The 72,089-nt window shown below is 43.3% G+C and overlaps 1 protein-coding gene and 1 long non-coding RNA gene across 4 annotated transcripts; one reads left to right on the forward strand and one right to left on the reverse strand.

Moving 5' to 3' along the window:
- Positions 1 to 3,665: 3,665 nt before the first annotated feature.
- Positions 3,666 to 36,043, forward strand: LOC122462457. The gene is made up of 3 exons (XR_006284993.1): positions 3,666 to 3,774; positions 33,368 to 33,427; positions 34,630 to 36,043. It is a non-coding gene; the product is annotated as an uncharacterized LOC122462457 (long non-coding RNA).
- GYPC (glycophorin C (Gerbich blood group)) lies at positions 16,174 to 54,917 on the reverse strand. Of its 3 annotated transcripts, XM_043525626.1 has the most exons (4): positions 54,475 to 54,835; positions 49,391 to 49,444; positions 25,946 to 25,996; positions 16,174 to 20,707 (listed from the first exon to the last, which is right to left on the reverse strand). In XM_043525626.1, exons 1-4 carry the CDS (start codon positions 54,506 to 54,508, stop codon positions 20,511 to 20,513), a joined length of 336 nt encoding a protein of 111 aa, XP_043381561.1. In that variant the 5' UTR covers positions 54,509 to 54,835; the 3' UTR covers positions 16,174 to 20,510. The 3 variants fall into 3 exon arrangements, with proteins under 3 accessions (XP_043381561.1, XP_027689592.1, XP_043381562.1); XM_027833791.3 differs by lacking the exon at positions 49,391 to 49,444 and having other exon boundaries at positions 54,475 to 54,917; XM_043525627.1 differs by lacking the exons at positions 49,391 to 49,444; positions 54,475 to 54,835 and adding an exon at positions 26,652 to 26,691.
- Between the last annotated feature and the right edge of the window lie 17,172 nt (positions 54,918 to 72,089).

Genomic DNA, 72,089 nt, shown 5'->3' on the forward strand with positions numbered 1-72,089 from the left:
GTGGGAGACTCCAGAACTTAACACTGTAGAGCTCGCTGTCTGGAAGTTTTCCCTAATATTTGGCCTAAATCTTCCTTTGCTTAATTTTACCCCACTTGCCTTTCTGGTCACTTAGCCCCTACACAAAGGTATTATGTCCGGCACTCTTCATGTGGACAAGCTCCAGTCTTTTTAATGTTTCCTCAAAGGGCCTAATAGTAATGATTATAATAATAAAATAATAATAATACATATTAATGATAATAATAAATGATAATCATAGACTCTACTTTTATGTTTGTTAATTTTTGCCTTTCATGTAATTTTTCTTAATGTGTGTGTTACTGAAGAGAGGGAGAGAGAGAGAGAAGCATAAATTCCCCCAGCTTTAATGCACATGAACAAATTTAACCTCAAATTACTTAATAAACCTAGTTCTCATATTTTCTGCCCAAGATTGTGCTGGAAGTTCCTTGCAATTCAGGTTAAGAGCTAAATTTGGAGGAGGAATGCCCACGGCAAACTCTAAACTCTTGGTTCTGCTGAACTTCACCGATATTTTTGTTTGTTATCTCGTCTATCTCTGCATGAAATTAACAGATTTTTCCTCTTCACTTTGACCTGATTCAAGCAAACAGAAACAGCTCTAGACATAGGAGGAAAAATATGATGCTCTAGTCTTTAAAACAACCCTCTTCTCTTTCAAAATAACTTATGTAACATACCCAGTCCATGGATAGCCAATGCAAATGACCGACGGTTCTCTATTGGGTACTGTGGAATTAGGTTGCTAACACTAACATAGCTATTTATATCACTACGGAGTGAGTCTATAATGGAATAATTAGTAGCACTCTTTCTGTGTTGGAGTGAGTTATGAAGCTGTAAAGGCATTTTGTAAATAGCCACACGAACACCAATGCCTCAAGGTGTCGTTTAACCCCAGACATTGATCGTTGAACCTTTTGTTCTGGAATTGCCTGGGGACATATTCTGTTTGCATTGCTCTTATTAATGGGGTCACGCATTTGAAGGTGTGTTGATCTAGAGTAGTGGTTTATTAATGCTTGTGTGGCTTGCTCTCAATAGAGGTAATTCAGATTTGTGAGCAAGCTTTGCTTTTGAGGGTGGGGTCAGAAATGTTCACAGATTCAGAGAGTTTAAGGCCAGAAGGGACCATTAGATCAACTCGTCTGACCTCCTGTATATCACGGGTCCCTAAGGTCCACCCAGGTACCCCTGTCTTGAGCCCAATAACTGGTGTTTGTCTGAATCATATCTTCCAGAAAGGCATCCAGTCTTCTCTGAAGACATCAAGAAATGGAGAATCCACCATTTCCCTTGGGAGTTTGTCGCGGTGATTAAACATTGGCTTCCAGCACACAGCTAATCCTCCAGCCGGGTGGCTTGTTTAGTTGCAAATACTTTCTTTGTATCATCCAAAAATTTTATCAGCAGTGATTTTATATTTACTTCCAGATCATTAACGGCAGCCTATAAAGCCTATCGGAAGATTGACTGGCCTCAGTGGGAAAATAGGGACGGGCCAGACATTGAGAAAGAAAGAACAACAAATACTGTTCCAGCTTTGGCCTGTACATTTTTAAATTTTCATTTCCCCAATTCTGGTGCAGAGCCATTTCACATGGGATGAGTCTGAAAAGCTGGAGGGCTGTTCTAATTTAACACCAGGTGATAATGGCCCCAAGGTTCTGAAATGGTCGCTGGTGGACAATGTAGCATCCTGACCATGCTCCCTATGCTGCGGTACCTCAATGGCTAGAATTCACATCGTATTCCAGGCACCGGCCCTGTATGTTTTGGGCGTGGGAGGGGGGATTCTTGGATTTTTCTAGGCTTCATAAGGCAGTACCTCCAAGATAAAAAGTTGTAGGACCCAGTCCTGTGAGGTACCCAGCAGTATTTTGCCTAATTACTTCCAGATCAATACAAATACATTGTGATGGAACAGTTTGTTAAGATCTAAAGATCTTAAAAGGGTAAAAGCCAAACATCTATTTTTAAAAGTACATTCTCCACATTGGGAGGTTCTAGGAATTCCTCTGGTGGCCTGTGCGAACATGAAGATTTAAATGCTGCATCTCACATTAACCTATGGACTGCACACAGTTATTCTGCTGAATCAAATTTCTTATATATCCATTAATGTTTTGCTGCCTATTTATACAACTTAGCTGTCAAGCCTAAAAAGCGGGTCATTTATTAGCACACAGTTTCTGAACAATATGTAAAAATATCCAATCAAAAGAATTTTCCTGCTAAATTTGTTCCCCTTTGGTCTGATGTATCTATTGTGGTGTCGTACCCAAAGTACCTGTTCACTTTACACTGTTTCATTTAGAACAAACAGATTCTCAGAATTGAATTGGCATTTATGGTTACATGCTCTCATTATGACACTCAGGGCCAAACCTTCTTTGCGTCACACCTGCGCGTGGCATGGGTTTCATTGGGACTACTCATGTGAGTAAGGCAAGGAGGACTGCTTAGCTGGAACCAACTGGGGATTGGATAGGTTGAAAGACAAGCTATATACATAGTTTGTGGGTCCAGGAATTGAACTTTGTATTTGTTAGAAAGAGGCAGATATTGTAGTAGCATGAATCATGGGACTGGAAGGGACCTCGAGAGGTCATCTAGTTCAGTCCTCTGCACTCACGGCAGGACAAAGTATTATCTAGACCAGGCTGACAGCAGCTTGTCTAATCTCCTCTTAAAAATCTCCAATGACAGAGATTCCACAACCTTCCTAAGCAATTTATTCCAGTGCTTAACCACCTTGACAGTTATGAAGATTTTCCCAATGTCAAAACTAAACCTCCCTTGCTGCAATTTAAGCCCATGGCTTCTTGTCCTATCCTCAGAGTTTAAGGAGAACAATTTTTCTCCCTCCTCCTTGTAACAGCCTTTTACGTACTTGAAAACTGTTATGTCCCCTCTGTCTTCTCTTTTCCAGACTAAACAAACCCGTTTTTTTCAATCTTCCCTGAGAGGTCATGTTTTCGAGACATTAATCATTTTTGTTGCTCTTCTCTGGTCTTTCTCCAATTTGTCCACATCTTTCCTGAAATGTGGCGCCCAGAACTGGACACAATACTCCAGTTGAGGCCTAATCAACATGTAGTAGAGTAGAAGAATTACTTCTCGTGTCTTGCTTTCAACACTCCCACTAATACATCCCAGAATGACATTTGCTTTTTTTGCAACAGTGTTACTTTGTTGACTCATATTTAGCTTGTGATCCACTATGACCTCAAAAACCCTTTCTGCAGTACTCCTACCTAGGCAGTCATTTCCCATTTTGTATGTGTGCAACTGATTGTTCCTTCCTAAGTGGAGTTCTTTGCACTTGTCCTTGCTAAATTTCATCCTGTTTACTTATGACCATTTCTCAAAATGCTCATACAGCTACAAAGTTTTTCCTGTATCAGGGAACATTTCTCATTAGATTTTTTTAGTTACCCTTCCCTAAATTAACTCAAAGCATTTCACTTTCCCTCTCTAGTCTGCGTGCATGTGTTTGAATGACATTTTCTTTTCCTCAATCCCCTTTTACTTTGGGTAGCTACTGAATCTGTTTCCCTCTCCCTTATCTGAACCAAATAGCTGGGAAGACAAACCCCTTTTTGAAAGCTCTCCCCAGCTGAGGCTGTTTGCTAAACAGGAGAGTATTTGCAGCTAAACAAGCCACCAGGCTGGAGGATTAGCTGTGTGTGTGCTGGAAGCCTGCTCAAGGAGTGAAGTCCAGGTGCTGTGTTTGATTGCAAACCACAGGTGAGCTGTAGGAGTCTTGCTTTCCTGATGATAGCAATATTCTGAGGAATGCAGTTCAGGTGTCCAGTAACTGGGTTGGATTTAAGAAGCAGGACATGCTGGGTGTTGAGGACCATACATAAAAAGCCTCACCCAAGCTGGGAGCTAGTCTCTTAAACCCAAAGTAACTCTGAAGGAATACTGATTGCTTTTTTAGCCTAGTGTGTTTTAGGTATAAATGTATTTGCTTTGTCTGAGGAGGTTAGTGATTGAAAAGTCCCTTTGTCAGTTTCATCTGTGAAACACAAATAATTCCTTTGTTGTCATTAGCCCTATTTGGTAGTGAATATAGACTTTCTTACCTTTCTCTAGATCTCCTAACTGTACATGCTTAGCTCCTGAAAGCAATGCTTGTTAAATGCAATGGCTAGCTCTGACTCTCATCACTCAGCAGCTAGTGAGAGGAGTAGTCCTATGACCTTCAAAGACAGGGCCCAGTTCTGCCCTGGGATGTAATGATCAATGCAGGGACCTTTGGGTTGATTCTGTTCTCAATTATACCAACCTAAACTGGGAGTAACTCTGTCAAAGTCAATTGAGCTATCACAGTATGAGACCAGAATCATGTCCTTTGTGCATCTGAAGATGGAATTGCGCTCTAGGGCATTTTCTCTTCTAAAAAACCTTCCCCAAATCACCTTTGGGCTGCAATCTTAAAATCACTTTCACTAAGAAGTGAAAGATAAACCTATTTTAGGGGAGTTCTGCTGTCTGGTGGCTTATTCATTATCAAATTAAAATTTTTAAAGAAAAAAACAGTAGAAAATGAATTCAGCGATCTGTGTAGTGACTGCACCTGGTACTGTATCAATACACAGATTGCAAAATGCAGGGGGAAAGATGTTAGTAGAAGACTCTCAAATGTAAAATCAGATTAAAAGTGATGTCTCAGCCCGGGGGCATTCAGGTTATAGATGAGAAGTTGGACCAAATTTTATTTTCTAATCTCTTGTGGCTAGCATCACATTTTAGTATCTTTTTTTTATCTGCCTGACACAATCCCTGTCTATGCCATGCAAACACTGCTAAGGATTTCCAAGCATTATAGACCCATCCAATAATTCATAGATCTCATGATTTCAGGGACCGAGTTAAATTACTTTGGACCCTTAGCACTGGGCAGCAAGTTAAATGACATTGGATCTTTAATACTGTTGTTTTCCAAAATAATGACTGTGGCAGTTTGGATTCAAAATAATCTTATTGATAAAACCTGCATTTTTTTCTTTATCATTTATATGTCTGGTTTTCCATTACTGGAAGTAAGTTGTTGCTGTTTTGTGTCAAAGATCGACTTCAAATCAAGATTGGATGTTTTTCTAAGGGACGCTCCCAGTCAACCCCAATTTGGGCTTAATGCAGCAACGGACGCATGAGAGTCCTAGGGCCTGTGTAATGCGGGAGGTCAGTCTAGATCATGGTGATTCCCTTCAGGCTTTAAAATCTATGACACAAAGCTCTCAAGGGCTTGATCCAAAGCTCTCCAGATATGCTCATGCTCCACAGACTTCTAGTGATTTCCACTAGCTTTCAAACAGTAAATAGCGCATCAGTAAATCAACCATTTCCAATGGGCACAAGAAGCCTACACTAAATATTTTCTATCTAGAGAAGTATTTTCCCCTTCATAAACTTTCACGGGCTGATGGTAACTGCATTGCCAGAGCCATCTTCAGACAGCAAAAGCCAGCCTGTTACGTATGCAGAACTAAAATTACATATTTCAAAGGCTTATGTGAAAATTGCTTTGAGTGTTAATTGCCCAAATGATTCAGCTTTATGAGAACCTTTCTTACGCAGTCTGGTATGTCTCATAGCTCCTAGCCTGCCAAGCCTTACTGGACAGCAAGCTGTGCTGTCTCCCCAGATGTTTGAAGATGATTTCCCCCACCCCCGCTCCAAAACCAAGAAATCCTTAAGAAATTGTTTAATGAAGTAATTGATGCACAATAGTTGATTCTTTCATTTATTCCACAAAAAGAAAAAAATCTCAACAGAATGCATGAAAGTTTGTTTTGGCTTTTAATTACTGGAGCAGATTGTCAGATTAACCGTGCCCAAGAAAGATAAAACAAAAGCCAGAGTTTTGGCAGGTTTAAGACTCTCTGCCAAATATAATTTAGAAAGGGTCCAGTGATCTCTGCACTCAATGAATGTTGTTTACTTGTGGTGCTTGAGGCCATCTAACCCTCCAACCCACCCTTTGCAACCAAAATTGTTGGTGGAAACAGCCATAATCCCGTCCAGCCTAAACCCCTAGATTCAAATACCCCCAAGCTTTATCTATGTTCTGATCCAGAGCTGAATTTTGCAGTAAACTTATGGGGCTGATCCTGAGCAGGAGTAAATCAATGCAGTGCTTTTGAGTCAGGGGAGCTCTGTTGAAGTCCATGGAGTTACGCCAGTTTACACCAGCTGAGGGTCTGGCTTCACATTTCTATTAAGGGCTGAACCAAAGCCTGGCATCTGAACAACAAAACCCACTGAGGTTCAGGTTCTTTGCTTGCAGTGGACATCCACATTTGCCCTCTAACTGTAGAAGTGCTAAGATGGGAAATTTAAAAGGGGAGATTTTCTAGACTTGTGGGGATAAAATGTTTGACAGCCACAGTTTTTGGTCTTCACAGAGTGTCTGCACTATGGAACCTATGCCAGCAAACCTAAACCGGATAGCCCCCTCGGGTAGTTGAACCTGCCCTGACAGAAGGCATTTTTCTGTTCGTGTAGGAACTAGTTATACTTGTACAGAATCTGTGTGTAGACAAAGGCCTCAGTCCTAGGACAGAATCCCTAGCCCCTGCATTTGCAACGTCTCAGGGCCTGTCTACGCTTATAGCGACGCAGCTGTGCCTCAGTAGTGCTTAGTGAAGATGCTTCCTACGTTGATGGGAGAAATTCTCCCATCAGCGGAGGTACTCCACCTCCCTGTGCAGTGGTAGCTGTGTCAGCAGGAGAAGCCCTCCCATGGACATAGCACTGTCTACACTGGGAGCTCGATCAGTAAAGGTGTTGCACAGGGGTGTGGATTTGCCCCACCCCTGAATGATGTAGTTATGCTGACGTAAGTTTGTAGTGTAGACTAGGGGTCATTAACCCTGTTAGTTATGGCTTCCTGGCTGGCCTTTTGAACCTGGGCCATTTGGCTCACAATCCCTCTTTAAGGACTCTTCTGGGAGTATCCAATATTTCTATGGAGGATTCCTCCTACCTCAACAACTCTTAGGGACTGGCCATTGCATAGCCCCTCTGCAGAGCGATGAACTTGATTTGGTAAATGGGGGTCTATGGGGTCTATTCTTAAACTTAGGTCAACCTAACTACATTGCTCATGGCTATGAAAAATCTCACGTGTTTTACAGTTCGGGCGTGAAACAGTTTGGGCATTTTACTGTAAAATGTCCCTGTAAAACATTCTCATCAAAACATTCGCTCTCTGCTTGCCAAGGTGCTGCTTCTACATTTCTAGTATGATTCACAAATATTAGGAGGCTTTTCTCATGGGAAATACTGTTTACTATAAATCAGGAATCTTTGATTTATAGGGAGACAATGGGGAATGGAGCAAATGCTCCAGAGAGGGAATGGCAGCTTCTTTCATAATGATTTTGCCCGGAGAGTCACTAAGGCAACCCCTTTGCTGGAAAATGCGATGAAGTGAGCTGTAGCTCACGAAAGCTCATGCTCAAATAAATTGGTTAGTCTTTAAGGTGCCACAAGTACTCCTACACTTTTTCTTATACTTCTCCGTGAAGTGCATCTTCTTTTAATCACAAAGGGCTTTATTGAGCACACGGGACCTGTGTGAAAAGCAGCATGACAATAAAGCACAGGCTAGCAAAGGTCTAGCATCTGCAAAGGCAGCCATGGTGTTTTCCCTCTCCTCCGAGCAGGGTAAGGGCTATGTTGGGTTCATGCAATTTCCCAAGCACATTATGCAGCTGGGTGGAGCCGCACAAAAATGATTTTCTAGCTTCATTGGAATAAAAATATTTATTTATTAATTAATTCACCACTGTGGGGAGGAAGAGAGAGCAGAAGGTTCACATTCTTATTTTAACACTGCTAATTGGCAGAGGAAATGGCCTTAGTGTTTCTAAGAGGGCTGTGTTCTGATGGGCAAAGATTTGCCATGTACCCCCTTGTATTTGTATATGTGTGTATGAAGTGTCTCTTGGCTCCTGACCAATACAGCCTGATACTGGCTCCTCGCCAGAGTATTTAGCCCTTTCGCTCAGACTGTAAAAGCTCTTGCTCTGAGCTCGTTCGTTCTTCATTGAGGCCTCTGTGCCTGGATATCATCACATGGGGGAAAAAAAAAAAAGATTGCTTGAGCCCAGAGTGTCACTCACAGTACAGTGGTCTCTGCCCCTTTGCCAGTCAGCAGCGAGATATAATAATCTACTTGACTCTTCCCTTTCTGTGTTTGAAACTAAGCTGTGCTGGTGATGGACTGAAGAGATGTTAGCTGAGCAGAGTTTCCGAGCCCATCACTGTATTTAAACATAATATTCAGGGAATATTAGAAAAAGCTATGGAAAGCCCCAAGCATCACACTTCTGTTTTATAATACAAGAATTTATGAATGGAAAAGAAAAAGAAGATATGCACTGTAAAGAATGTTGTTTGCCGTGTTGTCGCAGCCATGTTGGATATTAGAGAGACAAAGCGGGTGTGGTGGGGTCTTTTATTGCACCAACTTCCGAAAGAAGAGCTCTGTGTGAGCTCAGAAGCTTGTCTCTTTCACCAACAGACGTTGGTCCAATACAAGCCATTATCTCCCCCATCTTGTCACTGTAAAGAGTGGCAGGAGGTACAGTTTAATAGAAATACAATATAAACTGCAATTTGGATTAAACGTGACCATTGTAAAAATGCCATTGACCACTCTATTCGGTGCTAGAGGGGGAACGGATGATGTTTCCTGGTAACATAGTGCATGGTATTGGGTTGCATTTTGTCAGCATGTGTTAAATTGGGAAGGATTCCAAGTGATCCTGCTAGCAATTCCCTTGAGAGATTAGATTCTTTCTTTCTAAGATACTGGAAAGCGGAAAGCTCCGTTACATCTCGCTGATCATTATCCAGCCGTCAGGAAGTAGTGTACTTCCACTCAGCCAGGTCCGACAAGACCGTCTGTAGGAGATTTGTTTTTGTTTTGTTTTTTTTAGCTGAAATAGAAACATTAATCAAAAGCTGTCCTGGAAGCAGGTTGTTTATTGTAAGGTCTGGACCCTTTTCTTATCCAATGCAATCAGAACTTTCCATCCTAAACCCCCTGTCCCAGCTCTAGTGATAGAAGCAGTGGGAAGTGCATCATATTAATGTATTAGATGTCTCTTCCGAATTAGCTCCGGGCTGGTGGGAAATCCAGAAGTGTGCATTTATTTTGGAGAGTAATACATTTTGCAGAGTTGAATTCCGTTGCTACCAGGGGCCAAGTGTTGTTGCAAACAGTGGTTTTCAGTTCCTTTCCTTTTGATACTTTTCTTCTGCTTTGTTGTACAAACCTGGGGTAAGCTTGTCAAAATCAATGGGGTTAAAAAAGGGATGAATTTGGTCCAATGGACCTTTTATACAGTTCCTGGCACACAAGCCACAAACAAGGGGCCAACACAACACAAGACTCTGTTTTGACTTGACTTACTCTCCCTGCAACCTCTCTGATTTCAGTACAGGTCAACACAGAATTTGGCTGCTAGTGCATCTCCAGGTGTAAATTAGGTACCATGAAGATGAGTGATATACTACAGCCCTATGGGCAGGAACACCCATGGGTAGGCAGGGCCTGATTTGCATACTGGGCTTGCACATCAACGGAGCATCCAATGGCCACTCTTTGGTGGGAACACTGTTCTTGCACTCTACCAGTCCTGCACTTGGTGGGCACTGCATGGGGATGAATGTCTGGATGGAGGTAGCATCATTAGACCTTCCCCACTGACTCCAGGGATGGTACAACTTATTGACACACAGCTTTTTCAGATACCACAGCCCATGGAGCGTGACTTCTCCACCTTACCCCGCACAGCTGTGCCTCTGAAGGGCTATAATTTGGCCCAATTAATGTATCCCATGGAGCAATGTGTTGGAGAAACATGGGTTCAAAATAAGCAGAGGGCAAACAGAACATATGGTATGTAATGTCAATAACGTGAACCCTGAAGGAAACTAGATGGGCAGACTATCAAAAATGCAGTTTCAAGTATCTGGGTACCAGAATCTGGGGAAATGGAGGATGAAATTAGAGCTAAGATTAAAACATACCTGGCTCAAATAAATATATATATATATAGAGAGAGAGAAGCGGTGTAGTATAGGACAGGAAAATAGCAGTCAGACTGAAAAAGGAACGTCTATAAAATGGGGGTCTGTCCAGTTTTAATGTCTGACCTTGTGTGATGGGCAACAAAGAAGAAAGATGAGCAAACGATCTTTTCCATAGAAATGCCAATGTTGAGTTGGGTGTGTTGGGTAAGCAAGAAAGACCATGTGAGGAAAATGTATGTTTGAGACATACTCCCAAGAACACCCATAAATGCAAAAAATGAGGGTGTCCAGGCTTTGGTGGTTTGGTCATGCGAAGTGCAGTCCTGAAAACTGCGTGTGAAAGGGAGTCCAGAAGATCAAGACTGAAGGGAAAAGATAAAGAGGCTGACCTAAGAAGAAGTTGTGGGATGTGTGACGGGGCAAGGCCAGATGGCTATAGAAAAGTAGTGGGAGACAGATATATTAGCTCCAGGCTAAACAAATCCCTGGTACCAGGATAAGTGAATTGGCAGCTGCTCCAGGTCAATTAAGACACCTGGGGCCAATTAAGAACTTTCCAGAAGGCAGGGAGAATGGTTACGTGGAGGGTCACAGTGAGCCTCTGAGGCTAGAGAAATCCGCTAGGAAACGCAGGACCCACGGAGGCAAGGACAGAGCTTTGTCACAGATGTTATAAAGGACGACGTTAGCATCCGGGGTGATAGAGGATATGGTATTGAACAGTGCACTTTGGAGGGAGAGAGAGAGAGAGAGACTCAAAGAGCAGACCACATTTGATGGGATTAACGAGGGGAAGATGAAGAAAGTACCCATGAAATGCCTGTTAGATTCCACGGGAGTCTTTTTCCATTAACCCCAATAGTCTCTGGAATAAGCCACCTATTAAAGAAGACTTGCACAAAAAAAGCTACAGTATGTCTTATTACAGATGCATCCTCCTATTAGCCTTTACTTAGGGATATTGTAAATTCACCTTGATATTTTACATAAGGCAGAAAGAACAAAGCAGACACCTTCAGACTTGGTATGGTTTAGGTGGATGGCATGTTGTCCACCACGGATAATCAGTCATCACATTTTATAAGCCTGTCTCGGTTGGAGTCCCTGCACAAACTTTTTCAGAATACCTGAGGTCTATTAAATATACCAGCATGAATATCCACAGTGAAGACATCAGAAAGGTTGTGTTCTTTCTCTTGGCATTATGAGTTGATTTCTGATTTGAAGATTGCGTTGGTCTAAAAGCTTCTATCAGTACACCACCTTGCTCCCCAGCATTCTGCCTCTTGAGTTTGCTCACCTGATTAAAGAGGAAGGCTGTCTTAACTAGAGTTCCTTTCTTGGACTTGCACTCATGAGAAAACAACATAACTGGCAATTCTGCTTTAGCAACAAACTCATTCTTCCCCAAAGAGTTGCAGATATATTATAAAAAGAGAACAAAAATGGGGAAAGACACTCCTTAGATACAGAAAGTGACAATTTTATTTAAAAAGTATACTTTGTTTTAAATTTCTTTTCCCCATTCAAAATATAGTAGATTAACACCAGCAGTTGATTAGTAGCTTTGTTGACTAAAAACATAATACTTATGTTAAGGCAGACTATCAGAGATAGCCATGAAGTAGAGGCATATATGAGTGAACTCTGATTGTTCTATGATCATCTTTGTCAGGTTAAAGTAGGTTTGAATTGCAAACATTTATGTAAATACCACTTCAAACCCTTGCCGGCAGATATATATTCTTGAAACAAAAAAGAACGATGAAAGAAAACACTAAAATGTCCTGAGTGCTGAGTCATTATAGAGGTTTATCCTTTGTTTTAGTGTATTCTTACTGAGATATATAAGGACTATAATTCACTTCCCCAAGAATAATAAACACAATGGGTGAAATTCTGCCCAGGGACGGATCCCTCTGGGACTTCACTAGAAACACCCCCATAGAATGATGACACCCCCAGAGAATGATGATTCCCCATTTACAATTATTTTTTGCAATCTATCCGCTAAACCAGTTTTTAGTCCATTTAATGTGGGCTACAATAATTTTGTATAGTGCTATTTTTTTAAATCAGAATGCCATATGGGATGAGGGCAAATGCGTGGCAGAAGTCAAAGTATATTATGTCATCAAAGTTACCTTCATCAATAAAACTTGTAATGTTATCATAACACAGGATTATTTGCTTGACAAGACTTTTTTTTTTCCCATAAAACCATCTTGACTGGCATTAATTATGCTACACTTTTAATTCTTTACTGATTGCATCCCATATCAGCATTTGCCTATGATTGGTGTCATGCTAACCAGCCTATAGTTACCAAGTCATCCTCTTTACTCCTTCTAAATATTGGCATAACATTAACTTTTTCCAGTCTTATTGAACTTCCTGAGTGTTCCCAGAGTTTCTTGGCCAATTCTGTTAATTGTCTTGGGTGCAAGTTACTTGGTCCTGCCGATTTTTAAAAATATTTAATTTGAGTAGTTGCTGGTTAACCTCCTCCCTAGATATTAATGGAATAGAAAGTATTTCCCTATCACTATAAGACATGAATATATCATTCTGCTTCTTTTCAAATACGGAACAGAAATATTTATTTAATAGTTCTTCCTTTTCTCCATCATGATTGACACTCTTACTGTCCTTAACTAGTATTGGACCTACAGCATTATTTGGATTTCATTTGCTCCTAATATGATTAAAGAATTATTTTTCATTTTCCCTAACCCTACTGGCCACAGATTTTTTCATTGATACCTTTAGCTTTTCTTATCAATTGTCTGGGTTTCCTGTCAATTTGTAGTCATTGCTCTCAGCTTCTCATGGTTTCCATCCATGCAAATTAATATTGAAGTCAACGGGAACCTGGAAGAGTTGCAGGACTGGGCCCTTAACTCTTTTTTTTAATACGATAACAATTCCCGCTAAGGGTCTGCAACACGCTCTGTTTGAAACACACAGCACTAATGAAATCTTATTGCTGTGGGTGAAAGGTGATGGGTTCATGCGAACCGAACACAGAGCTGCTTATTCCCGTGGGCTAGCTGGGATTCACAGAGCTGTTTGTTTTTCAGTGTGTAAACCCACTTCGCTAGATTTTCCTGCAGGTAAATAAATTGAATGTCTATTTTCAGTGACTGAGCTCTCCTGTGAGGGGGGGATATAGGCTTAGGAGTGCATTTCGGTACATTTCTGCATATATACCTAGTTCAGCTCGGAGGGCTTGTCTTCAGGGCAATTATCAGCTCGTTATTGCCCTCAAGTTATTCCACCTGCGCTAGACTAGGGCGAGGGAGTTACCACATTGGGAAACAACGCTGAAAACAGGCGGAGGGCTTGGATTAGTGGCACAGAGTGATTGGACTGGCAACTGAGGAGTAGTTGTAAATGCTGCATTCCCACCTCATCAGCGGCAGCACTCAAGGGGCAATCCATCCTGCCGGATGGGCCAGCTAGCTCCGGTTTAAAGCACCATTTAACTCAAGCTAGAGGTTTGTGTGTGTGGACAGGAGTTGGTTAAGGGGCAAAACTTGAGTTATAACTTGAGCTAACAATGCAGTGACGACAAAACCTTAGATACTACGGTGATAGGTGCTAGCACCAGCCCTGAAGAAAGACAGAAAGGTGATTTATCCTTTGTTTTATAAGACTTTTGACATTATTGAGCAAGATCCTCAGCACGTGTAAATGAATGCAAGTCTACAGAAGTCATTGGAGCGATGCTGATTTACACCCACCGAGGATCTGGGCCCTTAGTTATTTATTTATTCTTTGCAGTTTGTTTTGAAGGAGGGGGAGGTGTGTTGGGAAAAAATATAATATTTGTGCCAGCCATTCAAGACTATCTATGCAATGTTTGCCTACATGTTCTGCGGTCATGCAGTTAGTTAACACTCCAGAGGTCAAGGCTTCTGAATGAAGAAAGCTTCATAAGGTTGGACATTCATCTGCTTCCTCGTTGATCTCATTCAGCAGTCTGGGATATGCACAGGTATCTTGGATGCTTGGTACCAGCAAGAAGACAATAGGCCATATCCCTGGCTTGATACAGTCAGTATAGAGAGAGCTCCTTCTTGGCTGGTTCCCCCTCCATTTTAAAATCTATTTTAACCACTGGTAAATTCAGGAACTCCACTAAGTCAATGGAGACCCTGAAGTTAATGGAGTGCCAAGCTGTGTAAATCAGGAGCGAGTGAGAGCAAATGTGGCCAGATGTTTCTGTATGTTGCCATAAAAATACACAGCCTAATCGAGAGTGGCAGGCTGCAGGGTTGGTCCCAGAGACGCTTGCAGATATACCATTAAAACAGAGCTAAATTGCACAAAAATCAAATTTAGGGTCTGTAATGAAAGATGAAAAGATCTAAGCAGCAGCAGGTTTTCTTTTTCTAATGTGAATGGCAGGGTGGCATTTAAGCTATGACTGATCTCTAGCTTTTGGCAAGCTTGCGGTTTTCGCTCCGCTATGATAAAAAATATAGCTAATAGGATAAGTGTGATTAAGTGACTCTGACAAGCAATTTGCAGTTATCTCACATGGAGAAGCAAAAGCAGGATCCAGTGAGCATTATTTCTGAATCTACAATATGAAGGCTTTCCAGCTTTGTTTATGCCACAGACCAAGTTCTGCTCTGGTTACTCTGGTGTAATCCCAAAGTAACTGTTGAAATTGGTAGAATAATTGTGGATTTAAATGTATAGATTTTTGAGGCCAGAATAATAGAATATCAGGGTTGGAAGGGACCTCAGGAGGTCATCTAGTCCAACCCCCAGCTCAAAGCAGGACCAACCCCAACTAAATCATCCCAGCTAGGGCTTTGTCAAGCCGGGCCTTAAAAACCTCCTCAGGAAGGAGATTCCACCACCTCCCTAGGTAACCCATTCCAGTGCTCCACCACCCTCCTAGTGAAAAAGTTTTTCCTAATATCCAACCTAGACCTCCCGCACTGTAACTTGAGACCATTACTCCTTGTTCTGTCAAGGAGGGACTGTTTTTCATCTAGTCTAACCTCCTGTATAACACAAGCCATAGAACCTCAAGACTATGCAAGAACCCAACAACTTTGTCACTGAACCCATACCATTACACCCTAAGTCCATCTCGAACATAGGAATTGCCATACTGTCTCTGAGTTGTCTGGTCCAGTGTCCTGTATCCAGCGTGGCCAGCACCACAGACCAGTCTGGCCCTAAGTATAATTTGCCATGTTTACTTGAAACGAGATAAAGCAGTGAAGAAAATGCCCGAAAGGTGGCCCAATAACACAATGGTGCCCTTCTACACAGGAGGCTGGTGACAATGGAGATTGGGTAGGGATAAATAGACACAACAGTGCCATTCACAGTCATTTTATGAGTCAAAACAGGTTAGAGATGAAGCTCTTCCTTTGTCTGTCCTGAGGCAGCTCTGCTGTCTTTTAGTACTGCAGCTATTAAGACCTGGATTCTGGAACCTTTTGTGAGTCTTCCAGCTCCCAGGTACTGGACAGAAAAGCATCACAGGCATTGTCCCTGGTTGGAGACAGTTTGCTTTGCATTCTCCTCCTAATGATTTTGCCTCAGAAGGCATCTGTGGGCTTGCGTGTCTATTTGGCCAGATTGACAATACTGTCCCTGAAGTCAATAGAATTGCATGGGGCAGGAGATCTGGCAGAAATTGACCAACTGCCTAGAAAGAGAATGGGATGCATTCATCTCGGTTGTTACTCCCTCACGTTCACTGATGAAAGTGGGCCAAGGTGCTGGGAACACTAACTATGTAACGAAAGGGTAGGGCACAGCTTCAGTGTCGAAATGCTGGCAGATTGTCCCACATTGGCACCGATAGTGGTTGGCATCTGGGAATGCTTAGGTAAGCATTCCCATCAACAGGGGAAGGCAGGGCCGCTACTGGGACTGAATGCTTATGGGCCAAATTCTGTTCTCAGGAGCACCGGTGTAACACCACTGCTGGTAATGGGGTTACACCATTATAGCTAAGCACCTATAATGTTTGCACAGCCCTAGACTAAACACTAGTATTGGTGCCATGTAAATCCAGTAGAGCAACAGATGTCCACGTAACTCACTTTAATCTAGACTTGAGGATGGATTTTGAAAATAGCTTTATTTTTCTTCACAAACAACACAGTGTTTCAATGAGACATGTTTAAATCTCCAGGGCTCACAATCTAAAGCCCACTGACATCAACAGGAATCTTTCCAGACAAGTTTTTCTAATTAAGTTATCAGCCTCATTTCTTAACACTAGCGATTATCTTATTTTTAAAAAACCTTAATGCGTCCACAACAGCATCAGTTTGAAAAATAGCAAATAGTTGAGGATTCGATACAAAGTTTCAAAGGCACTGAAAATCCGACTGGTGCTTCGGAACAGAGGCATTATGTACAAAGTGGTCCCTGCTGGACCAATGGCTGTCGGTTATTACAGAGCACTACACCAGGAGCATCTGTACCAGACTAGAGCTGGGCATGAAATGGCTTTCCTATCCTGTGGAAATTTTTGAGATTTCTAAAAATTTCCCATTCAGCACTGGGATGAAACCAAGACTGTTTTTTGATCGTTTTTGTTTTAAATTTTTTTTTTTTTTTGACGGGAGGGTGGAACCCAGAAGAAAGAGAGCTAGATTACCCTGCCCCAGAATAGCCTAGTGGCTTAGTCACTCAGCTCAGGTGTGTGAGACTCAGAACTGTGCTCTGACTCATATGGAGTAAGGACTTGGACCCAGGTGAATTCAAGCAGCAGAATATTCTGGAGTGTTTCTGGTTTTGGACCAGGAACTCTATCCTGGACCCGAGAACTTCCTAACAAAAGTTTTTTGTCAAAATCAACCCTTTCCCACAAAAAGTTTGTTTTGACAAAGTGGCATTTTATGACAGAAAACAGTTTTGTCAAAAAATTCCCACCCAGCTCTGTACCAAATGTATAGTTGGCATTCGCTCATACAAAATGTCTCCTATTTCCTGAGTTGGTGGCTACAGAGTAATGGGAGTGAGTAACTAACTGGAAACTTTTTTAGTGCTGTTTTAAAAAATCTATCAGCTCTTTTTGATCCAAAGTTACAGCCACCCGCCGAGGCACCTCTGTATTGCAAACTGTGTTCTGTTTAGCACAGCATGCGGCTTACAGAGAGGGAAGTTTTGCAAATTAGCCCAAAAAGTTATGAGAATTTTGTAATGCACTGATTTAAGGCCAAACTGATTGAAGACAGTGGGAGTATTGTGTGGGTAGAGGATGAGCGATTGGGCCTTTAGAGCTCTGCCAGTCTCATGATACTGTTAAATGTTGCTCTTTCTTTACAAAGCAATCTTTGATTCCTACAAAGTCAAACACAAAAACCCCTCAGATCCCTGCTCTGCTCTCTGTTCTGGGTGCGTGAGTCAAAGCCTCTGAACTTGAAAAAACAGTGAAAAAACAACAACTGAAAACATAACTAGCACCAAAGTTACTTTTCTAAAATATTCTAAAAAGCTCATTGGTGATGGGTAGATGATGTAGTTATTGTATACTTGGATTGTTCAGCTGGCTGCATGAATATGGGGAAAATGGCATACAGAAATGAAGTAACCTACTAAGGAGGGCCATAGCCAAAGGCAGTAGCTGCAGTCATTTCAGATTTGGGGTCCTAAATAGTCACATACTGAGCCAGATTCTCAATTGATGTAAATCAGCATAACTCCATTGAAGCCAATTTACACCACTCCTTTATGACTAACAGCTACCTGATGGCCATCAGCCCCACGACTGGAGATGACTCTCAGGCTTGTTTGGCTTGGTCCATCCACTCCCATAACAAATAAAAACACACCCTGGTGTACCTTGTGCAGCTGTTCAGGTATCCCGTTGTTCCTTAGTAGCTTAGTAACAATCCCAAGCCTTGAAAAACGATTTGTTCCTTGCAACCTCAATGGACCTCCCACCACCACTTCATTTCTGCTGTGTGTCCATCCAGAAGATGGCTGCTCAGATGAGAATTTACTACAGTTCCAGTCAGCCACTAGAAAGGCTTCAAACAAACCTTTATTGAATAAGTTCTTCCTCGCAGCCACAGCTAGTGGCTGATGTGGGGCTGGATTGATGCAAGGTAGAAATAAGGGGCTATATGGTTGACTGAGGAAGTTTACTTTAAGGAAAAGGCTTAATAGGGCCTGGCCCATTAAGCCTCCTGGAAGGTTTTTTTGGGGGCGGGGTTCCCTGGTCTCATGTATGACATGGGATGTAGTTCAAGTTGTTCTACTCACCTCACACAATGTAGGGAATGTCTGCATTGTTTCCAGACTGGGTTCCTGGGCCTATCCAGGGCGTAAGCTTACGTATTTTTTTAGGTCTATGAAGAATTTAACTTCAGAGTAGATACATGAATTCTGCCCATTCAAGAAGAGGATGCCCCTGTCCTCCCCACCCAGCTCCTCTTCTGGCAATCCAGGCACAGATGTGTACACCCGCTACTAAGGTTAATCAGTTTCCTTTGCCCAAAACAATTATACAAGTTTATTCCTATTTCAAAAGCGGTCGTGAAAGGATTAAAATGGTAAAGCGAATACAAAAATCAAGTACATGACACCATAACATTTGAATTGTGTAAGTGCTGGATTATTGGATTTTTCACTTCGTGTGGGCTGATGTATGTGATATGGCTGTACAATGGTCTGTGGAATTTGGTCCCAAGCTTTTCGTAAGTTGGCATGGTTTTGATTTTCTTTGGTTAAAAGCATACAGCAAAGATTCAACATTAGCCAACATTCAATCTTTAGGACTCTCCTACTGCAAAGTCCTGCTCCTGTAGGTACTGAGTGGCCTTGAGGACATAATTAAAGAGACAAAACTATCCCCTTCCTTCACCAAATCTACTTGATTCCTCAAGTATTTTCTCCTGGAGATCTGGTCTCCCTCTAGTGGTTGTATGGCCAACGCTGGTGTATTAAGCTGAGCTCTAGGAGCCAGTCTGGCTCCCAGTGCCATAAAATGAAGATCTTTGGAGAAGATGAAGCCACCAAGTTGTGAAAGCACAACTGTAGACGTGTCTCTCTATAATATTTTTTTAAACAGGAAAAACATAGAAAACTATTGATTTAAAACAGGGTAGTTGATCGAAGGCACATTTTATTATTTATTATTCCCCACCCCCTCATTTTGGATAGTTAAGGGCATAAACCTAGCTGGTGATAAACAGGTGCAGAGGACAATTAATCCTATTTCCAGGACTACCTGTTGGCTTCTGTGAGACAGAGGGCTTGCTGGAGTGAATAAACTCATCACAGTGAATTCTTATGTGATGAACAGGAGATTTCATTTTACATATCACGTCCATTTTATTTTTTTAAAGAGCCAATGCTCAATGGAATTTTTTGTATCCGAGGCTGCCTGAAAACCAAGATATATTTAAAAGCTGGGAGGGGCACAAAAGAGAGAAAGATCAATACGACAGAATGGGATTCAAATGGACAAACTGCTCCAGGGTAGCATTACAGGTACACTTCTAACTGTTATTTATGTCCGCATTCTGACTCCATTCTCCCAAATGTCAGCAGGTTTTTGAAAGAATTCTCCAATGTGAAATAAATAAATAAACACCAGGGCCAGAGTTGTCATTCCAAATCTAGTACTGGAGAGCATTTGTTTCAGAAGGTCTGCACTAGCCAATAACTATTGACCTACTTATGTATGCAGGAAAGGAGCCTAATAGCTATTTGGGATCATTTTCTTAAGTCTAGTGGTTATTACCTACTATATACTGTAAATTCTAACACTTTCCAATCCTCAAGTCACCATGCAGAGCTAGCTAAAAATAAAAATCCTTCACTCTTAAAGTGTTCCATATTTTTCCTATAGGGTTTGTGTGTGTCATGTCCTTGATTTAAAAACAAAGTGCGGGGTGGTGGGGAAGGAAGAGGGCCGGAGAGGAAAAAATCACACCTGGCAAAGTGCACATTTAAGGGAGGGGGGAGAATTCTGGACTATAGACCAATTTTTGTTCCACTAACCCCAGCTTTTATCTGGTTTAACACTTGTTCTATTACCACTGAAAATGCATTTTCAGGTAGTTCTGTATAATATCGACGTAGGAGGCATCATTAACGCTAAGAGGATGTCTTCCATTGGCATCTGCTATTTTGACCAAATGTCAAGGTTTGACATTTGATTTCATTATCTGGTATCAGTTTATCGTTCAGACTGAGATTTTGTTTCTTCTGATCTGATATTGAATTCAACTGTGACCAGCTGTGTGGCTAATAAAATCGACAGCCAGGTATCCGGTGTTCTGTTCTTCATGGGAAGCGGGGGGAAGTAGCATTTCAGTTAGGATGCTTGCCTCTATCCTTGCAATATCCATATCTTAGTGCTTTCGTTGATGTAGTGTTTCTTTCTGATTCCCTTGGGGAAAGAAGCACTCAGACAGTCTCAGTGTGGATTCCCTTTGCGCTCAGATGAAATATTCCTTCTTGCTCTCATCCACAGCCTCCTGGAGAGCCGGGTCATTTTTCAGAGCAGCATCTGCACTTTCGGCAAATTCAGTTCCCTTTGCTTCATTCGTGTGGTAGGTGCCCTTATGCCTGTACATATATCGGAGCATCACGATCAACAGGCAAATTAGGACAATAGCCACCACTGCAATGACACCTAGCAGGGAAGAACCGTTTGAATTGTTTAGTGAGCGATAACATATAGCCTACATTTTACACTGGGACGTAATGGAACCTGGGGTATTCAGTAGGGGCGAAGTGTGTGGATAATACATCATAATACACTCAGACACGGCAGGGATGGGGGGGGGGGGTCTATATAAATATCTTGATAAACAGAATTTCAGCAATCCAGGCCTGAGTAAGAGGACTGCAGAAATCTATGCAAAAATTCAGACTGCTTCCAAATGAATTGGTTGATATTCAATACTTAGAAACAAATTCATCCCAAATTGAGAAGAAACAAGACAATCCAAAGGGAAAAAACATGTGAGCTGGTTAGCACCCCGGTGCTAATTCAACTTACTTCCAGGTCATTCTGATCATGCACCATGCTGAATGCTCTCAACTCCCTGTGACTTCAGGAGGAATTGGAGGCATGGAACGTTTCTAAGGTGGCACCCCGCACGGGGTAGGAACAGACCCCTTGATGTCCTTACACTGTTCTGTATTTACCAGCTTCCACATCCCTGTGTTCTAATTAAACAAAGACAGTTTCTAGTGACTGGTGAAGTGACACTGGAGATGAGGAATCCTGTGTAGATGCTTGCTCCCCCAGGACTAGCTAATAGCTTGCAATGCCTCTATCAGACCAGAAACTCTGCTTCCTAAAGGCACCCTGAACGTGCATGTGAAAAGGCCCTGCACAGAACCTGTACCGTTGCAGTTCCTGCTGCAGGAGTATGAAGCCAAGCCATGGGGAACTCTGCATGCCTTGGCGCTTCAGAGCTCTTCCCTGTGCTGTCTCTTTCTGCAGCAAAGAGCCAGGAAGGAGATGCTGGGGAGGGAGGGATAGCTCAGTGGTTTGAGCATTGGCCTGCTTAAACTCAGGGTTGTGAGTTCAATCCTGGAGGGGGCCATTTAGGGATCTGGTGCAAAAACTGGGGATTGGTCCTGCTTTGATCAGGCGGTTAGACTAGATGACCTCCTGAGGTCCCTTCTAACCTTGATATTCTATGATTCTAAGCAGTACTGCCAACCCCAAGCATTCATAAGTCAGACCCCCCCTCTCTCCTGAAATAATGAGACTGGCTTCAAAGTCATGTGTTTTTTTTAACATAATATATTTGGGCTTTTTATTTGCCTTTTGGGTTTTGAGCCTTTGGTCTGCACTCAGGTCACAGATTAAACTTTTCCCTGCAACCAGGATGGCTAGAAACTTATTTTGTTCTATAATGATGGCCAAGATTATCCTGTGTTCACATGACTCCAGGAGCTGGGGCTTTAAGGAATATGCTAAATATTACAAAAGTCATAACAAAACCATGAGAGTTGGCAGTACTAAGGCATAAGCATGCTTAGCGGGTCTATGAATGATGCAGACCCACTGGGCAAATCCAAAGCACAAAGGATGACGCCAACGTGACTCCGGGTCTGTCCCACGTTCTGGATCCAAGGCAAGGGGCAGGAATTGGCCTCTCCTGACTTCTGTGCTCATCACCCCATGCAAAGCCCATTTTTAACCATATTTAGACTGTGTATGCAATGTATGAGCTGTATGAAATCTGTAACAACACACACGAGAAAAGTCTGTCCCACTAGACAAGCAATCAGGTCATGTCTACACAGGGACTTAATGTGTGGCAAGCCAGGGAGGAAATCTGCCACTCGCTAAGCCTGTCCTGGTCCTGCTACCATGGAGTAAAAGTTTCATAGTGCTCTTTGACGTACTGCAGCAGTATGTCAAAGCGCACTAGGGGACTTTTAGTCTGTGGTAGCTGCCACTTAGTACACGGCAAGCGAGTCTGCTGTAGATTTATACCCTGACTTGCCACACATTTAGTCTCCAAGTAGCCCTTCGATAAGGATATGAGCAGCATTGATTGTCTTAACTCAGAGGGGGGAAAAGACCCGGTCATACTTACAAATTTTATTTAAGCTAATGTTAAAATATTTTATAATATGTAGGTTGAGAAAAGAGTGTCTGTACATCTGGGTATAGTGCTTAGATTATCCACAAATACAAAGTTTGTTTTAAAAGTCATATGATACATATAGTGCATAATACTAAAATAGCAAAAGGGTGGATGGACTTTACAAGGGTATCTCTTCATTGCAGAGTGAGCCTGAGCTCACTTGTAGGGACATGAGAATGGGGGTGAGTAATATGAGAATATTGGCATGAATGGTGAGGGGAGAATTTTGGCAACTCTTCCAGGATTAAGGCAGGACACCATTTTATTTGTACCTAATTATGTTAACTAGTTCCTCCAGCTTTTATGGTGACTGAAGTTACTGCTCTCAGAAAGAGAATTGCTCATGTAAAGAAGTGGAGGTTACAATAATAATGTGATTCCACCAGAGGCTTTATCAATTTTTTTAGGACTACATTGGCATCCCTTGACACAATGAGCTTTAATAGGCTTTAGATATGGCACAGTATTAATAAGCCTAAGACGAAGCACAATTCAATTTCCCTTCCACTGATTCACAGGAAGCTGAAATTAAAGTTACAGGAGCTAGAACCAGGGGGAAATACATCAGAACCTCGCTAATTTGCACTAATGATTGGGATACCCCTGGTGCATTACTGAAATGAGCAAGTTAGCAGGGAAGTGAACAAACACAAAGAAAATCAAAAGACTAGGATAATACATTTCTCCATGTACAGTGCTTTGCTCATTTAATCCGACAACTGTAGTTAGTTTAAATGTATGAGGGCGTGAATAGAACTCGAGGAAATGTGTTGCCGTATGTTTTGTAAAAATAATGGGCCACATCAGCAGTTGCTATAAATTGGAAGAGCACTAATCAATGAAGCTACCCTGATTTACACCAGCTATGAGCTGGCTTAATGAGGTAAGAGTTCACTAGCGTGCCCGACTATTCGTTCTTTGTTGAGCTGTGGGGCGAGTGTCATCATTTGTGGGGCACTAAGGTCTGTAACTCAAGAAAGAGTCAATTTCTGAGGTTCTGCCATGATCTGGAATCTAGACACAGATGGATGTGGAAGGTAATAGATTTCAGAGTAGCAGCCGTGTTAGTTTGTATCCGCAAAAAGCACAGGAGTACTTGTGGCACCTTAGAGACTAACAAATTTATTTGAGCATAAGCTTTCGTGAGCTACAGCTCACTTCATCGGGTATTCAGGGTGACTCCAGTCAGTGACTGGGGATCTCAATCCTTATGGCTTAAGGTTTCCCCCTCTTGAAACCCAAAGCAGCTCCTCCGCCCCCCGAAACCGCTCCTCTCTGAGCCTTCAGCACGCCTGGTCCTCATTAGGCCCCCTACATTTTACTGCTCCCCAGTCACTTACTGCAGGAAGTGCCATCCGTGGAGTGCAGTACATCCCACGGCTACAACCAGTTGTCACAGAGTCCCCGGACAATGCTCTGGAACTGCTCCCTACGAAGCCAGATCTGCTTTGGGTTTCAAAAGGGGGAAACCTTAAGCGATAAGGATTGAGATCCCCAGTCACTGACTGGAGTCACCCTGAATATCCGATGAGGTGAGCTGTAGCTCACGAAAGCTTATGCTGAAATAAATTTGCGAGTCTCTAAGGTGCCACAAGTACTCCTTTTCTTTTTGAAGGTAATAAAGTAGTTCTCTTCGGAGACGAGAGGGAAATGGTTTCTAGTGGCCATACATATCCCTTCCAGAGTGAGGTATGTGAAAGACAGATACCAGTCAGGGGAAGGCTAAACATCACCCTTTTCACCTCCTTCTCTGCTTCCCAGGGATGGATTTTGGGGTACAGGTGAGTTGTGCTGGAGCACAAACAATGAATTACCAGCTCAGTGGCATCATCCCGCTCCAAGACTGGAAATTCTGCAGACATATTGTGCCAAAGCGAATACAAAGCCAGAAGGGACCTTTGTGATTATCTAGTCTGACCTCCTGTATAATGCAGGCCAGAGAACTGCCCCAAAATAATCCCTAGAGCAGATCTTTTAGAAAAAACATCTCCTCTTGATTTAAAAATTGTCAGTGATGGAGAATCCACCATGACCCTTGGTAAGTTGTTCCAATGGTTAATTACCTTCACTGGTAAAAATATACATTTATTGCCAGTCTGAGTTTATCTAGCTATAGAAGAGCGAGGTGTTATCATTACCATTAACATCTGGACAGCCCCTGTGCATCGAAACCCTAACATCCAGGCAGATCCTGGAATATTTTATTCCCTCCGGGAAAGCATGGCCATATATTTAAAATTCCCCCTAATTCTGCACCTGAAACGTGACCTCTGTAATAAATTATGCACGGGCAATGGCAGGTGAAGTAATTGCAGGTGCAAATGTTGGATTTAAGTGTCCTGATTCTGTTCTCATGCCAGTCTCACACACAGTGTAACTCCATTCACCTCTTCCAGTCACTCCTGCTTCCCCCTGCCATAAATGAGATCAGAATCAGGCCTCAGGCCATTAGATGTCTAAATTCTATCACTTTTCTCCTCAGTTGGCCACAGGTAAAAAATTAGAGGCTGGGTTGAAGCTTCTTGGAAGATTTAACCCTTCTAGTCCGTGACTCTATAGAACATAGGAACACTCTTGTCTCCTGAGAGGGAGCGAGAGAGAGAGTGCGCTAATTCAGCAATGTATTTAAGCACATGCTTAAGTTTACGCATGTGAATACTACAGAAAATTTAAAATTCAGCATTAAACATCCAAATTAAGTCTGTGCTTAAGTGTTTTGCTGGATTGGGACTTTTCTGATTTCATTTTTGAATACTACATAGTACCTGCACAGTATTGTCTATAAAAAGCTGACCAAGCATGCGATTTTATAAGATGACGACAAGAGCCCTGTTTTCTTTTCTTCTAATGCAGAGGTTCTCAAACTTTAGCAACCCGAGAACCCCCATTTTGATTAAAAAATTTTCACAGACCCCCCAAGCTCACCGCTCAGCCCCAGGCTCCACCCCCACTCCACCCGTTCCCCCAAAGCCCCACCTCTTCCCACCCCCGTTGTACCCCTGCCCCTCCTCTTCCCTGCCTCTCTGCCCCCTTCCCTGAGTGAGCCTCATGCTTGCTCCTCACCCTCCCTCCCAGTGTCTCCTGCATGCTGCTGAAAAGCTGTTCCCCGGCATGCAGGAGGCACTGGGAGAGAGGGGGAGGAGTTGATCAGCAGGGCCTGTGGACCCCCCGGAGTACCCTCGCAGATCCCCAGCGGTCCACAGACCCCATTTTGAGAAATGCTGGACTAATGGAACTTTCAAATACAGTCTAATACTTACCTCCAATGACTGCCACGTCTACTGGAGCTGAAGAACCCCCGAGATCTCCAGCTACAAATAGAGTAGAATATAGAAAAGTTAAATAGATGAAATGGCTTGGATGATGTATGACTACAGCTCCCCTGTTGAAGGGTGCGATAGTATTTTAACCTCTGTAACATGAAATGTAGCACTTCAGTGAGATCTCTGATTTAGCATTCGCAAAAAGAAAAGGAGGACTTGTGGCACCTTAGAGACTAACCAATTTATTTGAGCATAAGCTTTCGTGAGCTACAGCTCACTTCATCGGATGCGATGAAGTGAGCTGTAGCTCACGAAAGCTTATGCTCAAATAAATTGGTTAGTCTCTAAGGTGCCACAAGTCCTCCTTTTCTTTTTGCGAATACAGACTAACACGGCTGCGACTCTGAAAGCATTCATAAAATATCTAATTAGAACTGGGTGCATGGAGTGATTTTGTATCAATATAATGCTTGGGAAAGAAACAGCCAGCACATAGTGCAAATTCTCTTGGTCATCAGGGAAACACACCTACTGTTTATTATGATCACTTACCTCTAACATCTTTTGATGAATGATGAAATTAAGAGTATCTGGGCAGTGTGATTATTCTTGGAAAGTCAGTATGGGGACAAAAAAGTGGTGCCTATTTTGGACAGGGTTCTCATTTGGTATAAATCAGTTTAGTTCCATTGACTTTAATTACCATTATATCTCCGCATCATCGTCATGTTTATTATTTTTAAAATGTATATCTGGATGAAAGCCAGACCTGGTATGAGTACTGTATAACTTCAGTGGAGTAGCATTTGCTTGCACCACATCTGAATGTGGCCCTTCGAAGCCAAATTATAGATTATAACTTCTAAGCAGATAATCTTGCAATTTAAAATCATAAGAAGAAGCTGACCATGTCCTTTTGAGTATCTGAGATCAGGAATTCAGTTGAAAAAGTCAAACTGCAGAAAAAAAAATAGCATTTACTTAAAAAATCCAAACCAACAAAAAAACCAACAAAACAAAAAAACCCAGGGGGGTGGGGGGACAACTAATGAGAAGCTGTAGTGTTTGGAGAAAATACAAAACAATGAAGTTTCCCCCTCCTTATCATCTAATATGATACTTAATGCAACAGTAAATTGAGATAAACTGATATTTCCCTATTGGCTTCCCTGGTTGGACATAAGCCAAAGTTACCAGGTACGATTCTGTACTCAGTTCCACTGTTTTTTACTCTGGTGTAATCCCACTGACTTCAACTGAATTATTCCTGATTTTTCACTTGGCTCAACCTGTGTTTATTCTCAGAAGGAAATTATTACCGTGCCCGCCTAATAATTAATTTTGGAGGTAAATTTGTAGCAAGCATTTGACTGGCAGCTTCTACTGTCAAGAAAGATAAGGCAGATGGTAATAGGTTTTAAGGCCAGCAAGGACCACTGCAATCAGTTAGGGCTTGTCTACATTACCCGCTGGATCTACAGGCAGAGATTGATCCAGCAGGGGTCGATTTATCGCGTCTAGACTAGATGCGATAAATCGACCCCTGAGCGCTCTCCCATTGACTCCGGTACTCCACCAGGGCGAGAGGCAGAGGTGGAGTCGACGGAGGAGCGTCAGCCATTGACTTACCGCAGCAAGGACACCGCGGTAAGTAGATCTAAGTATCTCGACTTCAGCTACATTATTCACAAAGCTGAAGTTGCGTAACTTCGATTGACCACCCCTCCTCCCCAAGTGTAGACCAGGCCTAAGTCTGCCCTCCTGCATAACGCAGGCCATAGAACGTCCCTGAAAGAATTCTTGTTTTGAACTACAGCAGATCTTTTAGAGCAATGAATAAGGTGATTGGCTTTTGGAGGTTTCCCATGCTTTGTACAGTACAGAGGCTCCCTTCACCTGGATTGTTGTTGTATTGTTTATATAATTACAACGTCTGTTGGTTGACTAATAAGACAAATTGTATAGGATGGGGGATATCATTCCATCAGGGTACAACCTGAGTAGCTGGGAAGAGTCTGTTTATGCGGAGAAGGAAGACACCCAAAGCCCAGGTCCTCCCACAGAAGCACCAAGACTGTGATAGTTCCCAGAACATCCCAGACCTGTGAAAGGCAATGGTAACACATTGGTAGGCCCACTGCTTCCAGCCCCTGTCTGTAGCCCGCACCTGTCCCGTCTATATCAGAGCACAGTAAACTCACTGGAGCTGAGGCACCTACCCACACAGCCTCAGATCCTCTCCTCCCATGGAGTTGCACCTGGGGGCGGGGGAGGGGGCGGTTTCTAAAGTATCTGCAGAAAGGTCTAGGAATAGGATTCTTCCAAACACAACGTTACCCGATCCCATTCAAGCTGTGCACTGATGAAGGGTTTACCCCATTCCATGCAATCTGCACAGTTTTATTACAACCAGGTCCACTCCAGCCCAACTGTGCTCCCAGACCCGCCTTTAATACATCCTGTCCCGCCCATTGTAGGAGGGGTAAGCATGACCTGGCTCCACCCACCAGGGCTCAGTGAGAGGTTCCTCTCCCTCTGCATCTGTGGGAGGCCACACCGCCTCACTACATTCCCCCCAAGCTCAAACTGTATTGCCTTTCTTTATGCCAGATGCACATCGACAAAGAACGCTCTTCCATTATATAGCAGGTGCCTAAACGTGTGAATCCTGAAACGTTTCCCTAGGTTACTGCAATATCAAGCTACAAAGGGATGCTTCCAAATATTAATTCCAGATCAAATCCTCCTCGCTTTAATTATAAAGGTATATGAGTAACTCTCCATCATTCCTGGCATTCCCAAGGGCCCTCCTGATTCAGATAACAAGCAGATGCCCTATCTCCAGCCCTTGACATAGAAGTGCTTTTTGATAAGGTATTATTGTATCTCTGCTTTAAGATTTAATTTTGACACTGGACTTTTTAAGCTTTTGGAAGAATGTGGGCCAGATCCTCCACTGGTGGAAATCGGCATTGCTCTGCTGAAGTCAGTGCAACTACGCCAGTGAACATGGTTAGGTGTCTATAACCGCCACAGATCTCAGTGATTGCCAATAGGAGAGTCTCCACTTTTGCGTTAACGTGTCCTCCTCCCACAGTGAGATGGGGTTGTTATCCTTTCATTGGGTAAACTGGAGCTGCTCCAATTTATACAGCAGTAGAGAATTTGGATCAGAAATTTGGCCCACTTCCCTCCTCACTTTCACTGGTGTAAATCAAAAGTAACTTCATTGTCATAAATAGGCCACTTCCTTGCTTGAGGATCTCAGCTGACAACTCGGCGAACGAGCATGTGAGGGAACTACCAGACCTGCTATATTAATAGGACTGAGGGCATTATAAAAAGCTACCATGACTGGTCGAAGTGTTGGGCATGTAAGAGGCTGATGAGCACAGTGGGTTTGCACTCATGAAATGAGATGACCTGCTCTGAGTCTGAAAGAGAGGTGACCGCCATAATCTGGAGCAGATGTAGAACTCTAAACCTCCTCGGCTATGCACAAGAAGTATACTCTGTTATTTTTGGGCTGAATTCCCTACAGTGGCAAAGACTCCCATGCTCTTCCAGGAGTTTTTGCCTGGGTAAGGACCACAAGGTGTGACACTCCATGAATTCTTTATTCCATTCAGCTGCAAGTGCAAAGGACTCAAATGCCTGTGTTTCCTGAGTCTTTCTTTTGTGTCCATTTGGTTATTTTCCTGTGTTTCACAGGGGGACAAATGTTCAGGTATTGCCTATTAAATTGCCCCTGCAAAAATGCGTCCCACCGTTACGCTGGCTTGAGTGTCTTTTAGGCGCAATCTGGCCCGTTATGTGTTGTTATATAGCACTGTAACTCAAATACTGCATCTGGGCACTGTATGGCAGCACTGGTTATTAAAACATACAGAAATGAGGAGAGCTGGAAAAGTTCCTTTCTTCATAAAATTTCCTACCCACCCCAGTGTATTAAACAAATCAAGACAACAATAAACAAACCAAACAGCCAAACTAAATGTTCAGCCAAAAGCCGGTATCTTTGTTGCATGATATGAAACTCATCAAATTCCAGCTCTGAGGGATCAAGTTCCAGAAGCAGGGGTTTGCAACAGATAATGCTTTGCTGCCAATCTCATGAAGCCATGTCCCAGAGATAGACAGAGGCTTTGTCCCAGCAGACCTCAAATATCATGATGGAACTTAGGGGAAGGGAGTGACCTTTTGAAATATCTGGAGTAAGATAGTGGGAGATGGATCCCAGCTATTGTACATGGAGCAAGATTATACCAGTCCATAAGTACAATTCAGTGATTATATTTTAATCCATGCACTGATTAGGGGTCCCAAAAATCTACAGGGAATGTTGCAAGTCCACATAACGCCCCTGAGGGCTAGATATTGCAATTGGATCTTTCGTTTAGCAGTGTCAAATTGCTGAATACTTTCTAATATATCAAAGTTTGCTCTTCCAATAAGGAAACAGAAACAAACCCATGTGACTTGTGTCCAATCACACAGCTCACAGAGCGAATTCCAAATATCAAATAAATGATTGCGGCAAAAAGCATTCAAGGAATCCATAGGCTGAAACACGTCTGCCCAAAGCATCAAACAAATGGGATTGATTCATAGATATTGTGATCTGTTTAGGTGGAGAAGAGAGAGGGCCAAACTGAATGGATTAGTGGCTTGAAGTGAATAATTCAACCAGCTCTGAATGTAAATGAAAGCAGGATTTTTCCCATTCTTAATACATGGATCCCTGTCTCCCATTTAAGCCTTTTATAGATTCATAGCTTGGAAGGCCAGAGCATTTAATCTGACCTCCAGCATAATACAAGATATCAAACGGATCCTACTAATACCTGCCTCAAGCCCAATAACTTAAAAGACTATATCTTTTTAATATGACCTCCCATCTTGTTCTAAAGACTTTGGCTGGGATTTTCAAAAGTGCTCAGTATTCGCCTAACTTTGCGACCAGAGAAGTCAATGGTAAAATCCCTCATTGGCTTCAATGAGAACATGTTAGTGAGGCCAACATTGAGTGCTGTAGAAAATTCCTCCATCAAGTGAGGAAGAATCTATCCCTGGTCCAATGGGTAATGACTCTGTCTGTTATTATAATCTTTCCTCTCCCGTGAACCATTCTTCTCTTGTGTACTTTCCTGCATTCAACAATCACTTGAGCTCCAAAAGTAAGTCTGAGTTAGCAGGTCTCTATCATCACCAATGCAAAATCCATCCTACCCGTTATTTAAGACCCAAGAAGTAACATAGTCTTAACGTATACAACAACCCGTTTTTTATGCAATTACTGTACACCCTTCTTGCCCTTCATGTTTGTGTCTTGCCAATACATCACATTCATGAGAAAATCATTAATCTATTAACCTTAATTTACTGATGTAATTTGCAAGCTACAGTTAAATCTGGTTTACTGAGGTTTTATGTGTAAGAATGAACAGAGCAAACTTCTTCAAACTTCCTTTAAAAATCTCTCCAAACAGTCTCTGGACTTGTTTTGTGAAATATCTGTTACATTAGATACATGCCTTTCTAGAGTTAAAAATCTTTATCCATCATGTGTTTAAATACTTTCTACTAAGCATGTGCTGCCACACTGGAGCTGGCATCTCCTTTCATGAAGGGTCATCAGTCTAAACTCATCAATCTGACACTCTTCGTTGAAAAACCCATCAGCATCTCCCATTAGATAGTGAAACTCATCAGTGCTGCTCTTTGAAAATTAAGGAACAGTTTCTCATCTGTCAATCTGGACAGGAGACAGAATAATTTGGCTTCCATTTATATGCTAAATTATTACAAAGATAATAGCGGGGTGGGGAAAAAAAACAAAAACTGCATGATCGTTTAGGTGGCGAAATGGGTTGCATTTAGAATTCACGATAAAAATGTAGATAAGCATGTGATTTGTTCTAAAAATAAAACATGTAGAGCCCATTCTTGTTCCCTGCCAGCTCAGTGGGTGTTTTGTCATTGACTCTGAAAGGAACAGGATCAGACCTTTTAAAATGTTTGGGATGTAAATGCTTAATCGGAACAATACCAAAATGAAACAGGAAGGAGCTGGCCATGTGAGGATGTTTTCTCAGCTAACATAGTACAATGAAGCAACGGGGTGTTTGCAGAATTAGTATAATTATGTTAATTGAGTCCATACAATCTCAGCAGTTCACCTTTTGAATCTGAATTGCAGTGGAAATGTCTGAATTTATTTCCTACCCCCAAAACAAGGTCTTTTAGACAAAATATCCTCAAATTGTGTAGATTAAAAGAGAGCTTGCAACAATTAAAGGCAGCCAAGACTGCCCAGGTATCAAAAAACTCATTACCATCTGGGATCATCTATTGATTGTGAAGGTGAGGCAAACTTGGTTTTTTGTCCCCAAAATGTAGACGTGGAGAGTCATTTTTAAGTACTTGTGCTATTTAGTGGAGGCTGGCTAGACACCAAGAGTGCTAATTCTGGTCACAGTGAGGAAAAGAGCAGCCATTGAGAACAGCAAAATAATACCACTTTCTTAATAACTTTATGGAAAGGAACAGTATGAAGGCCAGATTCAGCATGATCCTTAAGCTTGGTCATAACTCAAAGCATGTGAGTATCCCCATTGACCTCAGTGGGGCTACCAATGTTTTCAAATGAAACTCATGTCTGGGTATTTGATTAGTTGGGACCTAAGGGCGTCGTCCGGTGCCTGTTGAAGTCAGTGGAAAAGGATCAGGCAGAAAATTGGTAACACTGAGAATTTAGGCTCCATAAATGTCCTTAGTACAGCTGGGTGACAATTTTGACATTTTTTAATGAAGAAAAGGGATAAATTGTTCACAACACTTTTTCCCATTTATCAACCCATTCTACTCATTAGGTACCTGTGCTCAGGGGACATTCCTGAGCATTGTCTTAGGACGTTGGTGAAAATAAACACACAAAGAGCCAATCTCTGCTACCATGTTACTAGGAACTTGATTAGAATAAGACAAGTAGTCATATCCCTAAAGCCATTGTGTCTAGCTGTGTCACTGTAGGATTTCTGCTAGAACCAACCTCAGCTGCCCTCCTGCTTCGGTTATAAAGAAACTGCAGAGTTATCTTCATCGTCATCTGAATGTCAGAAACAATAACATCAGGAAAAGAGGCTGCTTGTACATAGAACTGGAAGCTTCGTCTCTCCACATTGCCTGATATTTGCAGTGTGCTTACCACATCCTTCCAGGTACTGAGAGCCTTCCCATTGCTGTGGCATCTGCTATGTTATTTCCATACAGTGTTATGCTTAAGTTTTCTCAGAATATTATCCTAAACTCTGCTGGACGCCTGTGCAAAATGAGGTGGGGCTGTGGGGACAATGAATTGCCAGTGAAATTGGCTTTTGTCCAGCTGTTATAACATATCGTGTGCTTTTTACTCCCTAGACTGGTGCTGTGAATGCTGTTCACAGAAGTGCTACAGTGGCCTGACACTTGGGAGTGGTGGTGAGTACCTGTTGAGGATTGCTGGGTACTCTCAACCACATTGGCTTCAATGGGAGTTAAAGATGCCTTGAACCTCACAGGTTTGGGTATGTTTAATTCACCCAGTCCTGCATTCTGACCTAAAAGTCTATCCAATGCCCAGAGGAGGACTTTCATTGACTTCAGTGGACTTTAGATCAGGCCTTAAATTCTGAATACTCAGGCAGATCTCCCGTTCTGTAACGGAAGGGCTCAACATATGGTGTGTGTGTGTGTGTGTGTATACTTCGTGGCCTATATGACTATAGCTTATAGATAAAACAGGGGTTCTGTGGGGGAAAATAGTATGTGATCATGTAATTAAAGACTCTTTCATAATGCATACACAGTGGGAGCAGAATTGAGGTTGCCCAGGCAACCTTAATTCTGGTATTCCCTAACTTTTGCATACTTGTCTTTGCAATTTTAACATTCTTTTAACAAAGGGTTTGGTTTTTGTTTGGTTTAGTTTTTGGTTTTGGTTTTATGTAATATATCCTTGTTGGACTAGAATAAAGAACAACGAGGAATCCTTGCGGCTCCTTAGAGACTAACAAATTTATTTGGGCATAAGCTTTTGTGGGCTAAAACCCACTTCATCAGATGCATGGAGTGAAAAATACAGGAAGTGGAATATATATCATAGCACACGAAAAGATGGGAATTGCCTTACCAAGTCGGGGTAAACATTAGCAGTGCTGACCTTAAAATCCTGCATCAGTAGCATATATTGGAAGATTTTCAGTGATGGCCTTGAACTGTTGTGAGCACCGTTTTACATGCACAAAAAATTTCCCACCCTCAACAACGAGCTAACGAGCCAATTCAATTAAGGTGGAAGTGGCCTATTCTCAACAGTTAATAAGAAGGGGTGAATACTAAGGGAGGAAAAATTACCTTTGTAGTGCTAACGAGGCCAATGCAATTGGTATTCACCCCTTCTTGTCAACTGTTGAGAAAAGGCCACTTCCACCTTAACTGAATTGGCTTGTTAGCACTGACCCCCCCCTCACCTTGGTAAGGCAACTCCCATCTTTTCATGTGCTATGATATATATTCTGTTTACTGTAATTTTCACTCCATGCATCTGATGAAGTGGGTTTTAGCTCATGAAAGCTTATGCCCAAATAAATTTGTTAGTCTCTAAGGTGCCACAAGTCCTTCTTTTCTTTTTGCGGATACAGACGAACATGGCTGCTACTCTGAAACCTGTAATTGTGAAGATGACCTCAAAAGAAGACTTGGTCTAGCCTCTACTACATTCGGAAAACGTTGCAAGATCTGGAAGGCTAAAGACATTTCAATAAAAACAAAAACCCCATGTATATGAGACAATTGTCATGCAGATACTGCTGTCTGGGTCAGAATGCTAGAGTCTGAAGAAAGCCGATGACTGACAGATTTTGACTGCAGAAATGAACTGGCTGAGAGGAATGCTGAGTTTCAAGGCTGCAAAAAATAAAAAAATGAAGAGATAATTAAAGAGCTAGGGCAAGATATAATGCTGTTACACGAGATTCAAGAAAGAGGGACACACGTCAAGAGTGGACCCCTAAGGGTCCTAACGATACGTGCCAGAGTGCCAGGAACTAGCAATAGAGGAAGACTGAAGATGTATTGGGTAAACATGGTGAAAAATAACAGAACAAAAATGCTTAAAGATCAATGAAAACATGAAGCTAGTACAAGATAGAAAACGGTGGAAAGACTTCATTTGTTACTGGTGCTGTTGAGCTGAGGGATGGGGATCAAAGAGAAGAGGAGAAGATCTCCTTCTTTTGTTCTTCCGGTTCATTTAAAATGCATCCGCTTTCCAATGGTCAGGACAAGGAAGATTTTAAATAATTCCAGAAAATGCATTTAGAAGCATCTTTAAAAGTAACATTGACAATCAAGGAAATAAAATAGGAAGGCTACTTTCGCAAAGGGTGAGGAATAAAAATACAGAACTTGTCCCTGTGCTCAACTTACAGGTGAACCCTGGAAAAAACCTAGAACCTGATTTAACACCTATACCCATGTATTCCTATAGACATTGTATGGGAACCTTTCCATTAGACTTCAATGGACATTGGATCAGGCTGCTATTGTGTATATATAAAAGCACAGTAGCAGCTTTGCTAAAATATGCACTTTGGTTCACCCCCATAGTTTGTAGCAGAGCTGACCCATAGGTGATAACTCTTGGAAACAGGAATTCTCCCCCTCCATGTTTGTTTTAAATGAAATTGCATTCAACTACTCCCATGTCCTGCTCCAATTCTCGCCTCAGGCCATGTCTACTAAAAGCATCACAAGTTGAAATATCCGGATGTCTAGCATATGCTCATTAGGGACATGAAATCCTGTCCTGGGGTGCTGAAAAGCATAATATTATTAATGAAGATATCTGTAGTGGAAACAGAAGATTCTGAATTTTTCAATGTTGAACATATGAAAAGGAAAATAAGACATTCCAAGACCCACTGGAAACTTACAAGGCAAACAACAGCTTGGAGCAACAACATTCTCATTCTCCAAGGCTTTCGTAAAGAATGCGCAGATTTCATTTGAATATCTGCTGCATTTGAAAATTACTTTTCTAATATGAAGGGCATTAAAAAGAGAAAAAAAGAAACCTTTTATTTGACCTTTATTAGCAAAACTTCTTTAACATCTATCATTTATTTGAATCGTCATATTCAGATTGTGTGATAATTACTATAAAAGAAAGGCCAACTCTAATATTTTTCTTGGACAACTGGCTGGTACTAGCGGTTGAAAACATTAGCCGTGCTGACCTTAAAATCCTGCATCAATAGCATATATTGGAAGATTTCCAGTGATGGCCTTGAATTGTTGTGAGCACTGTTTTACACCCACAAATAATTTCCCACCCTCAACAATTTGCAAGTTTGAATGGTAGCACTTAGCTAATTACCACTTACTTCAAACACCCATTGAAGTCAGCGGGAGCTTCTCCACTGACTGCAATGTTCATTCATTTTGACCTTTGTTTGGGTGGTTACATAGATAGACTTGGGTGCCTAAATCTGGCCTAAAAAAATAAAGTGGTTATTATGGAGGCAAAATTATGCCTTGAAAATTTGAGGATGGGTAGAATCGTAGCTGGAAATGAGCTCATAAAGTTTAAAGTTCTGAGCAAAGAGAGATTTAGGATAGTCGATTCCTGTTTCAAAGAAGGGTAGATTCAAGTGCACTGGGAAACTTTTTGTATGTAGCAGCAGGGTCCATACAAATAGTTAGTGTGGCAGGCTAGGGAGGGAGCTTGCCACAAACTTAAGTGTTCTTCTAGATAAGCCCCAGGAATCATCAGGGAGTGCCCAGAACTCACATCATGGAATGGGAGGGATAGCTCAGTGGTTTCAGCATTGGCCTGTTAAACCCAGGGTTGTGAGTTCAATCCTTGAGGGGGCCATTTAGGGATCTGGAGCAAAAATTGGGGATTGGTCCAGGCATCCTGGAATAGGACCAGGCTTCACTGATCTCCATTTGTGCTGGTATTACGAAGGGCACTGGTTCAGCATCATTCAGTGGATGAAATGAAATACCAGTGTGGTACATGGAAGGTGGGATCTTCCAAAGCATTTTGTGTAGAACTAGTCTTGCTCCCATTGAAAGCAAAGGCTCAACTTCCACTGTCTTGCATGTAGAGCTGGTCAGGGATTTTTCAGGAATTTTTTTTTGCCAATTCATCAACCTGGAACCTGTTTGCTAGAAAGAGTTGGTTTCAACAAATTTTCCAACCTGAAAACCTATTGAGGCTGGTTGGTTTGTTTGTTTTTGGAATGAAAAGGTCTGCGGGGTTTTGGTTCAAAATGACTTTTCACTTCAAAAATTATGCTAAAAAAAGCATAAACCAAAGAAAAAAGGTCAAAATGGAAACAAAATGTCTCAAAATTATGGAAAAAAGTTTTTTTTTTTTTTTTTTTTTAATCCTAGCTGAATTTTTTTGAGTTTGTCTCTTCACCAAAGTTTTTGAGATTTTGACTTTCCATCTCACTTGGAGGCAGGAAAAATTGTCTGAACCTCAAAATTTTTCATGGGACAGAAAAACGGTTTCCATCCCAGCTTTAGTTTAATGTAAGTAAAGTTAGGTCAATATTGAGGGCTTTTCAAAATCCCAGCTGGACAGATATCAGAGAGGGGACAGAACGAATGACCAGAAAGCGGATTTTTTGCTCGGGTTGCTAGGCACGGACAGTCCCGGTCGTTCTCGCTGATTCTCCAGCTCACAGACGAATAGAACACAGCCTGTTCTACCTCTTGTTACCACACTGGGTCTCTCTAATCCTAACCATCTATGGAAGAGATTGCAAATTTTTCATATCACTTTGTATCTTGAAACCATTTCAGAGTAGCAGACGTGTTAATCTGTATTCGCAAAAAGAAAAGGAGGACTTGTGGCACCTTAGAGACTAACAAATTTATTTGAGCATAAGCTTTTGTGAGCTACAGCGCACTTCATCGGATCTCCCCACTGTATTTTCTACTGAATGCATCCAATGAAGTGAGCTGTAGCTCACGAAAGCTTATGCTCAAATAAATTTGTTAGTCTCTAAGGTGCCACAAGTCCTCCTTTCCTTTTATCTTGAAACCATTTACCATTGCCTCAGAAGAGGTCTGCTTTGGAACAGTGTCAGCAGGTCAAATTATCCCTGTGAAACATCTGCTGGGATGGAGGCGGGGAACACACAGTGCTGGCACAGCTCTGGAAAATATGAAGTCAACTGTAGAGTTCAGCCACACCGTACTTACATTAAAGCTTGGTTACGAGCCAAATTCCACCTTCAGACATGCACGTGCAATTCCTGTTTACTTCAGTGGTAGCTGTGCTGTGCTTATCTAAGGGCACAGCTTGGACGAAGTATTTATCTGTTGAGAGTCAGGGTCGAGAACAAACACCACACACCCGCATACCTTTTTACAGCCACATTTTTGGCTCCTTTTACAAGCCTCCCTGATGCAACACCCCCAGGCCTGAATTACAGCCCAGGACACCAGGGAGCAGAAGACAAGGTAGTCCCTTTCTGCATGAGGAATGTTCTCTGTGTTTGGGGCTCACTGGTTCCACCCCCCTTCTGGTTTTTCATTGTGCGGGGCTGTTTTCTCACCACAGGCTGCTGCTTTCTAGTTTGCTGCCTGACTGCTGAGCACCCCCACCACCCGGGGCCAAGAATTAAGCACAGAGAGAGAGAAGCTAGGCCCCCACCCAAATCATGCCATTTGTTGGTGTTTGGGGCAGGGTCTGTCTTCTGAGTTATTCACCTGAGGGGAAACCATCCCCGCAGCAGCAGCCAGCAGGAAGCATTCCCTTGGATTTGCAGAAGTGTTTTGTAATAAAGATGGAAATAATCATTGTTAATAAGCACCTAGATGGGCATTACATCTTTAGAGCCCTTTCCAAGATGCTTCTATGAGAGTGTTAAGGGTTCAGCGAGGGTGGACAGCTCTAAGCCCCTGCGGGCTGTGTTGATGGGGCCACTTCTCCACCCTGCACAGCCAGCAAAGCGGGCCTCCCAGTGTAGAGTGGAGGACGAGCTGCAGCCCCTGCGAGGGTATAATAGTGTCTGTGTCGCTGCACAACTCCTGGGGGCCTCGTGTCTGCATGAGGCTTGCACTGGCTGGGGCAATGTGCCCCCAAGCTACCCCCATCACAAGCTGTGATTCAGAGACCCTGCCAGCACTAAAGAAAGCATTACTGCAATTCCAGGGGGAAAGTGCATATACAAAAATGGGGCAAGCAGGAAGAAGGGGCTGAGGGCTCAGTCCTACTTTAACTTTAAGCCCTACTGAATCTAATGGGACAGCATAAAATTAAGCATGCGCTTAAGTGCTCTGTTGGACCAACCCAGACCGCTCGGCACCTTGCAGGATTGAGCTGATGCTGCCAGACCTTGCTCGTTGTCATACTCTGCAGAAGGACAGGGGTGGCAGGTGTCTTTGGCAGAGGAAGCTGCTGTTCCTCATGGATTGGACAGGAAAATGGAAACAGTCCAGAGATGTATGGGGACGAGAAGGAACATTCCTTTTCCCCTTCTAGCCTGAGATGTGTAAATCGTACCATACCAACAGCCAGGTAGAACCCTGCAGGTCCGCTGGGAGAGGCGAGGGAATGGGGCCAAGGAAGCGTCTTTCTCCACCCAATGTCCCCACTCAGTGGCTGAGCAGGATGCCAGCCTAGTGCTCTCTTGACCAATAGGTTGGGGGTGTATGACCAATTTACCAGCTGGCACACCAGGGCTACGCAGGGGTATGATGTGGTGCACCAGGGATAAGGTTAGGCATCTAGCAACTCCTTTGCATAGAAGGACGCATTTCCAGCTGGTGTAAATTGGCCTATAGCTGCCAGGGGAAGGAGGATCCAGCTGAGGATCAGGCCTGTGTTTTCTTTAGCAGCAGACACTGTAGGGAATCTCACCCTTTGACTTTGAAAATCGGGTCATTTGCATCTGCATCTCAGTTAGGTGACCGACGGTATGTTCAAAGGGCCACAGCTCTTAGCCCACATACCTGGGTTGGGAGCCGGGGAACGTCCTTTGTGGGGCTCAGGAGAGACAAAGGACTTCATGCCCTTGACAGCAGAGGGAGAGTGGATCCGATCTGTAACTGCTGCTCTGGCCTCAGTTCTGGAGTAGTCTTTATGGGGCTTGTGATCCCTGTGCTCTGGGGGTAGGGCCTGAAGAGCTGGTTCTGCATGGCGGTGGGTCCTTTGGCCCTACATCATCTTGCGCCCAAAGAGCTGTTGCATATGGCCACGCAGGAAGTCCTCCAAGGAGCAGTGTTCCAGGTTGCACTGACACCCTTCCCGCCCCACTAGGCAGCGCTGTTGCAAAGGTTTGTTTCATGAGCCTCCGAGCCTATGCTCACACTGAAGTCAACGGCAAAACTCCCAGTAGGGTTAAGCTCAGGAAGTTGAATTTCTTTCACAGTAAATACCTACCATGCACCTTACTGAGGTGCATTCCTTGGAAATTTTATCAACAAAGCTTAAAGGTGCTACTTGGCATCAAGGCAACTGTTCCACTCTTAAGACCTACTTCTACTCCCACTGAAGTCGGGGTAGTCCTTTCCCCTCCCCCCCACCTTATTTCAGTAGCAACAAGATCTGACCCCTTGTTTTCTGAGAGCAAAGGAATTGCTGGGCCAGATCCTCAGCTGCTGTACATCAGCATGGCTCCTACACCGACATACAGCAAAGGTTCTATCCCATCACCCTGCGCTGTTCGCAATAGAAACATTCGAACACCCTGATCTCAGCCTCTACACCTAGAAACTGCAAACAGTGGAAGAGAAAATCAGTTGTCAAGCTGGGTAGAAGCTGCCATTAGTAACCCATCAGGCAGTTTCTTGTCAGCCATCCTGCAACCTCTTCCTTTGCTGTTTGCTGCTGAGTCAGCTAAAAGCTACAGCCTAATAGCATAAGTCAACCTTTCTCAAATCTCTGCAAGGCTTCCTCTGGTGTGAGCTTTAAAGGAAAGGTACATGGGAAATAGTATGTGCTAGGGTTGCTATCCTTTACACAGAGATGCCTTGTACTGTCACTTCTAGATACACCCTGGTTGGAATAACTCCACCATGGGCTATGGAACAGATGTGATGAATGTATGATTAAGGAAGCTAGCATTGGGTACAGTTACAGTATCTGTTAGAGTCAATTTGGAGTATATTCTCTGTAAGAGATAAGAAAGTTATACACTTAGGTGGATATTTCAAAAGTCACCTGTGGACTTTGGATGCTCATTTCCCATTAAAATGAGTAAGAACAGGTCATCCAAGTCTCCGTAGCCTATTTGAAAATCTCCACCCTAAGGAAGAGGGGCTTGGTCCAAAGCCAGGGAAATCAATGGAAGGGCTCCCCCTGATCTGGGTCAGCCCAGGTTTAGCAAGAAGAGCTGGTTTACAGTAAAAGTTCTATTTTTACTGCATCCTTGAGATTAGAGAGACAAGGTGGGTGAGGTAATAATTTTTATTGGACCAACTGCTGCTGGTGAGAGAGACAAGCTTTTGAGCTACACAGAGCTCTTCCTCGGGTCTGGGACAGGTCCTCACAGTGTCTCAGCTAAATACAAGATCAAACAGACAGATAGTTTCATATTAGTGGACAAATCTCAAGGATTAACTACTCAAGCACGACTTCATTAGATATCCAGTGGTCTTCCATTTTACACTCACACTGTTGTGAATGTAATCGACATCAGACTAAAGGACACATTTCCACTCAGTGTTGTTTGCACCCACAAACCAGTTAGCTAAATGCCTCTATTCTTTTGTCTGCACCTGCAAATGACTACATCTTCGAGATTGTGTTCACAGTTGATTTCACCTGCAAAGTTGCAGGTGTACTAGTATTTTCTAAATGGACAACCAACCTAATTCTCAGTTACTGAGGGACAATCTCCACTCGTTGATATATTTTGCTTTCCACAACCAAATCTCTGTACAGCTTTTCATGAGTGATGAACCCAAGTATTCGGATTCTAATATTTAAACTGTATTGTTAAATCTATTCACCTAAATTTGGGTTATTGCTGATTATGTACTCTGTGCATCCTATGACTTTTAAAAACTAACTTTATATTTGTGGATAATCTGAGCACTATACCCAAATGTACAGACACCCTTTTCCCAACCTATGTATTGTATACTTTTTTTAAACATTAATAATTTTTTAAAATCTATTAGAGAGCCACATTAAAGATCTGCTGAAAAGACAGCTCTTAACACAGAATTTTGTTGAGAGCAGCTGGGCACTGTCCTGTTAATTTTTAAATTCATCAGTGGCAGAGGAGTGACCGGTCTGGTTTTATCAGATGCACATCTGTTGTATACCAGGAGTGCTTGCAAGGGCCAGCAGTGGGGGTTGGATGTCAGGAGGTCTGGGATTTACTCCCATCTCAGCCACGGATTTGCTGTGTGATCTTGGGTCCTTGTTGCATCTGGATTTCTCCATCTGTAGAATGGGGTGAATGATATTTATCCAGTATGTTTAAAGAACTAGGAATAAAAGGTGCCATGTGAATGGAGAAAAAGGTGTCAGAGAAGTTACATATCTGACTCTCCTTCCCCTTGATTTAAAAAAAAAAAAACTACAAAAGAAAAGGAGCTCTTCCTTTTTTGGGGACAAGGGCTGGTCTTCTAGTAGGCTGGATCTCAGAAGAGATGGTTCCAGTTCCTGGCTATGCCACAGACCTCCTGTGCATATGTCTACACTGCATTGTAAAGTCAGGCTTAGACTCAGGTTTGAGCCCAAAACCCCCTTCCATCCACACCAGAAATCACTCTGACTCAGGCCAGGAATCCCTTTGGATTTGAGCCTGCAGATCCTGCTGAGGGTGGGTGCGGGGGTCAGAGTCCCTGTCTCATTGAGACTCAGGTCCTAGCCCTGTGTGGATGCAGCTCAAGCCACAGACCTAAACCAGAAGGTCTGCATAGGCAGTGTGGACATGTTCGCAAGGCTGTGAGACCCACGTCCAGCCACTGTAAGCCCACGTGTACAGTGCAGTATGGACACTCAAAGACAGGCCTTGCTCTCTGTCGCGGGTTGAAGCTCTGAGCTTTTACTACCCATAGGCATCTCATGCCTGTGTTGTACTCCGCAACATACCCATTCACTGATTCCTGCTGATGCCTTTCTATTCCTGTTTTCAAAGTTACTTCTGACTTACGAGGACACTATGCGCGACTCCTGTGGAATTAATCATGAACACAATCTTTAATTACAGGACATGTGCTGTGGATACCCAGCTACGCTTGCAATTACACCCCTGACAAAAATAGTCCTGTAGAAATTCAAAGAGACGGCTAGGATTTCACCTCTGCAGGCTGCGATTGGCCACCTCTGGGCAGCTGCCACCATGTGTAAGCCACGGTGCTTATCTGCACACTGTTTAAAGAGAGGGCCTTTGGTGGTGCTGCCTCATTGATTTGGGAGAGGGTCCGCTGAAAAGCAGCACTGTTGAGCAGACACATGGAATCCATGCTCCTATCTGCTCAGTTAGTGCCTACAGGGGAAAACAGGACACAGGGTCCACTTCCTGCCTAGATAATGTTGTTAACAACCCAAGGCAGAATGTATGACCCTCCTCTTAAAGGAAATGTAACCCAGGAAGCGGGGAGGGGGAATTCTTTGCCTCGGGGCTTTTTTTTTTAAACCAGCACTGCACAATGGAACTCAATCTAGTCCTCTGTCTCTCCCCCATCCCCCAGCATTCATCCATTCTTTGTATTTACTCAGCAAAGCAGCTCTCCAAGCAGCCACCAAGCCCCTCCTTGTTGCTCCAGCCAGGCACGAGTCCTATGACCAGAGTCAGATGCTATCAGATCAAAGGCTGTATTCATCGAGAGCGAAGCCGATTCGGGGAGGTAACCAAAGCGCAGAGGGACTTGGCAAGCAGTTTGTCCTCGGGGGGAGTGCAGAGTTCAAGAAACTCCTGAAGCGCGTGGGTGGAGGAAGACGAGCCTTTGACATGGATTCAAGCAGCGTGATGGGTTCCAGAAGGGAACACAAGGGTCTTTTTACAAACGGGAGGTAGTGACGTGCAGGGGGAATCTAAAATCATTCATCTCCTGAGTGCCATTCATTCCGGCTGATCCAGGGAGGTGAGATTTGCTCCCCCATGCACCAGCCTGGGCTGCAGGGAATATTCACCGGCAGGGAGAACTGTCTGCTGTACCAGAGCCCTCCTCTCTCACTCTAAACTGCTGTCAGAGCCTCCCCCTCTTGGACTGTGCTGGCCCCTGGCATGTCCCCCACAGGAGAAGAACAGCCCCAGTTAGCCTCCAGAGTTCTTTCGGCCTCAGCCAGGGCCTGGCAGAAGACAAGCAGGCCCTAAGCTGAATCTAGCCCTCTGAAGGGAGCTAACATTAAAAGGGAACTAAGATCCCAAATCAGCCAGACCCTGATCCAAAGCCATTGGGATCTATGGGAGTCAGCTCAGAGTCCAGGAGCTGATCCTCACCTAGTGGAAACTGCTATAACTTCACTGACATCAGTGAAGTTATAACAATTCCCCAAGTGAACGTCTGTGTAGACTTAAAGGTTCGACCCTCTCTAAGCTCCAAAGCTTGTCTCACTCACCAACTGAAGTTGGTCCAGTAAAAGACATTACCTCCCCCACCTTGTCTCTCCAATATCCTGGGACTGATACAGCTACATCAACATGGCATGACCCTCTCGAATGCCTTTATTTACCTGCCGAGACCTCAGGACAATGAGCCTAAGTTTTCCCTGGTAGAGACATAGCTGTGCGGAGAACGGTAATTCCATTTTCCAGAAGATTTTGATATTTTGAAATTTGGTTTTGTTCCGATTCAGAGTGGAAAACAGACTAAAAATGACTGTAATCAAGTCAACCCGCAACCTTCTCTTTGCTAAGCTAAATTTAGCTCCTTGAGCCTATATTATCTATATGGTCTAGGAAATATTTAGTCCTGCCATGAGTGCAGGCGATTGGACTAGATGACCTCTTGAGGTCCCTTGCAGTCCTACGATTCTATTGGTATAAAGCGTGATTTCTAATCCTTTAATCATTGTCAGGGCCCTTCTCTGAACCCTCTCCACTTTATCAACATCCTTCTTGAATTGTGGGCACCAGAACTGGACACAGGGTTCCAGCAGTGATAGCACAAGTGCCAAATACAGAGGAACCTCTCTGTTCCTTCTGGAGAGTCCCCTGTTTATGTATCCAGGGATCACATCAGCCCTTTTGGCCACAACATCACACTGGGTACTCATATCCACCATGACTCCCACATCTTTTCTAGAGTTACTGCTTCCCAGCATAGGGTCTCCCATCCTGTAGGCATGGCCTACATTCTTTGTTCCCAGATCCAACATTTACATTTAGCCATATTAAAATGCATATTGTTTGCTTGTGCCCAGTGTACCACATAGTCTAGATAACGTCTTTAACCCATTTACTGTGTGCCGTGTTAATTGTATACTGTTCCAGTTATTTAATCAAAATGTCACGTAGCACCAGGTCAAAGCACCAGAAGTCTACGTATATAACATCAGCACTGTTACCTTTATCATCCAAACTGGTAATCTCATCAAAAAAAGAGAGCAGGTTAGTATGACAGGGTCTATTTTCCATAAACCCATCTTGATTGGTTTTAATTAAATGACCCTTCTTTAGTTCGTTATTAATTTAGGCCCATATCAGCTGCTCCTTTATCTTGCCTGGGATTGACGTTAAGCTGACAGGCCTATAATTACCCAGGTCATCCCAATTACCCTTTTTAAAAATTGGCACATTAGCTTTCTTCCAGTGTTCTGGGTCAACATAGCTGAAAGAACCACACCCCCACTGACATAGCTAGGCAGACCTACCCCATGTAGACTTACCCCCATGTTGATCGAAAAAATGCTTTACTGGATGTAACTACCATTGTTGAGGGAGACTGTGTTTTTACAGTGCTGGAAAAACCCCTTCCATCACTGTAGGCTGTGTCTATACTACGTGGTTAAGCCAGCATAGCTACACCGATGTAGCCAAGGTGGTGTATTCCCCTAAGGGTACGTCTTCACTACCTGCCAGCTCGGCGGGTCGTGATCGATCTATCAGGGATTGATTTATCGCGTCTCATCTAGACGTGATAAATTGATCCCTGAATCGACGCCTGTACTCCACCTCGGCAGGTCGACTCGCTGCCGTGAGGACAGCAGGGTAACTCGAACTAAGATACTTCGACTTCAGCTACACAAATAGCATAGTGGAAGTTGCGTATCTTAGTTCAAACCCGCCCCCCCCCCCAGTGTAGCCCAGGCCTAAGTGTAGACATAGCCTGAATCACAATTTGTTTCCGGGTCAGTTCTGGGGTGATGCAGCTACGCAGCACTCTTTCCTCAGCACAAACTGTGGTTACTGCAATATGCAGTACTATAGAACTTCTGCCTCCATATGCGTATTTACCAAAATGTCAATACCTTACTGCAGCAAGACTGTGTGGCTTCATGGTTAGAGCCCCAGATGGGGGCTCCAGAGTCCTGGGTTCTAATCCCAGCAATTTCACTACCCTGCTGGGTGACTTTGGACAAATTACTTCCCTCCCCATGCCTCAGTTTCCCCATCTATAAAATGGAGCTAATGATCCTTTGTAAACAGCTTTGAGATCTGCTGATGAACAGTGCAATATGAAAGCTAGGCATTATTCTTATTTAAAATAACTAAGTGTGATGAGGAAAAGAAAACTGGCTTAAAGTGCAGTTTAGAATCCTGAATCCAAAAGCAAAACCTGCTGATGGTCAGTGAAAATGAAAGGGAGCCTGGTCAAGATGAACTCCATCCGTCCTGCAACACAGCGAGTAAAAATGCCCCAGAATACAAATGAGAACTCCTATCTGATTGCAGGAAGAAAGTGGAGATGGAGATATTTTCTGCTCTAGCGTAGGCTCCAGAGACCAAGACAGAAATCTTTGGAGAAGGGAAGAGAGGTGGGAGAACTCCCAAAGGAAAGGAAATTCTAGGCTGAAAAAGGAAGATTTATGTCTTCCCAGCATCTGGTCCTGGCTTCCTCTCCTTTCTTCTCACTGGTGAACGTACGGAATGCCCTTGAAGGACAGGAAGAAACAACTCTTCATTAACAGTTATGATCTTCACAAGAGCCCCCAGTTTGGATGTGGCAGAAATTCCTGAGGAGCTAAGACAGGATGAGATCAGAAAAAAATGGAAGGCTTAGAGGGGAGCAACAAATGTCAGTTGTCAGGACAGGCAAATCAATGGTAGGGCAAACTCAGGAAACAGATGGTTCAGAGACCACTTGAAAGTCCATGTGGTCGCTCCATGATGAACACCAAAAATTAATTTTCTGCTGCCCCCAGCCTTCTATGTAATGGCCAATCAACTGGGGAGCAGTAATAATGCCACTGGACATAGGTGACCAAACACAGCCTGAAGAACAAATCCTGATCTTCTAGTTTATTCTGGTCATTGCAACATTTCCAACTCATGACTTTATTGCAAGGCTTGCAAGCACCAGCTCCTGGATAAACAGATTGCAGAAGAACCTCAGCTTTCATTAAAAAATGAATTTCTAGCCCTCCTGGATGCCAAGAAAAGCTTGAAAGTGGGCCTCAGTTGAACCCTAAAGACTCCAGAAGGAGACCCAGGACGAAGATACAAATAATTCAACATTTATTTTTCTTAAACAGTCTCATGATTTTCAAGCCAATCTCCTAATCTGTTGAGGCCCGACTCCTAATATCTGACTGCTTGGAGCTGGCAATATTGTTCTTATAATGTGCTTTTTGTCAGTGAGCTCATATAGAAACTTTGGGACCTGCTTCAATTATCTGGCATGAGTTGTTCATCCACAAAGCGAATCTATTAATCAATATGTAATCTTTCAACGAATATTTAGACATGCGCATTTCAGATGCTAGGTTGTTCATAGACTGTACTCCTGGACTACTCATTATTTGCTCTGTGTGATAGTTGGTCACATGGTATTGCTTCTGCTCCTCGACTGGATAACTGAAAGTTTTGAATAAGTACCAGAAAACAAGCATTCTTATTTGCATGAAAATACAGATGTTGGCATGGACAACACAACCCCATTTGTGCAAATATTTGTAAATAGGGAATAAGGCCTTGTCTACACAAGGGAAACTGACTGACAGATATTCTGGAATAACTATTCTGGTATAATTTACCTTTTCTGGAATAACTTCCCTATGTGAATACTCTATTCCAGAATGAAAGTGATTTCATTCCAGAATAAGTATTTTGCTTCCAAAGCAGAGCAATTACTCTGGAGTAAAGTCAGCTTTATTTCAGAACAGAGTGTCCAGATGGGAGTTATTCTAGAATAGTTATTCCAGAATAGCTGTGCTGGTCAGTTTCCCCATACAGACAAGAAGCAGCCTGAATTTGGTTGACATAAACAGCTGTTTGAGATATGCATGTTCAGAACTGCTCTACGTTCTATGGTTTGTAACAGCTCCCTAGGGGTCATAACACAAGCTGGAGATCACTAACGTGCTGCATGGTCGAGCCACACCATCTCCAACCACTGATGCACCTGTGGTGGTCACCAGTCTTGTGACTGGTCCACAAACAATTTCCATTAACTTCAGGGAGTGTCAAGCATCACCAGCACTTTCTAATCCATAATCCTGGTCTTTAAATAAACTCTTCCTGAGGCCTTTCCGTTTGGAGGCCCATTAAGGCTGTGCCATTAACGATGTCCATAGACAACTGGCTCATACGAAAATGTTTAATATTTCCATCTTATTTTCTACCATCTTCTTTACACAGCCTAGGATCTGATTTCCTCCTTGCTGCTTAAAAAAAAAAGTGACTGTACATTGACCGGATGACATCATCTTACTTTTTACAGGTTTTTAGAGGCATCTAAGTTATAAAAGGGGAAGGTGTGAGCATGTGGACGTTGGGTGGCGAATAGTGTCATGAATAAAGAAATAAAACATACTCACTCCAAGCGGAAGCATGAGAATTGAGAAAGATACACACATACATTGAAAACCATTTGGTAGGTTCCATATGCTAAGTGACTAAAAGATATTCTCTGTTTAAAATCAGTATCTATATCAGAAAGCTTTGTAGGTCTTCTAGCTTAGATGGAACACACACACACACACACACAGCTGGTATTGACTCTGCAATATACGGCCTGTCACATGTTCTCTTTTATAATGTGGACTGTCCCATAAAGTAGGACATTTTAAACATGAGCGCTGCCATTAAGAAACTGAAACAGTCGCTTATCAGTCACAGGATGTCATGGAGCTGTCTCAGGGTGTGCTTGAAAGCCCCCCTGCAACTTACTGATAAAAAGCTTAACTCCATCTCAGGGCTTATCTGAAGAAGAAAGAATTAGACCCTCATGAAATAACAGGGTTTTTTATAAGCTAAAAATAAGAGAGCGAGAGAGAGAAATCACTTAAAAACTTTATAATACAGCAGAACGAATTTAACCTGCTGTGATTTTCAGCTAAGGTTTCTGCTTCATCAAGAAAGAATCCCGTTGTGAAACCTATGTCAAAAGAGAAAAGATGTGAGAGGCTGGTCTCTTTCGTAGATTAGAAGATTAATTAAAACAAAATCACATAGTCAAATGTCTTACTGGCAAAAACACACACAAGGCATACCACTGTGTGTATGCAATATGAGAGTATGGAATGGATAATCACTTTCAATTGGACTCTGATGTGAACTGGATGATGCTGATTCTTGGGAGAAACTCATGGAATATGGATCTTATTTCTGCCACACATTGCGATCTGCCAGCCTGCTATTTTTGCACTGCAATATCATTGCTGAACGTGGTTGAATTATTGGTTGCAAATAAATTATCCAGCATAGCCTTTAATTTTTTCTGTTCATAAATCATTTGCAAACCAATCCTGATTTCTGCAAATGTCATCATTCCTCTACCAGATAGTTTGCAGGAACAGTTATCAACCTGCGGGTAAAATTTTCCAAAGTAGTTAAGTGACTTAGATAGATGGATCTATCCTATCTATCTAAGTCCTCTGTTCAAAAGTTTTATGGGACTTAGGAGCCGAAGTGCCTAACTCACTTTTGAAAATGGGACCTCAATCATCTGAGCAGTGATGGATGCACTGTATTCCATGAGAGCCCAGACTTAAAGATGCAGTGATAACAGCTATGTGACAAGGTTACGATGCGCCATGCAATAGTGCTAATAGGCCTATAAATTTAGCTAGTTGTAACCTGGATCATTCAAATCTGCTGTAAAATATGTATGTTTTAATTGTCGGTGGCAGAGTGATCCCGATAAATATGAAGGGTCATGCACTTGCAGAAAAGCAGAGACTTACTTGTATGGGTATTTTTTAACCTACATTTGTGTGTCCAATTACTGCAATTTTGTACATACATCAAGTCTTTGCATTTGCACATTTCCATATAGATACCTATGAAGATAGGCATAATATAAGAGCCTACATAGAATAGACTAGGTATATCCAGTTTGCATTCAGAGTCATGGGAATCGTAGAAGATTAGGGTTGGAAGAGACCTCAGGAGGTCATCTAGTCCAACCCCCTGCTCAAAGCAGGACCAACACCAACTAAATCATCCCAGCCAGGGCTTTGTCAAGCCAGGCCTTAAAAACCTCTAAGGATGGAGATTGCACCACCTCCCTAGGGAACCCATTCCAGTGCTTTACCACCCTCCCACTGAAATAGTGTTTCCAAATATCCAACCTAGACCTCCTGCCTGCAACTTGAGACCATTGCTTCTTGTTCTGCCATCTGCCACCACTGAGACCAGCCGAGCTCCATCCTCTTTGGAACCCCCCTTCAGGTAGTTGAAGGCTGCTATCAAATCCCCCCTCAGTCTTCTCTTCTGCACACAACACAGGCATTCAATTTCACATGCATTTGTGGGTGCATTTTGGGCCTTCTCTTTTTAAAAATGGGGTCAGTGTAATACACCATGGTTCCTGACTCATTAAATACTCTGTGCTTAGCAGAGAAGTACGTTCTGTTACTCAATAGCCTCCAGTCTTATTTAAAATGTACTGTTCAGACAGAGCCTCCACTGATGAGAAGCAACAAAAAAAGTTTAGGTCCAAGTCATCAGATTGGCCAGTGAAGGTTCCTCAGGGACTGACTGTGGCTTTGCCACAAGCCCAGAGTGAAGGGCAGCACAAGAGACCAGCTGGTGACTCTGGTCCTTGAGTTTCCCCTTGCTCCAGAAGGGAGGTCATGGACTAGCCCTTTGCCTAGCACTTCCCCGTCCAAGCTATGCTGGATGGTGCCTTGCATTGGGAGTACCAAGGCTCCAATCTCTCTACACCCATCAGCACAGGATAGGAAATAGCCTCATGGAGGTTGTTCTCTCCTTCCTGCTGCTCCACACAGCCAACGTGGGGCATTAGAGGCTGCACCCTTTGAAGTATACACCCAGGCTGGTGCTCAAGGGCCTGTCCCTGCTGAGTGCCTTCTCTCCAAGTTGCTGAACACCTTCAGCTCCCGGTGAAGGAGATGGGAATGGACAGAGTTCAGCAGCTTGCAGGACTGATCCCCCATTCTGCAAGCCCTTACTCCTGCGAGTAATCCTCACTCACATGAGCAGTCTCTTTCTCCTTCAACTCCCCTGAAAAAGTTTAGCAGGCCTGGGCTCTACAGTGGAACTGGAAATCTCCAGAGTCCGGGTTAGGTTTTCTAACAGCAATCCACGTGATGACTGTCTACACCCACTGCCTCCTTGGGGGGTGGGGGAGGGATATGGCTTCACCACATGGTTCCCTTACATGCCATGATCAGAAGAAGAGAGGCTGAGAATTTATTTTCCTCCCATATTCCTCTAAGTTCATAAAGCTGGGAATTTTAAAATGGAAACATTCGTCTTTCTGTTATGCTCTTTCAGGACCATTAAGAATATACTTGTATACAACGAAAGAGTGAGTAAAAATCCCTTATCATTCATCAGTAAATGCAAGAGGCTCATCAGAGCACCCTAGCGATTAGGTTACCCAACACCATTCTGTCAACCTCACAAAACAGCTGTTACCTGGCATCCCCAGCCAGTATCAAAAAAATTAGTGTAAGATTAGTCTGATCTACCGCTGATGCTTTATGGATATTTGCACCAGCTTCAATACTTTTCATTCTGCTTATCAAGCAATGCAACTTCGTTTTGCCAGACGCAGTCCTGCTCTGTTAAACATCTGTTGTCTGTACTGTTACAGGACCTCTCAACACACCGGACTTTAACATCTCCTTGATTAGAAACTGACTGATGCCAAAGCTACTGGATTTGTGCCAGGAAAACAAAACAGGCCCACATGGAAATAATGCTCTGAACTTGCATATGTAGTCACCAGAAGGCTTCCCCTTTAATTGAATTTGGTTCTTATTTTGTTTTTTAAACAATGTGGCTCACATTTACCATGATGCAAACTGAAACAGGATACAGGAACATCCTGTCTGAATCTGCAGGAGAAATTGCGTTCAGAGAGTCGGAAAGCAGACAAACATTATTTCAATTCAACACTAGGTAAAGGAGTGCAAGTTTTGTTTGTAACCATCTATAGTTTATGGTTGTAAAAATGGCTTTCAGAGTCTGACATGGTCAAAAACTGAGAACTCCTTCCTAGATGTTACAGAAAACAAAATGATTTGATGGATACAGTTGTTTTCTCATTCTGTACTGTTTTGAGATACAGACACACTGAATTAACACTTTAGATAAATCAAATGTTGGGCCTGATTCTTGAGTTCACTTACGCTACTTTTAAACTGGTGGCACTCCACTGATTTCAGTGCAGTTACTCCTAATCTACACTGGCACAAGTGAGATCTGAATCAGGGCCTGAGAGTCCACTCCTAAACGCCTTAAGCAGGCAAAACTCCTGAGTAAAGCTTGGGCTTCTACATAGTCAAGAACACTGCCCAATCAATAATGTGCATTTCAGCGAATGAGTGTAACTCCCCCATCCCACAAGACATTTGAGAGCAATAGTTATAGTAATTTACATGTCTGAAAATAAGTGTACAGAAGCTCCCAGACACCGTAGCATCTTCTTTGGGTTTTTTTCCCCTTCTACTAGCAGTGAATAGGCTTAAATCTTGTCAAAGTTACTGGAACCGACAAAAAAGATGGAGATGATTTTTCAGCTTTTAAGTTGGTTTCTACTTGCAAAAAGACCAGGGGCAAATAAAAATCTTCGGTGAAAATTCCAGTGATTCTTTTCTTTCAATATAACATTTCTGCTCGATCCATCTATATCAATTAAAGTTTGAAAACCATTGTCAATTTCAAATTTCATATAGACCAGTTCATCCAACAGCAATCCTGGGACCAAGAGTTGAGGTTGGCTCTTTTCCCAGCACTCCCCTCTGTATTGTGCTTTTTATTACAGGGATCCATTGTGAGGATCAATTCCGTTTTGATGGGTTCATTAAAAATTTGCTGTGATGTTACCAAACTGGTTATATTTGAATTAAAACGGCAAGCCTCTTCCAAAGCCATTATCTGGACTGTGGGTGACAGTCTGCTGTCAATTACACCATTGAAACCCAAAGTATTTCCATAGGTGTCACTGGAGTTACTCTAGATTTGCAGGTTTCAGAGTAGCAGCCGTGTTAGTCTGTATCCACAAAAAGATCAGGAGTACCTGTGGCCCCTTAGAGACTAACACATTTATTTGAGCATAAGCTTTCGTGAGCTGTAGCTCACTTCATTGGATGCATTGAGCTGTAGCTCACGAAAGCTTATGCTCAAATAAATGTGTTAGTCTCTAAGGGGCCGCAAGTCCTCCTTTTCTTTTTTCTAGATTTGCATCAGATCAGAATCTGGCCCTCAATTTTTTAATATTACCCCCAAAAATATTTTACCATGGGGTGATTAAATGGCATGGTCACTTGAACTCCCTGGGCCAAATTCTCTCCTGTGCCACTCACTTGTGGCTGACAGAATTATGTCAGCATTGACTTTTCCCTCCTATAACGTTACTGTGAGAAAACCATTCAGTTGCCCTAAGACTGTTTCTAAAGTTCCCAAAGCAAACATGCATTGTAACTTTAAATATAGACTGACCGTTTTTGGCTTGCATCTCATATTACATACAGTTTGGTGTCTCTAACTACACGCTAGGCAGCACCGTTAATATCTCAGAAGAGAGACACTAAGCCTTCTGAACGCTCTATATTTTCATTCCTTATGGGGAAAGCATTTACTTTATATTTTCTCTAAACTAGCACTTAGAATGAAATGTAACAAATTTTCATATGCTATATTGAGGAATTAAACTGTGCAGAGGTCTGTTTCAATTCTCTCTGTATCTCTCTCTCACACACACACACACACACACACACACACACACACACACACACACACACACACACACACACACACACACACACACACACACACACAGTGTTTCATCGATATCTCTTTCCTTTAAGAGGACCCCAGGCAAATTGTTTTGCAGAACTTGAACTTGTATTTTTAAAAATCAGCTGGTTAAACAACAGACTTGTAAATTCACTGTTACTGCAGGGACGGGGGGGGGGGGGGAAATGGGGTACTCACATGGTGATGGTGTTCCATTTTTTTGGTCATTCATAATTTACGCCTTCAGAAATGCCTTATTTGTGCTGACGGGTTTTTTTCCCCCCCTGTTCAGAATCGCCGGCTGGATTAAACTGAGCTGCTAGAAAGGCAGGGAAGAGACCAAGGACCCAGGAGAATGCCGCACTTGTTCAGACACTCCTTGCCGAGTTCCTGACCCCTTTGCAACTGGAAAAGGAAACAGCACATATGTCATTCTTTTTTGCCTTTCCAGCTCACATGAGCGGGGAGGGGCCCCCCCCTTTCAGATAGCAGTAACTGCTTGACGTATCCCAGCCCCGCTGCCTTCCAGGAACTTTGAATCTTCGGCAACAAGTAGAAAGAAAACGCTCTTAAAAGTGCTTGGTTTCAATCACAATCCAGCCCAGCGTCCTGGACCAGTTACCAGCCCCATGGATATTAACACAGTGGTGGATAAGTCACGGCCAAAAAAAGTGGAGGAATGCTGGGATGATTTCACAATGGGGTTTTCAAGTTCCATTCTGGCTTGGAAGCCTCTGCCCTGAGATTCTAATTGACCCTCTCATTTAACGGGTGTAAATCAGGAATATATCCACTGAAGTCAGAGTAGTTACACTGGTGTAAATAAGAGGAAGGCTCAAGCCAGTGATTAAAACACTCGGCTTGCTATTCAGGAGAGTGGGGTTTAATTCCTACTTCAGCCACACATTTCCTGTGTGACCATGGACAAGTATCTTAGTCTCTCTCTGCCTCAGTTTCCCATCTGTAAAATGGGGGTGATAGTACTTCTTAGCTCCTATACCATTTCTTTCTTGTCTATTTAGATCATTAACTCTTCAGGCAGTGTTTTTTTACTGTCCGTACAGCACCTAGCACAATGTCTTATCTCGGTTAAGGCCTCTAGGTACCACCAAAATACGAGGAATTCATAATAATAATAATAATTAATAATAGTTCATTAGACTCAGACCCAAGTGGCTTTGTCAAGAACTGATCAGTCCTCAGTTCTCATGGACTGTGTGGGTCAGTACGAATTCACAGCATGGCTTTGATGTCAACCACCCAGTAAGAGTTTGACTCAAAGTCGGGGGGGGGCGTGGGGGGAGCCAGGAAAATCAGAATCAAGACTGAAGCTCCCCCTGTTATGCAGCTTGTTTCTGTTAAGTCAGATGAGTGACCTGCTGCCAAATGCACTGCTATGTACTTGGCTCTCAATATTTATTCTATAACGGTAGGGTGGGACGAGTGGCGACGTACACGACAAATCCAAATAACCTAGCCTTGTGTGCGTGCACCGATACTGTAAACCACTCATAACAGCAGCATTTGCGACGGACTCTCACGGTGTGTAGAGAACCCTCGAATACCCCCTGGCATGCAGAGCACAGCAAGGCAAGGGCCAGAGGGACAAAAAACCCTGATGTGACCCCACTAACTTCAGTAGAGCTATATCAGTTTATACCAGATTAAGGTCTGATTTAGAGTGGACAGACACCTGTGAACGAACGGAAAATACTGATGAGAATTCTGCTTGCCATTGTCTTCTGCTTCCCCATTCTACACCTAAAACGCTGCATGCCCAGGGCATTCTGGATCTTCACAGAGGGAGGGAAGGAGGCTGAGGTGCTGACAGGCACTTAGGGTGTGTCTACACTAAGGCCATGCTGTAGCATCATAGTGTAGATGCGTCCTACCTCAGTGAAAGGGGTTATTCTGCCAGGGTAAATAATCTGCTTCTCTGAGAAATTCTTCCATCCCCCTGCCTACACAGGGTGGTGAGTCAACCTAACTATGTCACACAGGGCACAAAAGTTTTCACAGCCGTCGGCAATGTAGCTAGAGTAATCTAATTTTAACCATAGATCTGGTCTTAGCTTCAAATCCTGCCTCAGTTCCCATCCTGAGTAATATGTCTGGACACTGAGGAACTCTGTTGTGAGGAAGGAATCTGACCTGCCAGGCCACAGCTAAGCCAAAGGAATGGAAGATCCCTATATCTATCTAGTTTTAGGTACTTACTATTAATCATGTTTATTACAGCAGTGTCCCTGGACCAAACAAGAGCAGGACCCCATTGTGCCAGACACTGTACAAATAGAGTAGTGGACAGTCCCTGCCCTGAAGGGGTGATATGGTCCCCATTATCATAGTACCTCACAATGTTCTTCATCATGTTTGCTCTAGTTATCCTCATAACGCCCCTGTGAGGTAGGGAACTGCGATTATCACCATTAATTTTATAGATGAAAAACCGAGGCAAGACTAAGTCCTAGGTCCTCAAGGTATTCAGTCTCTGAACTTCCTCTGAAATCCGTGGAAATACCTTTGGAGGATCTGAGCATAAGTGACTTGCCCAAGGGGGCACACAGGAAGTCTGTCGCAGAACAATGAATGCAATCCAGATCCTCTAAGGCAACGGAGGCCACCCTAACCACTGGACCAGCCTTCCTTTCTACTGAATTTTCTAGCCCCACTTCTTGCTTGTCCCCTGTGCTGGGAGCCCCTGTAAGGGTGTGGGGCCCAGTTTGCAAGGCCCCTGGTACTCTGTCCTTACCCGCCATGGAGCAGAACCTCAGCGATTCTGCTGGATGGTGGACCTTTTCCATCCACCAGTATGGGAAGAGTCTGAGCTTTAAAGGGGAGAGAGCCCACCCAGTTCTATACCACCTCCTGGAGAGTCTGGGAGAAGAATGTTGAACATAGAAAGGCATCGTGTTCTCTCTCCCTCTGACCCTAGAGCCAACTGCCTTGAGGGGAGCAGAGGCAGCAGGGAAGTCAGAAGCATGGAGGGAAGTGGGGGGAATCAGACAATATGATTGACCATTAATGTCCCCCGTGTCTGAACCCCTCCTCTCACCCTTACATCCAGTGGCTGCTGTAGGCAGTGAAAACTATATGGAAGAGGGCAACTAAAGAGTAGTTTCAAGCCTTTTTTGGTCAAAGGTTACAGTATTTGTCCAGAAGCATCCAATCTATCTGATAGCAAAGGTATGTTGAGAGGCCTGCGTGACGGCCTTTCATTGGCTGATACCTCAGCCGCCTTGGCCCACAGTGTCTCCATGAAACCACAGAGGAAAGGGCAATTTAACCGGTTGTGGGTTTTTTTTTTTTTTTGCCTTGGTGGAGACATTTGTTCATCTGTCGTCTGTCTCTGAAGCCTTGAAATCCTTCCTGAAAATATGAAAACAAAAACTCCCTGTTTGCCTGTGTAGCACCTTTGTCCCAAAGGATCATAGAGGGCTCTACAAACTATGTGCCATTCTATTACAGAGGGGTCACACAGGTATGGCAGTGCAAAACACACACACACATCTTTGACCACCTCACCTGCACTCTGCCCACTAATCTACCTCCATCGAAACTACTTCTAATAGCCCACACTACCAACCAGCTTCACTTAGCCTATATTTTTTTAAAAATTCAGTCTCCTTTATACCATTGGGAAGGAGAGACCACAACTGTGGTTATTTTACAGGGAGCTTAAGTGACTTGCCCAAGGTCATACAGGAAATCTGTGGCAGAGCGGAGAATTGAAAGTAGGTCCAAGCTAGCATTCTAACCGCTGCACGATCCTTCCTCCATTTCATTCACCTAACTTAAGCTCCCAAATTGCCAAAGCATGCTCAGGAATCTGGAACATGTCTGGAGATAGGCACTTTGTAGAATTCAGTAGTAAGTTGAGTACTACATTTTTATCAAGAATATTTCATGCACAAATGAGCTGTTAAATCAGAGGCCGTTTTGAAAAACGGTGCTCATGGAGGACAGTGAACATCTCATAAGTCCACTTGATGTGGCTGTGCAGCTTAATGGGGCCTTAAAATGGGAGCAAATGGTCCCCTGAGAATACCTGCCACACAAAGGGCCATCCCGGCTGGTGCAGAGAGGCAGTAAGGGCTGCAAATGGCCATGCTCCCAGCCCTCTGGTATAGGGTGCAGCTTAGGGGCGGGGTGGGGACAATGCCAGAGTCCACTGGATGATGAATATCTCTTCTTCTCAGGGCCCAGAGGAGGCCATGGGAAGCACAGCATCTGCTAGAGCAGCCTTGAGGCTGTTCTAATTTACCCCAGTGGCCGGACAGGGCCTTGCAGGGCAGCAGCTCAAAGCCACTTTTGCTTCCCCCCACAGCCTCTCCTCCCTGTCCCAAGTGCAGCAAAAGAGTAACCTGAGAATCAGGCTATCACAGGCCAGCTGGCCCATTCAGGGGATCAGGGCTCAGCCTTGCCTGTGGCATAGCCGTTATCTGCAGGCTGATCCTGAGGGGGGTGGCTTAATTACATTAGTGATCCTAGCTGTGAAAGGGTCAGGGTGGCCAGGGGAGTTCCCTCTCTCTGGGAAGGACTTGCAGAAGGCAGGCGGGCAAGCTGGGTATAACCACATGGGGCAGGATAGGCCTGTAAAAAGCTCCTGGAAGAAGCTTATAGTTTCATAGCATCTCTAAGGCTGGAAGGGACTGTTGTGTTCATCTAGTCTGACCTCCCACATAACGCAGGCCACAGAACTTCCCTAGAATAATTCCTGCCGAGTCCCCAGGGAGGGGAGGCATTGGGGCTGGAAAGCAGGGCATCTTGGGAGGCAGGATCCCGCCGAAGCACCTAAGCTGGAACCCTGGAGTAGGGGTGTGGAGTCAGGCACCTCATTATCATCAGAGAGGGGCCAAAGGGTCATTTGTTTGGATTCTTTAGCTGGACTTTTGTTAGCCTGGAAGGGGGCTGACCTTAACCGTGACATGCCTGGAGTGCTGGGCCTTGGAAGTTTTAAACAGGGGTCAAGGCAAGCAAGTAGGATGAACGTAGGTGTAGACGTGGTACATTTCAAATTTCTATGTGCGCCGCCCCGATCAGCTCCAAGGAGAAATCTGAGAGCCGATTTTGGTCCATGGAGTTTAAAATGAAGCGTTGGTATAATAATAGCAATAAGGTGCATATTTCTGGGCCACTGATGAACTTTGGAGGTGGCTGAAAGAATGACTTTTGATTTCATATCTCACTAATGTGTCTCATGTGAGTACCGATAGCCTGCACATCCTGATATGGTTTATTACTTAAGAGCTAAGTTAATCCTGCAAAAGGCCCAGAAGGCACCACTTAAGGTGTAATGCCACCTCGGTACTGACTATGACTCCACCCTTCCTCTAGGTGCGCCAGTGCTAGATACCGACACGCCCTGGAGAACAGGGCACCAAATTATGTCTGCCTCCTATGTCCATGCACTGGAGGAGAGGTTCCTTCCTCCGTTCCCCTCTCTAATGCACCTACCACATCCAGCCTCCACTAAATTCCACACGGGTGCCTGAAGGACCAAAGCAATAATTTGTAGTTATCTATCAAAGCAAACCAGGGCTTGAAATATTTTGGTAATTTTTGCAAGGATTAGATTAACATAACTGTGCCCGGAGATACTCATCATTATGTGATGTTTGAACTCACAGGCATCTGTCTTGGTACCTGTCTGCCTTTCATTGCTTCATGTTCATCATAAAAGAAGAGATATTTCAGTGCAAATTAGACTGTCACAACCCACCATGCTAACACAAAGCCCATCTGTGCTAAAATAAGGACTTAGTTACAATGGATAAAAACAAAGCACTGAGTGAATATCTGTAGCAACCCAAAGGCCCCGTTTCGTAGTACGATTCCTATTAGAGTTTTTATAAATAACTCTGTGGTAGCCCTAACTCAGTGATGTCTGAGTGGCATTTTCCACACTACTCATAGTTGTGTTATTAAAAAGACACATTTCATTTGGATTATTTTTCTTCTTTTTATAGTTAAATTTCTGATCTGATCAGTTGTTTACTGTCAGGAAAAGCAAAATATGATTCAGACTCCAGTCTTGCAGACACACAGATGGTTAACGCAATCACATGATGGTCTTGTCGACTTCGTGCATGTGTGTTGTCCCATTGATTTCATAGGGACTACTCCCATTATTAAATCTAAGCCTGTGCTTAAGTGTTTGCACGATCAGGGCCTCGGGAAGGCGGGATTATTAAAGACAAAAATGGGAGCGAAGCATCCAACTCCAAGTGACCTTCAGTGGACTCTGGGGCCCAGATCCTTACAGGTAATTTTATGCCCAGTTCTCATGGATTTCAATGTGCCTAAATTCCTTTGAGGAGCTGGGTCTGGGTGCCTAGTGACTTTTGTGCTTTGAAAATTTCTCCTTATTGACTTAGTGTAGTTTGCTCAAGTGGCAAAATTTTCATTGAGCTTAGGCAACATTCAGAACATACTGATCAAAAGCTAAAATGCTCAGGCTATTCCGGGGGATAGGGGGAAGAGGGGGAGAGAGTTCCTCGGTGTGTGTAACTCGGCATAATGGATATTGCAGGCCTTGAGCACTGTTTCCCAATGGGTCCAGCTAAAAATATATTATGTTTTTAAAACTGGCTAATCTGTTGTCTCTTTTCCTTTTCCTTGCTCAGGAGTCAAATAAGTTTAAAAAATTGGATATATGTGTCTGCCGTGATGTGAGTAAAGATGTAGCCTGGCCTGTTCTAATAATAAATTGCATGCTGATCATATTTTTACTGCAGCCAGGGCGTAGTTTAGCTTTAACTGATTGGCTCTAATTCAAGATTTTTGACTTTCAGCAGGAGAAGAATACACAGTAGTGAGAAAAGCGCTGCAATGAGCCCACAGTTATTATATCCACCCATGACAAATTGCGCTCCAGAAAACACAGAGACAATATTTGTTGACTGATATACACACTATCTACAGCAGCTTTTATAATGGCCATCTGCAGATCTTTGCTTCTAGAAACCACATGCTTCATTGTATGCACATATAGCTTTTAAAGTAGATTAAATTAAATTTTTAAATTAGACCCAATAATGAGAGACACAATGGTCATCTGAGGTTTATTGATCATTTCTGCACTGACTAAATTCCCAAAGTCCTGCACTGGCATTTTAACCAGAAATCTCTGGTTTCATATCGGGCACAGAGGCAGCTAACATGGAAACAAAACCCAAGACGTTCCAGGAAACAGACATTTGCTCAGAGATCACTCTGCCAGCATAAGTAGATCCAGCCACTTCCATTCCTTGTAACAAGGCACTACGGTTTCTCTTACTATAAGCATGCACCTGGCTCAGTGTATAAAACCTGACTTTGGTTTATTTCAAAACAGCTGCTTCTTTGGTTTTCTCAAAACCCTGGTCTGGGAAATGGAGGGGATGTTTGTGGGACAGTACTTATCCCAACAATCTACAGAAGAAATAAGCATTACTGAATTATCCTCTGCCAAGAACCCTAATGTACGCTTCCTCTAGTGAAGTCAGGTGAAAGATGATGTAGGTGTGAAAGAGACTGTTCAGGTCTGAATCTGGTTTAGGGTTCAAGTATTCTTGGGAAGATTTTAGCCCAGAAATGGCAGGAATCTCATAAGATTATTTGCTCTTGTGAGATTTTAACCACATCCAAATCAGAACTGGAGATGTACATCACCTGGGCTATGCCTGCACTACTATGGAAGCCCAGGGTTTGAATTCAGGCTCAAGTCTAACTCCGCTTCCGTCCACACACAAATTGTGCTAACCCAGGGCTCAGACCCAGAGTCCCACGACTGAGTCTGTTGCCCTGGATTTGAGGGGTGAGCGTACCCCAGATTTTGATCACACTAATTGCAACCATACTGTGTGCATTCAGCTACCACGAATTAATAAAATAGACCACCACCTAATTAAGGATTAATTTTAACAAGCAGGGTTTATGGAGGCAAGGTCAAAACTAGCTGCAGGCTTGCAGTTTCTGCTAATCGGAATGAGAGGAGGTGAGAAAAGAGTCAACAAATTGAGACTGAAAGAAAATTAGTGGATGGAGACCTTTAATTTGAGTGCCTTTTGATATAAATAAGCTTATTATGGCTAAAATTGTGAGGAATGTCTGTTGATCAGCAGTTTATTTAAGTTGGAAGAAGTGATGACCCAGCCGGGGTCACTGTGAGCTGTGTGGTTTATAAAAGTTAATTATAAAAAGACTAGATAGTAGAGTGTAGTTTGGAGTAGTTCTCTGAAGCCATCCTGAGAGACTTTTTCCTGACACCCTACTCCCCGACAGGGAAACGACCAGCCAGTATGGTCCTTCTGTCAATTACTCAATAGCATCTCCAATTTGAGGGAATAAGTTGGGACGTTCTAACCCTATTGCTTATGTCTGTGTGTGCTTAAATCTAATACACTGTCATTTTGGATAAGAGCACGCTCACTTGTATCAATTTTCATCAGCCAGATGTGCTGTGCTCCTATTCATTTATTCCTGATGCTGCCTGGAGTGAAATAGTTAAGTTACCACTGCTTTGGGCTCAGAAAACCCTGGGTAATAAATCAAGCTGGGAGCCAGGGTTTTGCAGTGTAGATGAGGCCCACACTGGGCTTGTATCCTGTGAATCTGCCAGAAGTATCCTACAATTTTTTCGTCCTCTTGACAGTCAAGTTTTTCCACACTGCATGACGAAGAAAGGAGTAGAGCGGGCACATTTTAGGAGGATGCTAGGAAGTCTGGGATATGGGTGGTTGGACTCGGGTCTGCAAAATGCAGTGTAGACGCTGGAGCCACAGGTTATGACCCAGGGTTCAACAATTCCTAACTTGGGGTTACAAATGCATGTAGATGCTCAGGCTGTAGGTTAACTAACCCAGGGTCTGCTAACTCAAGTTCTACTGGGCTTACATTGTGGTGTAGACATACCCTTACGTTTTAGTATCCCATTTGGCACTAGAACTGCAGGGCCAAGTCCAAATCTGGGCATTCAGGACCCAGTTCAGCCAAGCACTGATATGTATGCTTATGTCTACTCCTATTCACTAAAGCACTTAAGCATGCACTTGAAGTTAAGAAAGTGCTTAAGTCCTGCTTCAGGTTACAAGCATACTTCCATGTTTTTCTGAATGGAGATGATTCCCTGTATGAGGGAGTGAAATCTGAATATTCCCTCTACCTCTTCCCCCAAATTCTTTTGTCGTGCTCATCAAGACAAATCCCAGAGGGACAAACCCTCCTCCAGACTGAGCACCACCTGGATCGATCTCAAGCTAGCATTTTCTGATTTCAGTCTCTCTCTACAATTCATATCTATTAAAGAGGGTGTTTTGAGGATTAACCAATTGCAGAATATTTCCACTTATCTGAAACCCTATTATCCGAACCTCCACATTATCTGAATCCCTTCCTTGTCTCATGTGAGGGGGACAAGAAAAGGGATTGGATAATGCTGAAGTTTGGATAATAGAGCAGAGACCCCCCTAGTCAGGACTGCAAGATGGAAGAAGAGGATGGGCTCCTGGCCACAGGGAAGGCCACCCAACTATTGAATGGCTGAACGACTCCTGCTTGATTATCTGAAATCCTGATTATCCAAATAAAATCCCTGTCCCCATATTATTTAGATCATCAGGAGTATACTGTAACCAGTGTTTGCAATATATTCTAAATTCCTCAGATGCACGGTGGTATAGAATCTTTCTTTCTTTCTTTCTTTCTTCTGGATGTTTCTATCAGGATCTGGGCCGCATCGTGCTAGGCACTGTGCAGACAGAGGTAGACACGGTCCCTGCCGCAAAGAGTTCACAGTGAAGAAGATGAGCAGCATACTTTAGTTGGGATAAGGGTCAATCCCATACATATTTTAATTCCTTTGAAAGGATGTGTAAATCAATACTCTCCCCCGCTCTACTCCCCATCCCTATTGAGCTGAATTTCAATGTTCCACCTATTGAAAGTGGAACTGTCATAATATTGGATTGTTCTTTTGGACTACAAAGGGAGGTTTTCTGACATTTTCCATAAATGCCCTCCCTACAGCTTCATCTAAATGACATTATACTTAGTGCTGTAAAAGCGTTAAATGCCAACAGAATAAATTAATTACAGCCCAATGAATTCAGAATTTTTTACTCATTCTTGGATTCCTTGACACTAATTCAAATCCTGAGCTTTCTCTGAAATCTTTTGCTAATTTTGTCACGTGTTGGCATCTTTGTTAATATTCCCATGAGTCAGAATGGTTGTTTCAGGGCTAATCTGTGTAGAAATGAGCTCAGTCGTGTTAAGAGAAAAGGAGGACTTGTGGCACCTTAGAGACTAACAAATTTATTTGAGCATAAGCTTTCGTGAGCTACAGCTCACTTCATCGGATGCATCAGTAAAGCAGGTAGCACGCTACCTTGTCACCTACACTGTTTGAAGGTGAGATGAGGTTAGAGGTCTTCTGACCAAAGCCCATAAATTCTCTGAACAAACCAGTTAATTTCCAGAACAAAGAGTAGCTACCTTTATGAATACTTTCTCACTCTCCTTGATAGACTAAAAACTCAACCATCCTCTTTCAACTACTCACAATCAGCCCCAACCTGCTGCATCTGGAGAAGGATCCCAGAGAATGTCCTCGAGAAGGATCCGGTGTTCTGGAGCAAGCAGAGCTAGAGGGGGTTGCTTACTGGGGAAACTGCTAGTCAGTACTGGCTGCCCGGGCCCTGTGAGAAAGTAGAGGGATTGGCTTTTCTCTCCTTTTTCTTTTTGGAGTCCTGGCTCAGGCATGGCTGTTTGGAGACACAGGGGATAAGGACCTCAGATCTCCTCCTCCTTTACACTGTGTGAGACCATGGGCACCTGGTCTTTTTATGGGCTGTGGAAATATTTTGCTTTTTTTGTTCATTTGAACTACTTTACAGCCTGGAAAGGGGCAGACTCTAAGAGTTGCAGTTAGAGGGCTGCACCCCAAACTCTGAACTCAAACCACAGCAATGTCATTACCCAGAGAAGGATGTCTGGGACAAGAGAGGTGCCCATCCTCATGCCAACGGGGTACTAGGGTGGTATAACCTATTGCAACATCACACTTTGAACATTTTTGCACAGTTACTGTGCAATGCATTGTTATGCCCATTTTACAAAAGGGGAACTAAGGAAGAGGGGGCAAGAGGTTTGTGCAAGGGCACGGAGAGGAGTTAGTGTCAAAACCAGATCTCAAAGGCAAAGGAGACTCTTTGGCACAAGTATAAGAAGAGGAATTAAAGGCTGAAGCTTTCAAAGCTCAGGGGATTTGAGCACCTAATTCTCACGATCAGGCTTTGAAAATCTCAGACAACATTTAAAAGAAAAATTGTAGCCTGAGGACTTTTGAAGTTTAGTTTTTCTGAGTGGAGGACAAGGCAGTAACTACTTTCAGCTTTGTCTACACAAAAAAATTGCTCTGGTCTAGTTAAACCAATTTAGCTAAAGCAGTGCCAGGCCCTGTGTGGACACTCAGGGTATGTCTACACTGCGCACACGCACACAAAGCCCCACAGCAGCCAGTCTCACAGCTTGGGTCAACTGACTTGTGCTTACAGGGTTTGCACTACAGGGCTAAAAACAGCAGCGTGGACATTCCTGCTTGGGCTGAAGCCTGGACTCGGAAACCCGGTAAGGGGCACTGGTCTCAGAACCGAGGCTATTTTTAGCCCCTAGCGCAAGCCCCGCAAGCATGAGTCAGCTGACATGGCTCTGAGACTCGCTGCCGTAGGTTTTTTTTCCCTTTTTGCAATGTCAATGTACCTTTATTGTCTTGGACACCTCAGGAAGACAAGACCAGACCCCAGGAATGTGGCTTATCCAGGCCAGAGCTTTATTAAATAATGCATCTGGGAATTGTCTGGCAATACCTCAGCCACTCGAGGTCATCCGTACATTGTAACTCATTGCACTGGATGGAGGGCTTTCATCAGCTCCCCATCCCTCCATTTAATCTGGTCCAGCACCATCAGTGGGTCACCATTACTCTCCCATCATACAAGGATTAAGGGGGTGGGGAAGAAGGGTTGTCTCCTCACTATACCAGACATTGGGAACCCAAGTCCCACTCCTCACCTTCTTTAGGAGGTTTCAGAGTAACAGCCGTGTTAGTCTGTATTCGCAAAAAGAAGAGGAGTACTTGTGGCACCTTAGAGACTAACCAATTTATTTGAGCATAAGCTTTTGTGAGCTACAGCTCACTTCATACTGTGGAGAGTATAGAAGATCTTTTTATACACACAAAGCATGAAAAAATGGGTACTATTACCAGCAGGAGAGTGGGGTGGGGGGAGAGAAAACCTTCTGTAGTGGTAAACACCCATTTTTTCATGCTTTGTGTGTATAAAAAGATCTTCTATACTTTCCACAGTATGCATCCGATGAAGTGAGCTGTAGCTCACGAAAGCTTATGCTCAAATAAATTGGTTAGTCTCTAAGGTGCCACAAGTACTTCTCTTCTTCTTTAGGAGGTGCCTTCTCCTAATCCACTTGCAATTCTGGTGTATCAGGGAACTGGACTCCCTATGGAACTGGGCACCTGCCAAGGTGTGACACACCTAACCTACCCTGCAGGTTGAAAAGAGGAAGATGAAAACCCCCACACCGCCAAGACCAATCTGACAGTGAGGAGGAAATTCCTTCCCAGCCTCAAAAAAGTGGCTCGCAAGATGCCTCAGACCCCAATCCTATACCCAAAAGAGGAGCTTTTCTGCCCTGCAATTACCCTGACACTGAGACAGGTACACTAGTAAATGTGCCCGATTCCTGTTGCCATCTTGTTCTCCCTACAAAAGCTCCTTGATTTTACTTCCTCTGCTCCCTTCCTTCATGCTGTTTTCCCCCTTCTTCTTCCAGTTCCTCTCTAAACTCAGGACACCTGCATGGAATTACAGGGTGCTCAGAATCCAAGAAGGGCCCCAGTGTCATAGTACCTAGCTCACTTAGCCTACTTGCAAACTCTTGCTCATGGCAGCTTGTAGTATCATTGACCTCAGGAGGGCTGCAGTACTGCCAGCCCCAGGTGTATAAAACTCGGCGTAAAAATCTCTCTATATATTGACTAACCAATTTATTTGAGCATAAGCTTTCGTGAGCTACAGCTCACGAAAGCTTATGCTCAAGTAAATTGGTTAGTCTCTAAGGTGCCACAAGTCCTCCTTTTCTTTTTGCGAATACAGACTAACACGGCTGTTACTCTGAAATCTATATATTGAGTTCTTGTTATTTGCCTTCTGGTTTCTGAGCTTTCAGGATGCATTTGGGTCACATTTCCAAGCTTTTCTCCGTAACTATGAGGGCGAGAAACTTCCCGGTTTGCAAAATGAAAGATGAGATGCTCACATAGTGACATGACTCCAGCACCTTTGGCTTTAACAAAGCCACCATGTATCATAAGACTTGCAATAAACTCATGAGAATTGGCAACACCGGGACTTCTAGAGTAAGTTTTTTTTCCTGGGGCCTTGCAGTGAATGGTAAGGACTGCATACAGGAAACCATTTGCAGGGCATAACTACATCGAACCAACAAATGTATGAACAATGCAACATTGTTATTCTTATGTACCACTAGATGGAGAACTTTATATATATAAATAAACTATATCCACACTCAGATGGACACATCCTTCTTTATATATTCAACTCTTGTAAGACTCTACCTGTTTTTATTTCTCTGAAGTTTTGGAGGCCGGGTCAGACAGGGAAATAACACTAGTCATCAGTGGAAGCTGGTATTGGAGGGAAAGGCTGACCATTTAATGCAACTCTTCTTACTCGTCACAAACGCTGGCAGTCTGCTAGAAATGGAGCTAAAATGAGTTTTGGACTCATTAAAGAAACAGAAGATCTGCGACATACCCAATGACACTGACAGAACCTTTGATGAATTCTTTAATAATAAGAAGTGCTTTTCATCAGTAGATCTCAGAGCACTTTACAAAGGTCAGTGTCACAATTGCCATTGTGCAGATGGGGAAACTGAGGCACGGAGCAGTAAACTTCTGTGGCCTACGTTATGCAGGTGGTCAGACTAGACGGCCACAATGGTCCCTTCTGGCCTCAGAATCTATGAAGTGACTTACCCAGCGGCAGAAGCAGGCCTAGAACCCAACTTTCCTGAGTCCTAACACGGTGCTCAAGCCACTAGGCCACGTCTTTGAAATCAAAAACAAGCACATCCTCCCCACTGAAAGGTCTCTAAAAGGAATAAACCTGCCTGTAATGGCCCAGGGTTGTATCAGCCATGGAGGGCTTGCCTATATACACAAGTCGCACCAACTTATCTTTAAATGAGTTTAAAAGCTCATTTAGTTTAACCATTGCAACCCCCTATGGATCCTGTTGCATCTGTTTAAAACTGGTTATATTGGTTTTGCTTGTGCCTGTAAATTTACCAGTAGAAACCGAAGCCACTCAGCCTGGCATTCAGTCCCCCTCTAGTGGTGGATGGGTCACAGATAGAGGTTGATGAGTCTGCTACAGCTTTGCTCAGACAGTAGAGGGTCATGCATTAAGATCTTGAGGTTCTAGGTTTGATCTTTCCTGCCGATGACCCACCCAAGGGCACAACGCAACACAAACTAAATGGATTCAAGCCAGGTTTAAACCCGTTTAAGATGTCCACATCCAAGATTGCACTGGGTTAATTAAATCAGTATAAAATCACACCTTTTAAATTGAATTGGTGTACCTTTATGATAGACCAGTCTGGAGGCAGCAGGCCCAGAGGTATTTCCCAGGAAGGCTACTCTGTTGTAGTCTTTTCTGAGATCACATACTGCCTGCATCACAACCAGATCTGGCTGGCTATGTTTGCTGATGTGTCTCTCTGCTCAGCCTCTTAAAAGCAGAGTACCAGACCGAGCCTTGAGATATTAAAGAGAACTAGAGTTGCTGAAGTCCTGTTGGCTATTGGAATATTGATATCAACCCAATCACTGAAATGAGGGGGCTTTTCTACTTTTCATCATAAATCTACTGCTGAAAAGATGAGAGGTCTTGCCCTAGGACACAAAAAAGGAAAACCTTTAGGCCTTTAAGGCAATAAATATTATTTATCATAAAGAAAGTGTTGGAGACACTGGGCACTACACTAGGTAACTTGGAGGGTGGAAGACCACGAGTGTCGATGAAGCCCTCCTGCTCTAGGCCTGGATAAACCAAGGCCCCTTTGCTTCTTGAACCCTCTGTGATCCTGCATAACACTGAGGAAGCTAGCACACAAACAGACAGGTTTGCACACAGCTCGCCAGCCAAGGCCAGCTTCGGCCTGGGAAACAGATAGATAAGGCAGAAATGTTTAGCAAAAACTGGTAACAAATAGGACCAAATAAGGCAAGGCTCGGGCAATGCTACTGAGGAAAAACACAACTGGCTGCTTTAGCTGATTGGCTACAGTATTGTACGGGGCAACAGGTAATTGGTTGCATAAGCTTGTGTAGTGAAGTAGGAAAAGGTATAAAATGTATACTGGAATCTGCTGCACTGGGGCAGGATTTGAGACAGCTCAGTCTCCCTGCGCCCTATTTGGAGCTCCAAATAAATCTCTGCTTCTCCACCCCGTTGTGATCATTGGTGCGACGCATACCGGGCAACGAACCCAGCTGTTGCTTGCCTCAGGCACTCTGTGCCGGCAACAAAAGTGAACTCCAGAACAAATGAGTTTAATGTAAGTGAATTACCTTCTTTTTACAGACCTGGAAAAGTTGCCAAGAATACTTACAATAATAAAGTTAAGTAATAAGAAAAAAAGACATTCACTGAGGTCAGCAAGGTGGCTTTTTCAAGAAGGAAACCTGCTGACAAGGCTGAATATTATTGCCCCTTTGCCTTGGTCTCATCAGAAAATGGGCCGTGTTCTCTTCTCAGTTAAACTGCTGCAAAACCAAAGTAGCTTCATGGAAATCGATAGAACTACTCCGCATTTGCAGCAGGGTCACTGAGATCAGAATTTGATCCTATAGATTTGGTGATTGGGATGTCTCATTTGCAGTACTAAGAAAGGTGTAAATTGGAGGTGAGCCATAAAGTTCATCTATATCTGGAACCCCATTACAAACTCCTCCAAAGTTTGGGGTAGTTCAGATCTGGCATTTTGATTCAGGGCCATCTCAAATGGAAATGGAAAAAACACATATATTGGATTAAATAAACCCTACAGGACTCAGTAAGAGTAGAATCCCCCCCTCCCATTGTCCATGGCTCCACATTGCAGCTCCATGGTCTGGCTTTGGTGGTAAGGACAATGCACAGAAGACTATGAACCAGGAAAAAATTTACCCTTTGACTCAAGAAGTAATATTCTTAAGAGTTTTTGCTTCCATTTTGACAGAGAGATTTTGAATCTTTTGGTTCTGAAATTATTGGGTTCTTATTGGAACGGAGGCAGGAATCAATCCATTGAAGATTATCAGACAAATCAAAACAAAATAAAGGGAAAGGGTGGTTTGATCACAGGGTATAAATACTTTCAGGGGAAGAAAATACTAGGTACTAAAGGGCTCTTTAATCTAGTGCAGAAAGGCAGAACAAGACCCAGTGATGAAGTTGAAGCCAGACAAATTCAAACTACAAATAAGGCACAAGTTTTTAAACAGTGAGGGTTATTAACTACTGGGACTACGAAGGGAAATGGTGGATTCTCCACCTCTTGACATCTTCAGGTCAAGACCTGGATTTCTTTCTGGAAGATACTCTTTAGCCAAACACAAGTTACTGGGCTCCATACAGGAGTAACTGGATGGAATTCCACGGCCCAGGTTATACAGGAGGTCAGACTACATGATCTAATCGTCCTATGGATCTCTGAGTGAAACTCTATGGTCTGTGTTATGCAGGACGTCAGACTAACTGCTTGCAGTGGTATCTTCTTTCCCTAAAAACGATGAGTTTATGTAACTATCCATACTAAGGGCAGGTCTACACTACAGGGATCTAAGCTATGCAATTTGAGTTATGTTAGTAGCGTCACTTATGTCGACATAGCTTAGATCTACTTACCATGAGGTCAACACCATGCTGAGTTGACGGGAGAACCTCTCCCATCAACTCCCCTTACTCTTCTCGTTCCGGTGGAGTACCAGAGTCGACGGGAGAGCGATCGACCCCCGGTGGGGGATCGATTGCCATAGCATTGATCCCACCAGGAGTGGAGACAAGCCCTAATTCACACCAGAATTCTCTATTGTGTCAATGACCAAGAAGTCTCCATAAATTCAGTATTTAAAGCAAACTATCTTTGTATGTTTTGTGTGTTTTGAAAGTAAAGCTAAGACTTTTAACAAAGGGTATGTTTACACTACGCGCCAGATCGGCGCGCAGTGATCAATCCAGCGGGGATCAATTTATCGTGTCTAGTATAGGTGCGATAAATCTACCCCCGAGTGCTCTCCCGTCAACTCCTGTACTCCACCGCTGTGAGAGGTGCAGGCGGAGTCAATGGGTGAGCGTCAGTAGTCGACTCACCATAGTGAAGACACTGCAGTGAGTAGATTTAAGTATGTCGACTTGAGCTACATTATTCACGTAGCTGAAGTTGCGTAACTCAGATCAATCCACGCCCCCCCGCCCCAGTGTATACCAGGGCTTAATCCCTGAGAACAGAGGTTGAGGAACGTCATCTGGCAGGCTACCAGCTCATAATCTGGAGTGACATTTTAAAGCTGTTAGCTGATTCCAAGTGAGATGCAAGGATCTCTACATCCTGTATATGGGCTAGGAGGCAAATATTAGGCAAAATGGCTGGCACATCAGCAATGAGAACTTCTACTGGAAAATAAAATAGGTTGCAATATCAGGCTGTGAGAGTACAGTGTTAATCAAAAAAAGTGAGGT

Source organism: Chelonia mydas, chromosome 11, assembly GCF_015237465.2.
Source record: "Chelonia mydas isolate rCheMyd1 chromosome 11, rCheMyd1.pri.v2, whole genome shotgun sequence".
NCBI classification, from domain to species: domain Eukaryota; kingdom Metazoa; phylum Chordata; order Testudines; family Cheloniidae; genus Chelonia; species Chelonia mydas.

What these genes read in the sequence shown, in the direction of transcription:
- GYPC (XM_043525626.1), bottom strand. Translation starts at nt 54,508, where the DNA reads ATGAATGACCAAAAAAATGGAACACCATCACCAT. An exon ending in AACCTTAGCTGAAAATCACA is followed by an intron (nt 25,997 to 49,390) that starts GCAGGTTAAATT and finishes CTCTATTTGTAG; the next exon opens with CTGGAGATCTCGGGGGTTCT. An exon ending in AGACGTGGCAGTCATTGGAG is followed by an intron (nt 20,708 to 25,945) that starts GTAAGTATTAGA and finishes CTTCCCTGCTAG; the next exon opens with GTGTCATTGCAGTGGTGGCT.